Raw genomic sequence first — 72089 nt, 5'->3', positions numbered from 1 at the left:
TATTATTATTATTATTATTATTATTATTATTATTGTTATTATTATTATTATTATTATTATTATTATTATTTATTACACTGTTTAAATCTTATTTCTTTCTCTTTTTCCCTATTTTATTATTACTATTATGATTATTAATTAATTAATTAGCAACACGTTCTTTCTTTTATTAATCATTCTTTCAATAGACCCCACAAGCAAAGATTTCACCTCCCCATTCTGCGAAAAAAAATACATGTCAAAGAACAAGAAAATTCTGCCAATACCGTTTGACAACACATCAATTACATAAAAGTAATAAATTAAAAAATACAAAAATATCCTATAAGCAATCACAAAGTCCCATCTCACTAACAACAAAATTTTGTCCACGTCAGCAACTAGGTCGGCTGCATAGTGCATCATCTTTTACCATTCCACAGAATTCAAAATTAAAGAAAAATCACAGTCGTTTACAAAAAAATACCTAGACATTTACAATTAAAATACAGTCGTTTCTAAAATAAAATAAAACGACTCACTTATAAAGTCTCAGACAACTCGATGGAACTAAAATTGTCCATGTAAGAAAAAAAAATTCCTAAGAAATAAAATCGTACAATTAGTGAAAAAAGAAGGAAAAAAATCACATTTCAGAACCTATCCATTGTTTTTAATCAAAAGTACATATTGTTTTTCCTTAAAAGTTACGCTTAGTTCACAGTTTAAAAATGACACAAAATATTCATAATACATATTTGTGATTGACGTGTTTATCTTTGTGGTAAAGCTGAAAGACTCATTCTTTGTTTTTCCCTTCAAACTTTTACATTAAGTGATATTTTTCTTCGTTCATAACGAGCTAATTCCTAATACGATAAACATTTTTTTAAACTATTTTCTATATATAAAGTTTAACATCTGTGTGTCTGTATGTCTTCCTTTTCTTTCTTCGTGAAAAGGTTGTACGTGTGTATTGCTTTTCTTTTTTTTTCCTTTTTTTTTCTTAATAATTTTTCTAATTCGCCTAGTGTTTTAATTGACCCTACATTGTGTGTGTGTTGATTTGTATTTTTTTTACTGTTCTTTCTTTTTCTTTTTTTTCCATACATTTTATTGTTTTCTTGTCCTTTTTTTTCTTTTTTTTTTAGTCTATTTCTTTTTTCTTGACACTAAATCTCCATGCTTCCACATTGTATTTTCTTAAACACAGGTTCGATTATCGCATCGGTGATGCGACTGGTCGACGAGCACCAAATTGAATAATTTATATATATTCGTTATCATCGAGGTTATCCTTGAGGGGGACCAAATTGAGCTTTCGTTACATTTGAATATGTTATATAGAGTTCTTCATTTAGGGGCACATTTTACATTTTCTATATAACATAAGAAAGATTCCGTGTGATTGTCTCTAATATAAATGGTTGTGTGTTTGATTATCATAAAGGGAATCGTGTGTGTGACATGTAATTTCTGAACCTATCTCTGTTTCTTCTCGCTGTTGAACCATCTGGAAATTTCTCATCCTGGAGGGAGACTTGATACCTGTTTGACGAAGATTTATCACTCCAAGACGATGAAATGGTTTTATAGTTTTTTTATTTCACTTTACCCAGAGGTTCTGCAGAAGTGGAAGTGAAATCGCTTGTGTGGGCTCTTCTTCACACACGTCAGCGTTAGTCTCCCCCCTCCCCAGTTAAGAGGGGGAGACCACGGAAAAACGTCCGTCTTCTTCAAAGCTCAAATCAAATCTCACCGATCTAGCCAACCACGTCACACATACGTAATTTGGTCAGCTGACCTTTGGTTCTGATAAACGTGTCTACCTTCACGTTTACTCACATCTCTTTGGCTTTGTCTGATGCTGACGAGATTACCTCAGGTCCATTGATAATAGTTGGGATGGAACACACGCTTCTGTTCAGGATTCTGTTTGCTATTTGCCAAAACTGCTGGGAACCAAGCCGGTGCTCAGCTACTTTGGACTTAATAGATTGAGCATACAACTCTCTTGCGTTCTTTATTACTTTCTTACAATGGTTGCTGGCAGTCCTGAAAGCGGCTTTAGTTTCCATACATCTATTACGTTGGAAACAGTGGAAAAACTGATTTCTGTGCGCAATAGCAGCAGCACATTCTGGAGAGAACCATGGCTGGCTGTTAGGTTTTTGCTGAAACTTTTTCGAGGTGTGAAACGGTCAATACCTACAATTAACCATTCCGTCAGGTCTAATACTATAGAGGACACATCCTTTTTAAACATGGAATGCAGAGGTAGATCAGATATAAATGTACGGAAGCTATCCAAGTCAGCCTTAGTGTATCGATATACTGTACGATGGAGAGGTACGTCTGGGGACTTATTACATTTCATTTTTATCTTAATTGATACAACAGAGTGATCGGAAGATCCAAGAGGCGACAGAACAGAAACTGAACATAGTTCAGGGCAAGTTGTGAGAAAAAGGACTAGTAGGCTCGCATACTGGCCGTAATTGTCGGACACACGGGTGGGTGCCTGAACAATATGAGTGAGGTCATAGGTAATGGATAAATCATGACAGAACCTCCCCTCATCATCGGTCTTGTTTGAGTGGGTCAACCATTCGACGTTGTGAACATTGAAGTCTCCACATACGTGAATGTTAACTGAAGGATAAACAGATAGAACTTGGTCAATTTTCTCAGATATGCCTTTAAAGATAGTAACTCCGCTGTTGTGGGGGCGGTAGAGAGTAAATATAAATGCGGTAGTGTGAGCTAAAGCAACCCAGAAGCACATAAGGGGTAAGTTAGGATCTTCCCTGTAGATGTCCCTACCACATGGAAAGCTATCTTTAATATAGGCACATATTCCATGCCCATGGCGATCTTGGGGTCAGATTTAGAAGTTAAGTTAGAGTATCCTTTAATTGCGAACTCTTCTAGGGAAATAGCCTGTCCAATGCCAGTTTCACTTAAAAATAAAAGGTCTGGTTTAGTCTCCTGTAATTGGGTTTCAACCTCTGGAAGGTTAGAACGTAGACCCCTGATGTTGGAGAAGGAGACCTGGTAGTAGAGATCTACGTTGGAAGTTGGAGAACCGGGTTTAATCGTGTATTTTTTCTGGAAACTTGTCATGGTTAAATTTTGAAATTTGTGGACTAGGTCGTCAGATTTACTTAGATCAGGACAGAGAGGGGAAACTAAGAGAGAAAAAGAAACGAAGATTTTTTTTTATTTGTAGCTAATGATAAGGTAAAGCCGTAACAATTACCCACTAGTATGGTATCGAGAGGCCTCACCAGAAGCTACTGCATTGTCCAGAATCCATTCACCAAATGGCAATACAGCAGCCCCAGTACTTTGCACCTGCTGATAGGACAGCCTCCTTGGTGGTTGATCCAAGCTTCGGGTCCCTGACTATCAGGCGGATAACGTCATCTCAGACAAAATGTTTACCTCCAGCACCTTTACTAGTGATATGGCTACAAGGATAGACATAGAAACAGAAAATTTCCGCCACCTCTGCCAACTGTTCGCGCAAAATACTGCCAACCTAGAAAACAGCTTTTTCTTCTCCCTTTGTCAGAAAAATCACTCATTAAAAAATGAGGACTGAGGGACAAATAAGAAGAAGCGAGAGTAACAGGAGCTGCCGATAACGCATCCACAATACGTTTTGGGTCCTGGAATTACATTCACTAGCAAAAGATCTAGCTAATTTGCATATTTTTTTTAAACATTCATTAATTTCCTATTATTATCATTATTTTTTTTTGTTTTGTCACATCTCCTTTCTGTTTGCTGTCAGCACCATTTTCCATTGAGCCATACTTGTCTCCAAAAGCCTTACCACATTCTCAGCGAACTTCATCATCAATAGTGTTTCACGTATCCATGAATGAGGAACCATGCCATAAGCATGTAATCGATCCATGCTACGCTCAGATTCCTCCTCCTCTTCTTCTTTTCGCATCCTGTACCAATTAGTAGTTGCTCTTTGGCACCTTTCGAGCCATTCGGCACCCCTTCTGTTCGTAAGGAAAAACACCAATAATCTCAAGATGTTCATAAATTTTCTCCGTAAATATTCCAGCCAATGGTTTGCACATCAGTGGCAGACATGTAATTGGTCTATAATTATTGGCATCTGTTCCCTATGCAGGATCTTTCTTAATCAGTGTTTTTCTTCCCTTTACAAACCAATAATAATAATAATAATAATAATAATAATAATAATAATAATAATAATCTTTAGTTAACAATCACATGTTATTTATTAATGCAGCCATTCTACATGATTTATATTTGCGTAATATTTGTGTGTTGCATGGACGGAAATCATATTAGAGAGAGAGAGAGACAGAAGGATGGGGACATTCATATTGATGAGGGGGAGAACAGAGACATTTATACAGTTCTACAGTTCTGTTTCACAAAGGGGGAGAGTAGTTCTTTTAACACATATTTAAAGAGGAGGGTTATCAGTTCTTATGTCACATGAGGGAACAGTCATTACTCAGATGGAGAGGGGGACACATTACTTAGATGAGTTATACACAATGTTCATTATAACGATTAGGGACACAAAGTTCATATTGACGATTATTTCACATTACCTTCAATTTGGTAGAATGACGACACAAGCCGGCAGTTACAAAATGTATGTCCTTTTATTACATTCGGCCGGTTGCAATGATGATGGTTCCATGAATTCAAAGTCGACTACATCATTAAAACTTTTTAACCCTTCGCTTCCAAAGGGGGACCTCTTCTTACCAATGTCCGCTCTGTCTCTCATCTTCGACTCTAGCTCCTATATTGAGAATTCATTTTTGCCATGAGGTCATACGTATGTCCAAACACGTGCTCGACCCACGTGACCTGAACTCACGTGGCTTAAACATACATTTACAAAACACACTACTGCCAATAAAGAATTCTCCTAACCTATTTTTCGACCTAACTTATTTTTCAGTATGTTATTAGTTTTCTGTTGTTCGTTCTTATAACTGACCTTATTTTAATTCCGTTTTCATAAAAGAATTGAACAATCAACATATCTAAACTATTTTATGTGAAAACTGAACAATCGAAATTCTAATTCCATTTCTGATCCTATTTCTGAACCTTGCTTACAAGGTTCGAATCTCGGTCTATCTAATCTCATTTTTACTCATCTAATGTTTTCCTTACTTAAAAGAAACGGTGACCCTTCTTGTAACATAAACACAAAACTCTTTCCATATATATTTATGCATACGTATATATTTTGTTTAAAAAATTTAGCCTACCAAACTCCCCCGTCTTCGTTTGCAGATATGAAACTTCATATATTAGGTATCTGAACCCATGCGAAACTTTAAATTTGGCTTTTAGCTGGGTAAAATCGGTACAAAAGTGTGAAGATTATACAACAAATGAAATTTGCCAGGTGAATGTAAAACGAGGGCATTACGAATATGCATGCATAACGTAGTAGCTATTGGTTCATGTTTTATTTTTTTAGCGTTGCAGCAAACATGTCTTCATTGCTGAGTCTTTAACGGCAGGGGAAAAATAAATCGTTAGTTAAACGTTTTGGTTTCGGTTGTCAGTGGTAGCGCGCGAGTAATTTTTTTTTTAAACTTTATAAATCATTACTATATATTTGGTCCATATAATATAATAATAAATACAAAATCTGCATTAATCAAAACATCATATTTTAGCGTATTTTACGACCGGACAATATCGGGCGCCCTGCTAGTGTCCAATAATTACGAAAATTCATCGCGTACAACTATTTTATTTTTAGTAACAAAAAAGTCTATCGCTATGGTCTAAAACATTACGTCAGCCATTAAAGTGGCGAAAGGCAGATACGTATGTTCACTGCATTCGCAATCTTCAAGGTATTCACATTTAGGAAAACCGTAAATAATCTTCTACTCGATGAATTTTCGTAATATTTTGGATATATTAATATTTTCGACATGGGAATTAAGTAAGTACTGTTTTTTTGTTTAAAACTACAGATTAAAAAATCGATATATCGACTTTATCTTCTCAAACTTCAGCGAAATACTAACGTCGGACAACATGATTAAATATTTCAAGATAAAAAAATTTTTGAAGCATAAAAATGTTTTCAAGATTACTAGATTCAGCATGAAATGACTCAAAAAGTGTTGATATGCCGTAAAGCAAACCGCCAAACATAACTCAACGAATACGTATTTAAATATGTGAGGAACTTTAAGCATAAAAACGTTTTCTAGGATTACTATGCTTGGCATTAAATACTTCGAAAAGAATTGGCAAGCCATAAAACTACACAACTAAATAACCAATCATATAACTTTTATGTTTCAACATGTAGTAGGACGGTAAACTATTCGCTTGAAGATGTTGGAACATATGACATTTGAGGATAGAAATTCTTTAGCTGCGTTTATTCGATCTATGCGTTTCGTGATAAACACGTGAGAGACGAAACATAATCTAATACACGAACCTTCAGTTCCAGCCCATAACTTAAGTTGTGTAATCAGATTCAATTCAACAGAGTTTTCTTTCTTCTTTATTTTTCTGTTGATTTTCTCGATCTGCTGAGCAGTTTTTATTCGTTTCAGATGGTAAGTTGAGTATTAGGTTGCCGATTTTTGGTCAGCCATTTTCTTCGAGCGCTTTCGGTCTTTGATCGTCCTCAGCAGCAGTGTTAGCATATATATATATACATATATATATATATATATACATATATATATATATACATATATATATATATATATATATATATATATATATATATATATATATGTATACTAGTAAGGTGACCCTACGTTGCTCGGAATTGAATAATGATCAACGAAATTTTCACACTCCCATATTTTTTTTTGCAATCAGAATTGGTTAAATCTACCATTTTTAAATCGATTGATTGCCTGCACTGGTTTGGGATCCATCGCGAACAAAGTGGAAGAAGTTAACATGCGTCTCCGTGGCGACTTCGGGTCTCCCTGCCAGTACCAATTAAAGGTTAAAAAAAAACTAAATCGGCCAACTATTATAAATCTTAGGTGCATGTATTCCGACCCAGAACACAGCAATTATTCCTTTTTGTCGTAAACATCGCTTATGGAATATAAGAACTAAACGACCAAATTGAGAAGGTTACGAAGGATAACCAATAACACATTCAATTCCGTATTCGCTATTTAACGCGGATATTCTCCTATTTATTTATACGCTGACCTTTTGATCCCAGCGTAAATCAAACGAAATCCGGGGTCGGACCCGACCTTTCAGTGCGAATCGTTATTATATAACCGTTTCACGGGAGTCAGTTTAGAAATTCGCTATTATCGTTTCCTCGTCAACCAACCGTATTGTCATAAATCCAATTTAAACCCAAAATTACCGTCATAAATTCTCACTTCTTCAGCCAAGCGAAATATTGTCTTATAACCTTTATTCAGATTGTGATTAACCTGTCTCGTGATTCGCAAATGATGCGATCATTTAGAGTGTGATAATTTACTTCACAAAATCAAATATTTAATACCGCTATATCATTTCGCCATATTACATAGCAGTCCAAATTAAAAATAGAAGACTCATCTCTGATTTGATGCTGGTAAAATAATTGGATCATTCTATCTTCACAAAACCCTCTACCTGCCTAATTCTACTAAGTAGATGAGGTGCTGCTCAGAGTGGGCCTCCTTAAATGATAGAGTACAAACCAAATTCGAAATCTAGTGGGAGATGATCTATTCAGTTTCTGTTTTTCTAAATACTATAAGGAAAGTTTGAATATATATATAGTCATCCACATACAGTACAGTTTCGCTGTTTCGCAGCTAATCAGTGCGGCTAGACAGGCAACTGCCTCAAGCCAGGATCGAAACCCGACAGCCCAAATGACAGTCACGGCTTCTCGCCATTGCGCTATACGGCAGCTGTGTGGGTAATGAATTTACGATGTTTTGACATCGTACAAATGCCTCCGCTCGATTTGTTTACACAAAGAGCGTCGCTTAATACGTCAATGGCAATTTGTATATCACTTTCCAATATGCTCAACCCAAGATAGGGAGAATTATAGTCAACCACATACAGTACTGTCTCGCTGTTTAACAGCGCATCAGTGCGGCTAAACAGGCAACTGCCTCAAGCCAGGTTTGAAACCCGATTGCCCAAGTAAGCTGGTTTATATATATATATATATATATATATATATATATGTGTGTGTGTGTGTGCGTGTGGGTGTGTGTGTGAGTCAATAAAAGCAGAGAATACTAATATATATATATATATATATATATATATATATATATATATATATATATATATATGGAGTGCTTCATTAATTTAATAAGGGTATACCTACATAAAGTTCGAGGATAAAAGGAACTATATACGAGGAAATATAAAAAACGAATTAAAAGAGCAAAAACAAATGTAAAAATAAAAAATTCAATAAACACGAAAAAGAAAAATGAAAAGATAGACCATAATAAAACTGAAAGAGAAGTTAAAAAGAAAAATAGAAGGAGGAGCCAGACCTGGTTCAACCCACCGTTCAGCCACCATATAAAAAATAACATTCCAAGGGAATTTTACCAAAGTATAGAAAAAAAACTTTCCCGCAAGATAGTAAACTAAGTAAGATAATTAATAAAAACACTGTTAAGCTATCCTTCTCAACGTCTGCTAACTTAACAAATACCATAATTGGCTCAAATAACACAAAATTAAACAATTTTTTGAAAAACAGAGATAGGATAGAAAATGAATCGAACAATGTAAAAGAATGTAACTGCCGGGACCCCAATGAATGTCCAATGAGGGGGGACTGTTTAACTGCAAACGTAGTATACAAATGTAAAGTTATAACAAATAATGAAACTAAAGTATATCTGGGGAGCACTGAAACTTGCTTTAAGGACAGATATCGTAATCACCTAGAATCGTTTAAAAATGAAACTGAGAAAGAAAAGAACACCAAAAATAACGAAAACAACAACAATGTGGATAAAAATGAAAACAACGGTAGAAAGGATCATAACAATAATGACAACTACAACTACTATAACGAAAATAGAAACAAAACTAATAGTAATACCGAAAACAACCGGAAAAAACAAAGAAAAACTCAACCACTTTAGCAGTATGGATAAAGGAATTAAAGGAAAATAAAACTGAATATAAATTAAGATGGTCAATAATTGATAATGGGGAAAATATAAACCTAGCAAATCGAAAAGATGCAACCTAAGTATATTAGAATCTTACCATATACTAATATCAAAATAAAAATTATTAAACAAAAGACTAGATGTAATCCACGGGTGTTTGCACAGAAACAAATATTTAATTTTACGCACTAGAGCAGATTAGGAAAAATGCAAGGGAGGTAATCCTAAATAAAAAATGATACCACGAGAATGACCTCTCCTGCATAAGGTAATATAGTACGAATTTTAACACTAAGCAAAAAAAAAACAATATTAAAATAAACACGCATAAATATAGGAATAACATTATATAAAATTATAGAATAATTTAAAAAAAAACAAATAAACAGGGAAAATTAAAACAAAAATAACTAATTAATAAAAAATAAATAAAAATAGGAAAGTACGGGTTAAAACGGAGAACTATCTTTACATAACACCAAAAGATGGAAGAAGTGAGGAGCATGGCTGTGGAAATCTTTTTACCTGAATACGATGTCCAGCATTTTAAAAATATACCATTTATTTTAAAAAATCTAATGGATAAACATCTGAAGAAGTTGGTGAGGACAGGATATTTTTACGGAAACACAAATCCCAAAATTGCCAACTCATTAATGAAACAGCTGTAATGGAAATATCCAGGAAATAAACGAAGGTTATAAAAAAGAAAACGTGAGTCTTGGAATTTTCAACAAAATTTTGCACTATATATATATATATATATATATATATATATATATATATATATATATATATATATATATACATAAGTATATAGTTTTTATAACAATACTACGCTGCTTTGATTGGTTTCAGCAATTTCTTGAGGTTTGTATTATCCCAATAATCTCCTCTGAAAGAATTGAATTCGCACCAACTCATATATATATATAAAAAATTGTTTATTCAAGTATTTTTAATAGTGATTCTGTATTTTCTTTCCGCTCCCTGAGCGCTTTGGAGAGAAGTTATCTGCCTTTGTTATATTCTAGTCGACCGAATTTCGGACGTATTATTTGTAATTCTATTTTTTTTATTAAACATTTGAAGGGTTGTTTTGTGCAAACATCTATTAAATATTTCTTACGTGAATAAAAGTTATACATGGGCATACATGTTTCTAAGTGTCACTTGTAATTAGTATGGCCAAACTTTTTGACGGCGATCGAACTAGTCACCGTTCGATAAGTAACGGGATCTTAAGAATTTTTATGCACGATTTTTCATTCATATATTTTTATTAGCGATGCTGTGATATTTTCCTTCCTCTCTTTCTTTAATAAATACTGGATGCAACTAGAATGCAAACAAAGGGCAGATAATTTCTCTCCAAACGCCCAGGATAAGATTTATGCACGTAAAAATTTGTAATAAATATTTGAATAACAAATTCTCAAATTCGAAGCTATTTCTTTACAACCCCCTCCTTTTCATAGCCTATCATACTTTCATCAATCACAGTCCATTTTCGGTAGGCTGTTTTTTAACCCAGTCAACGGTGGATACTACTGCTACCATATATATATATATATATATATATATATATATATATATATATATATATATATATATATATATATATATATTTATATATATATGTATGTATATATATATATATATATATATATATATATGAGTCAGTAAAATTAGAGAATACTAATATATATGGAGTGCTCTATTTATTTAATAATGGCATGCCTACATTTAGTTGGGGGGAAAAAGGAACTCTTTATATATCAGTAGCTTTTATAACAATTATACTCTGCTTTGATTGACTTCTACATAAGCTTTACAGCAATTTGTGGAGCTTTGTATTATCCCAATAAGTCTCCTCTTAAAGAATTGGATTTACACCAGCTGATATATAAAAGATTGTGTATTTATGTATTTTTATTAGCGATACTCTGGTATTTTCTTTCCGCTCCCTGGGCGCTTTGGAGAGAATTTATCTGCCCTTTGTTATATTCTAGTCGACCCAATTCCGGACGTATATTTGTAATTTTATTTCTATTTTCAATTTATTAAACATTTGAATGTTTTTTATGCAAATATCTATTAAATATTTTTTTACGTGGATTAAAGTTATACAAAGACACATATGATTCTATATATCACTTGTCATTAGCATAGCGAAACCTTTTGACAAGGATCGAACTCGTCACCGTTTAACAAGTAGTGGGATCAATTTTTATGCACGATTATTTATTCATTTATTTTTTATTAGCGATGCTGTGATACTTTCCTTCCGCTCTTTCTTTAATAAATAATGGATGCAACTGGAATCCAAACAAAGGGCAGATAACTTCTCTCAAAACGCTCAGGATAAGATTTATGCACGTAAAAATTTGTAATCAATATTTTAATAACAAACATTCAAATATTTAATAAATAAAAATCGAGTAATATAAATAATAAATTATTTATTATGAAAAAAGTATTTAATAAAAAAAATGAACAATATGAAAAAATAAATCATAAATGCAATTATTATGTACGAAATGTATATATGTATGTATATATATATATATATATATATATATATATATATATATATATATATATATATACTAGCAAAAGAACCCGTCGTTGACTGGGTTCAAAAGCCTACAGACAATGGACTCTGATGTATGAAAGTATGATAGGTTATGAAAGGAAGGGTTGTACAGAGATAGCTTCGAATTTGGGGTATCAAAATCAAAGCAAAATATGATGAAAGTAAAAATAAAAGAGATAAACCCCATAATTTATTATACCATACTGTTCCAGTTATCACAATATTCTGTGGATCTATATTTAAAAAAAAACCTTGTTAAACTTTTTGACATATTTATATTCTATGGAGGGCAGCCATTTTATTATAGCATGTTTCTTCAAACGTAAACATAATTATCTCAATCTTTTTTATAAATACTATTATGGATGTGTTCTTCAGAGTTACCTGATCTATTCCCTGCTTCCTTTGTTCCAGCTCATTTGACTTATTGGTCCAGTGGTCTCTATAAATTTGTTGTTTTAATACCTCATTACAATCCAGCTTCCTATTCCAGTGGCTTCTTTCCAAGGATTGCAAGGTTGTGGAACTCTTCCTGCTCCCTGTTTTCCTTCTATCTATAGTTTTAGTTTTTTTAAAACTAAGGTCAATAAGCATTTCCTGTCTTTGTGATAATTATCTTTCGTTTTTTGTTAGTTCCTTACATCAAGTGGCTTCATGTCTTGTCTCGAGTAATTTCCATAAAAACAAAGCATAAGCAAAAGACTGCAAGTGATCAAATTACACCATTTTTTTTTTTATTAAAGTGTGTGCCTATCCCCATTCTATGGAGGCCAGGAGCGAACGCATACCCCACAATTTTATTATACAATCATAAATTGTAGATTTTAGTTTGTATTTCTGACTGCTTAATGTTAGTTTTAATTATGATTTTAAATAGTTAGATTCACAGGGGTGAACATATGTTAATTTCCTCATTTTTTCATTAATTACCTTCGTCCGACTCGTGACCCATAATTATAACTACGGGGTTGGATGAGTTGGCGATCTCTGCTTTAACGGAACATTTTTTTTTATGGCAAGCATTGCACACAATAACATAATGAGTTAACAAGACACACGATGTTTATTGCAAAAATTGATATCTATTAGTCTCAGTCTTTAAAAATATTAAGCTTCCATGGAGATTTTTCGATAAATTCTCCTCTGTTTTTCTGATTCTGCTGTATTTATTTCACGGGAGGTAGCATGCTCTCGTTCCGTCAACCATGGTTGGATAGAGGTTCTAAGTAATTCGCAATTGTATATTTGCGGTCGCTCACACTAAGAATTGAATCTTCAATCTCCAGAAGAATATCAATGTTACAATTTATTTTAACCTTGGACTCAAACCACTGTTTCACGGGTCCTTTCGAATTACTTAGAACCTTTATCTTGTCATAGCTTATTGAGCAAGAGCATGGTACCACCGGGAAGTAAATAAAGGATTCCGTTTGAAATTCCGTCCAAATTCCTGAGTTCAACAGAAACATTCCCGATTTCGACAAGATACAGCTGAAGAAGGTCGGAGGTTACATCGACAGAAACGTTTTAAAAATAACACTCAAGATGAGAACAGTAGTCCGAAGAATCCAAATAATACGAATACCCAAATCCTCATCTAAAAATTCTTAAACGTAATATACAATATATCAATAATGATGTGAGATAAGGGTGGATAATTGGTTCATGACATCGATTGGTACCCTGGGTGTCCCATCCACAGATACAAGTAACCTTATGATGTTGGCAACCTTCAGATGGTCCCTTCTGTAATAACTTATATGTTTCTAGAAGAGATTCGATAAAGCAAATTATCGATATACACTTCAGAGTATCCTGCATTTCTACATAGGCACTATTCGCCCATATATGGGATACTGTTGTCACATCTGGGCTGCTCCATCTGCCACTTGTCTTTCGCTCCTAGATGAGTTCCAAAAAAGAGTCGCCAACGTAATAGGTCCCGAACTGTATTTCAAACTCCAACCTCTGTCCCATCGCCGAAATGTGACAGCTTTATTCCCGTTTAATAATCGCTTTAATGGAAAGTGTTCGGGCAAGCATAAAGTACTAATTTCTCTTCGACGTAAATATTCTCGACAAACCAAGACAGGCAGCTAAATCCAACCCTACACTGTCGATATCCCTAGATGTGTAAATCCTTTTACTCAAATAGCTTTTTCCATTCAACTACTAAACGGAGGGATTTCCTTTCAGGTCCCTGGTTTCCTTACTGTACTGACAATGCAGAAGTTTTGTGTAATGTGAACAGGTTTCCCACATGGTAGTCCTGCAAATAGTAAGCCCTTGCAACTTAGCGGCGCTATCCGTTTTCAAGAGATGAAAAAATTAATAAAATGCCAACAAATGAATCATTTATTATAGGATTGCAAGAATTTAGAATGAATAACACTAATAACCAAGAAGACCAGATGTCGTAATAATAATAATAATAATAATAATAATAATAATAATAATAATAATAATAATAATAAAGTTTATGCAGCAATCTGGCCCAAAAGGAATACAAAAACAGGCATGACTAAGTGGGAAGGGCGGTACACTGGGAATTGTGCAAACGACTGCATTTTGAGCGTACAGACAAATGGTACAAGCATAAACCCGCAACAGCACTCGAAAATGAGAACCACAAAATCCTATGGGACATGGGCATACAGACGGGCAAACCCATCCAAGCAAGAAGACCAGATATCGTAATAATTTACAAGAAAGAAAAATCCTGTAAAATCGCAGACTTTGCTGTCCCAGCTGACCACAGGGTGGGTATGAAAGAAAAGCAGAAACGAAGCAAATACACAGAGCTAGCCAGAGAGTTCAAAAGGATTTGGATGATGAAGAAAATCAAAATAGTACCGATAATAGTAGGAGCACTAGGAACAATTCCGAAAAAACTTCGAAAAAAGAATGTCAGAAATTGAAATCAGAGGAATAACTGCAAAAGTTCAACGACTAACGATAATGAAAACGACGAAAATATTAAGGAACACCCTTGAATGCAGAGAATAATACAAGAAGACAATATAACGAATAAGCGTTCCAGGGAATGAAGAAAACCGAAGCTGCATATCTACAAGTGTTACACCCCCATCATGCATCCCCCCCATTGTTTCATCACTGCTGCCCCCAATAAAAAAAGTGATACCAAAGAGCCGAGAAGGGTCAAGAATGACTTACAGACCGAGGAGAGAGCGCTAGCCAGACCTTGGCTGGACAAGCGCAAAGAGAACTGGGACCTTGGGGAAGCTGAATGCCACTCGAATTCCAGTAATAAACCAATGGCCACTGTCAGTGAGAAATCAATGGTAAGAGGCTGTTGCGATGATGCAAATTCATTTGCAAATGCTATCGAAGGAGGTGGAGAGAGCTGGACATCTGGGGAGACTTGTTGTTACTCAGCTTCCAGAGAATACCACAGGTTTTCAATCAGATCGTTTGTTTACTTGCGGGAAAGCTTCATGTGAGACAATAATAATAATAATAATAATAATAATAATAATAATAATAATAATAATAATAATAATAAAATAGTTTCCTCATATTTTTTGTTTTCATTGTCATAAAATAGAAGCTTCCAGATACAGTTTTCTTTCTTTTGAAGTTTCTTGGGCAGGGAACATTGAAATGTTATGATTTGTTTACTTTTTTGTTGATTTTTCCCGAGGAACTTAGCAGACACAGAAGACAATTGCCGAGGGCAGCATGAAAGGTTCTTACACGGGGTTATATAATCCGACGACAAATGTCTAAGCCATTTTCCTGAAAAAAGCAAAAGAAATAAAGTTGCAGGATTAAAGGAATGATGGGTGCTGGGGGGGGGGGCTTATGTAAAGTGGGGAAAAAGAGAAGCTTTGGAATTACCCGTCGGCGAACAATATTAGAAATTGGCGCCGAGAAATTGTTAAATAAATAAATAAAAACAAAGTGAAGATAACTTCAATTTAGATGGATTGTAAACACTAATGTGTGTTCGAGAGTGTAGGGAGAATTGTAGTGAGTTCGAAAATAACAATCTACAAAAACGCTTGTTAAGTCAAGTTATTTAAGAAGTACAAAAAACAAAATGGCGATGCACAGCTGATTTTATTTTCAACACTCATGTGATTGTAACCTGAATTCTCGCCATTCGTATGTATCATACTATAAAGTGGACCTTCGGTTGACCTGAGTCACTAAGTGCTGAGAAGGTTGGGTTGGCAATAGAGAAAGTAATACGAAATCTCTTATAATAAATAGAGATGAAAAGTAGCAAACAATGAATATGTATGTATCTTTAGATCGAGCCTTTTGGATTTGACAATGACAATAGAAACCTACAGAACAGATAACACAGGAAAGGGCAGCTTCCGGTAGCCGGGATGGGGGAACTTCAGATACCTACAGAGAGAAGACAGTTGACGAGAAGATGCTGTTTGCGGCGGATGGGAGCTGATAGTGACAACGGTTGGACAGTTTTTAGAGTTTACTGCAGAACAGAAATAGAGATTAATTGCGACTGACAGACGAATGTAAAATCGATAGAACGGGGAGAAGACACACACACACACACACACACACACACACACACAAGTCCAACCGTCAAATATATGTGAAACATTCTGTTGTTTTCCTGTTTGATTTACTCTATTCTTTTACTTTGTTGACCAACGTGTGTTGCCATCGACAGTCGCCAATGTGGAAATGGCGACCCGGCCAAAAGAAGAATAGTTGAACGAAAAATCCACGTCACACTACCGTGAGAGTCGGCGATCTGTCGGGGAGGGGGGCACATTCGTGGTGGCAGATATGCAAATTATATTATCCTGGGCTTCATAAATGTAAACTGTTTAAAAAACGGGTGTTTTCGTTTGGAGAACGCGAGCCGTCCATACGTACAATGTTGAGAGGGTATGGATTATTTGCTTGAGTAAACATGGTAAGGCAATGGAAACAAAGAAGTAAAACTGCATTTATTCATTACCGAAGAAAATGTAAAGCGCAGACCAGAAAAATACATGTATTATAATACTTTTTATTGTTACGAATGTAAAGCGCAGACACTAAAAAAAAAACGATTAATTTTATCCCTAAGGATAGGGTTTAACAAAGCATATAACAAAGTGAAAAGTAACATTCTTACATGATTCATAACTATTAAAAAGAATTAGTTTAGGAAGATGCTGTTCTAGACCAAGTGATTAAGGAATAAGTATGTCTAAATAAATATTATTTATATTTTTTCTAGTAGGGGTGTAGAAATACTTGATTTTAGAACCCAAGCGCGAGTGCCCCTCTCAGTGTGATTGAATCACAAACCTTATCAAGTCATCTAACTGGGGAAGGAAAATTATAATGTAAAACCTATTTTACTTACACAGTAATCGCACCAAACCGCTCGAGGGCTAAAGGACTGCTTAGTCCTGAACATTAACGTTCCCAGGGTTAGTGACTTGAATAAATTCTCCGGTTTACAAAACTAAATTGCTTTAGGAATAAGAAGACCCTGTGCCTATAACTGGGCTTTTGCACTCTTTCTTTGCCTATTAGCAGGAGGCAGAGGTACAATGAGGAACTTATCAGATACACGCAGTAATTAGCTAAGTTTACTGGCTTGGAAAACTAACGCTGTGCTGCGCCTTTTCTTTCCTTATTATTTCGTTCTTTCTTCTATCCTTCTTAAACTGAGAAATTCGGTGAAATCAAATCAGAACCCACATTTCACTACTCAACTCCCTACAGTTCCTTATTAGACAGAATCCAAAATAATAACTCTTTGCGTTTTAAGACAGCTTGATGTGGTACTAAAACCTTTTAATATGGAAATTTATTTTCGGCGATAGGTTATATACGAGGCTGTCTTTTCATTTAAGCTCATGCTTTGGTGGGTGTTATAACCAAACAAATGATTTATTTAGACCGAAGGATTGGGGATGAATAAATAATAACACGGAATGAAAAACAAGACTCGCACAATATTTGAACCCCTTTCTAAGTTTAAATGTGTGACAAATTTTCGTATACATTGTTACTTGTAATATAATCATATTGTTATGTTGGATCAAGCAAGCGAAATAAAATGAAGTATAAATATATATATATATATATATATATATATATATATATATATATATATATATATACTAGCAGAGGTACCCGTCGTTGACTGGGTTAAAAAACAACCTACAGAAAATGGATTGTGATTAGTGAAAGTATGATAGGTTATGAAAAGGAGGGAGTTGTAAAGAGATAGGTTTTTATACTCAAAAATTTTACCCTAAGCAAAATATGATGAAAGTAAAGATAATTTTCGCGAAAATATATTTTTTATATCGACTTGGTTTCCATTCGCAGCCAAGAGTAACCAACAAAATGATGTTTCCTTACAAAGAGAAAATGTTATATTTTTTTTTACATAGGCATCACCACATTATCAAGGCCCAGAGGCCACTCAAGGATAAGGGTTAAAGAGTGTACAGTAGACATTGGACAATATAGTAATCATTAGTAATGTAAATTTGGTAAATTTGATAACTTATATGGAACGGCTCATCAAGAACTTATTTACTTTAGACTTGAACACAACCATATCGTAGTCAGCCGGAAAGCAGGAAAACGGAAGACAATTCCACAGGCGTGCAGTTCTAAGAAAGAAGCTTTGTTCATGGAATCTACGTTTAGAATCATGGAATCTACGTTTTGGAATTATTGATAGTGTTTAAAGCTAGACGAGTGTTTCTTGTGAAAGTTTGGCGAGGGGGGACCATAGATTGAAGCTCAGTTGAACACTTTCCATGAAAATAACGATACATCAGAGACAAACTCGCAACATCTCTTCTATGAGATAGAGGTTGCAAGGAGGAGAAAAGGACATCTCCTACGAGGCTACGAAGTCTATTTTGAACTCTATCAAGGCAGGACAAGTCCTTTCTAGCAGCTCCTGCCCAGATGTGGCAACAGTATTCCATCCTTGGACGTACCTGGCTCTTATATAGATAGAGAATAGCATCAGCAGTGAGATATCTACTGGATCGATAGAAAGATCCCACCATTTTTCCAGCGGCCTTGGCAACAGATTTGATATACGTGTTCCATTTAAGATCAGGAGTAATGGTCAAGCCCAGAAGCTTGTCAAAACTTGAGGCCTCCTGAAGACGAGAGCCATTCATTTCAATTGATGACAAATGTGGATTAGAATGTTGATGATGTAAAGAGAGAAGCTTGGTTTTAGATGCATTAAAAGTAACCAGCCACTCCTTACCCCATTGTACTACATGCTCAAGATCAGAGGAGAGAGAATTGGAGAGAACTTGGTCGTTTACTGTCTTAGATGTGCTACCATAAATGGTAGTGTCGTCAGCATAAATGTCTACAAATGATGTAAGGATGTGAGTTGGAAGATCATTAATGTAGATCAGGAAAAGAATTGGGCCCAGGATGGATCCCTGAGGGACACCGGCATTAATACAATGAGCTTCTGATTTTTGCCCCTCAACTACTACTCTTATGAACCAATCAGAAAGAAATGATTTAATAATTGAGAAGACTTTTTCAGCTATACCATAGCTAGCGATCTTATGAAGTAAACCTTTATGCCATACTCTATCAAAGGCTTTAGATATGTCAAGAGCAATTGCCCTAGAAAGATTGCCACCGTCGAGAGATTTGCTAATCCTATGCGATGTAAGGACATCTGCTGTAGATCTAGCAGAACGGAAACCATATTGAGTGTCACTGAGAAGGTTATTTTTGTTGAGATGGTTGATTACTTCTGTATTTAACACAGATTCTAGCGACTTACTCATGACGCACAGGAGACTTATTGGCCTGTACTGAGAGGGGGGTGAGCGATCACCTGAATTCTTAAATACAGGGCATACTGATGAGATTTTCCAGGGAGATGGGAAACTATTCTCCTTAAGACAACGTTTAAACAGTTTTGTAAGTATGGGCACTAGTTCAGGTTGAAGTTTTTTGAGTACTATAATTGGAATACCGTCAGGGCCAGTTGCTTTACTGGAATCAAGGTTTTTGATTAGCTTCGCAACATCACGTACATATATACGTATATCACATAGCATGTTTTCTGATACAGGCGGAAATATTGGGGGTTGGCGGTCTTGGTCGCAAAGGGTAGAATTAGCTGCAAAGTTCTTGAAAAGAGTTTGGCTTTGTCTGATGCTGACGAGATTACCTCAGGTCCATTGATAATAGTTGGGATAGAGCACACGCTTCTGTTCGGGATTCTGTTTGCTATTTGCCAAAACTGGTGGGAACCAAGCCGCTGCTCAGCTACTTTGGACTTAACAGATTGAGCATACAACTCTCTTGCGTTCCTTATTACTTTCTTACAATTGTTGCTGGCAGTCCTGAAAACGGCTTTAGTTTCCATACATCTATTACGTTTGAAGCAGTGGAAAAAGGGAGTTCTGTGCGCAATGGCAGGAGCACATTCTGGAGAGAACCATGGCTGGCTGTTAGGTTTTTGCTGAAACTTTTTAGAGGGTATGAAATGGTCAATACCTACAATTAACCATTCAGCCAGGTCTCTCTCTCTCTCTCTCTCTCTCTCTATATATATATATATATATATATACATATACAAGAAATAAATATTACTATAGTCAATAAAAGTTACTTATCTGGTAGAAAGGTTCATTGGTTTGTATTTTTAATTAGTTTGTAAAAAAAGTATTTTTTTATTCACGAAGCGGTTAAAAAAATCAAAATGGAAGCGACTTTGAAATGGAGATCCCTGTTTTCAATTTCATTCTGTGTAAACAATTTAAGAGAATTCCGTCAACGTAAGGAATATTTATAAACATATTTTAATGTTTTCTGTTATTTTATGCTTGAGGAATATTCGATTATGTGTAGTTTATATAAAAATTCATTTAAGTAGTTATCGCCTCAAATTTTTTTCAATTTCGCTTCGCTGAAATTATTTATCGACTATGGTAACATTTATTTCCTGTATATTTATTTTTTCGAGTAGTCGTTTGTTGGCTTTTAGGCTAAACACTTTTACTAAATAATATCGACGAAATATCGAAAAATAAAGAAATAAAAACAGTTTTAGAAAATAATGAAGATCTACTTACTTAAGTTAAATAATCCGAAACAGTAAAATGAGATATTAAAAAAGCAAACATGTAATTACTTTAGTTTTTAAAAGCAAAGAATCGCTATACATATGAATAAGAAGAAAATGGCGAACTTTTCAAGCAGAACAGCTTCGTTTCAGTTTTACAATATTGAACGGCGTAGTATTGCGCCGTCGGATTCAGGGTTGTACTATTGTAATGTAAAGAACACGCAGAGAGGGGTGTAATCAACTGAATTCCTTCTAGTACACTGATAAAAAAGCTTAAACAGATATATAAATAAAAAAGGTTATGTAAATGTTTTAAAAAGACACGCAATCACGTGAGCAGGATGTATGCAAAATTTGTGTAGAGAATTGTCTAAAGATACGGCTGTTTTTTTTAGTTTTGGTTTTCACTTTAATAAGAACCTGGATTGATGAGGTGAATTTATTCGGCACAATATGATTCAACTCAAAAAATAAATAAAAGCTAACGTGAATTAAGATTAAAGTTTAGGTGTTACAGTGACTATCACCCCTTCTAAAACCTTGTTAAACTCTGTGACATATTTACATTCTATGGGGGTAAGGCGCGCACAATTACATCTGTATCAAAATCCCTTATATACGTTTTTTTTCCATAATTTGGGGGAAAGGCGCGAACGTTGACCCCACAATTTTTCATGCCAGATCAAACATACCCATTCCTGATCCCCGATACATCTTATATCATTATATGTAATCAGTTTTTTTTAATAGTCAACCATATAGGAAACCATTCGTGACCAAACACACACACACACACACACACACACACACACACACGTTCAGCTTTATATATATATATGCATATATATATATATATATTAGATAAATATGTGTGTGTAAAAGGCAATTTACCTGTGTGTGTCTGCGTGTATATAAGTTCGTTTCCTATAGATACGTAAACAACAGCGGTGACTGTTTACTTTTTTAACTCCACTCAAATGAACTTCATGTGTCTGGGAGCGTTCTTAGATAGGGTTTTTTTATCGGAACGACCTCGATTAGTATCAAAAAACGATCAGCTGAAAATTCGATGAAAGAAGAAACAGTTCAGATTTGAGAAAAGTATACAAATAGATAGAGCCTAACATCACAATTGGGTTTGAGAAGTTTTGTTTTTTTTACCGCAGAAGCAGGAAGAGCCGGTGTATAAAATTAACAGTAGTGTATAAAGTGAATGTTTCTGTTTAGAGCACAAGTGAACCATGCTATTTGACTTTTGCATATAAACTTTTATTCAAGTCATCATATAAAATGATTTGACCAAATCAACACTAGGATCTCTGCAGTGCAATGTAGACTACTAAAAATTGTGAAGTAAACAACTGCTGGAGGTATCTGAGCTTTTTCCCGTTAAAATCGCTGTGGATTACTCACTGAAGCAGGCAATCAATCGATTTGATTGTAAAATGGGCGATTTCGCGGATTCATTCTCAGAGAACTTTCCCTCAATCCTGGCTCCAAACAAAGATACAGGGTTTTCCTAGCGATATTGAATAGAGGTCCGAAGGCCACCTGAAACATCGGGAATCCTTATATTTTTAATGTCCTTTTAGACGAGTTGATGCTACACCTAACATACCAACTATAACCGGGATTATTTATGTTTTAACCCTGTGTATTCGCCTTATCAACAAGGCTTCTCGTCCTCCTTCCCTTTCATATTTCTGCCTTAGTGCACCGAGAAGTCTATAATTTGCCACTTCTTTGAGATCTTGTCAGTGACGAGTAAATCTGGATGATTATGTTTTAATTGCTTGGTCGTCATGAAACTTTGGACACTATATCTCTACCTTGTAATTCTCACTTGTTCTCAATTCGTCAAGCACCTTCTCAATCCTTCTTCCGGCACACTTCATCCAAAACTTCTTATAAATTCCCCATTATATTCTAAGCCCCATGCGATCGTGGTTTTTGCAGTACTCTTTCTGAGCTAATTCGCTACGCCCTGCTGTAATGTAAACAATTTAATCTGAAATCTTTTCACAAATCCCACATTCTGCAGCAACATCCTATGCAAAACCACTTTTTGGAAGAGTCGCGTTCCTAGTGCCTGCTATTGTGATGCACAAACGAACGCTTCAGTACTCATAGCCAGATGCCCAGCTCTAAGCCATTGTCATGATCCTTCATCAACAAAATCAATCTGCTACATCCTGGAAGAATTTTCAGTGCAGTTTCTTTTCTAGCCATTTCCTTTTCGCTTTCTCTCTCCATACGTTTCACATACTAAGCCTTGGTCTCATAATTCCACAACCTTGAGACTCCACTCTTCACTTCTAACACGTGCTCTTTCAACGACGTCTCCTCAGTTTAAACACAATCATTCACACTTATTAATCCTCTTATATCGTATTTCTTCTTTTGATACAACCTAGCTGCGCTATTTTTAATGTGGAATATACCAAACATTGCTGAAACTTTTATTCTTTTGATATCCATTGCATGCAACTCCTTATCAAACGATTTTAAAATCCCAGCACTGTACTTCAAAACACTAACGGCCCATGGGTTCACCGCTTTCATCAAATTTCTTTCATATAGTTTTGACTTCGCTATTAGCTTAACTCTTCTAAGATGCTCCTTCCTGACTTTCTCTTTCATCTCTGTTCATGATGCCTACAGCCCCCAGAACTCCTACATACTTATACCCTGCTTCTTCTATTTCTTTCATAACTTCTACATTTGGACACCACTATTCCATTCGAATGCACTTTTACTCCCTTTTCATCACAAAAACTGCACATTTATTAATCCCAAATTCCAACCCGATGTCCTCAGGGTGTGTCCCGACGAGCTCTACAAGTTTCTCCATTTCCTTCTTATTTCTGTAAAATATCTTAAAATCATTCATAAACAGTAATGGTCGAGACGTCTACAACCAGACCTAAAGCTACACCCCAGCTTCTCTCTCTTGAAGAGGATGCTCAGTGGCATCATTCTCATTACAAAACGAAGCTGAGATAATGTATCTCCTTGGAATATTACACGTCAAATGCCAGTCTCCCCAAGTACCTTTCTGTTCGAAGTCAGAACCGTTTTCCCTGTAGCCATACTTTACTCCATAACCCCTATAACATTTCCAGCAATCTTCATCATCGATAGTGTTTCACGAATCAGTGAGCGAGCAACCACGTCGTATGCCTTTTTGCAATCAATCCACGTTACACTCAAATAAATTTTCTTCCTCTTTCCATTCTGCATTACTGCCTTATCAATCATTAGTTGAACCTTTATACCCCTTGAGCCGCGCCTACCCTCTTTCTGTTCATCAGGGGGAACATCATTACTCAAAAGATTTCCATGTACTTGTCAGCGATAATTCCGGTTAACAGCTTCCATATTAGTGGTAGACATGCGATCGGTCTGTAATTGCTGTCAGCTGTTCCTCATGCAGACTCCTTCCAAATCAATGTCGTGCTTCCCATAAGAACCTCCTCCGACTCAACGACCCTTTGCGTGGCAGCGGCTATTGGTAAATGAATAAATTGGAACTGCTTGAACCAGGTGCCTTCTAGTTCGACATCCTTCGAACGCCAGCCTTCACGACTTCAAGGGTTATCACAACGTTCTTCATCTGTTGTATTCCTGTGAACCTTGCCCTGACCTCTCCTAACCAGCAAGCCTTCTCAGTGTGTTGCCCGTCGACGGACCAAATCCCACTCCAGAACTTCCTAGCATCATCTGCATTTGGAATTTTGTTATTTCCCGCCTGTTTACTTCCATTTAATTCTTTATACAGCTGAGATTGCTCGTTCCGGAAGAAGTTGTTCTGCCGAAAAGCAACAGTTTTTCCAACAAAGTTCCTAGTTTTGACACCATAGTGCGGGCCTTCTTTCAACATTTCTGGAACTGTAATCACCCTTTTCTCATGCAAACTATACCTCCTTTTAAGCTCCTTGGCTTTCTGACCAATTTTAACTCTATTTCTTATGTCTAGCAATGTCTTTTTTTTTCCGCCATCGTTTGATAGTTTCCTCAAGCTGCCTCTGCTAGTATGACCTTCTGTCTTTCATTCCCCCTCTTTCCCTTCTGTATAAAGCCTAGACGATAATAATGATAACAACAACAGCAACAATAATAATAATAATAATAATAATAATAATAATAATAATAATAATAAAATAATAACAATAATAATAATAATAAAAAAATAACAATAATAATAATAACAATAACAGTAATAATAATAATAATAATAATAATAATAATAATAATAATAAACTTTTGTAGCCTACAGAATTGCGATGCATGAATGCATCCCCATTTCCCTGAAAACCATTTGGTATACCAAATTTAATGTGATTAATAATATTGAATTATGTTGATTGAATAACCACCAGCGGAAATTATTTGTGAAGCTTTATTTTGTCTACTTACTTGCAATTTAAAATTCCATGGCACCGCAAGCCAACCCCCCATTCCCCCGACAAACACCGACTGAAGATCAGTGAAAGTCGTTTATTTCAGTATATTGATAAGCGTGCCGTTAAATCAATTTTCCCCTTCATATCGAACGTTTTATTTGATAATACCTCCTTCGCCTCGTCTTTCTTAACGACCGAATTACTCTTAATGAACTATAAATACGCGACTAATTAAGACAAGAAATGATTGAGTTTATATGAAAGAATTAATATCGGCGCGAGATTCACGCGAAGAATTGACAACAGATTAAAATTGCAAACAAAAAAAAACTACAACAAAAGAATTTAAAACAATGAAAAGGCTATTAATTTTTAGCTCAACAAAAGGAAATGAATAATCGCAATCCTTATCGTGGTAGATCTAATTTAATTACATGATAAAAGTGTGGCATTTTATTCACTTTTTTGAATTAATATTCCAATTAAAAGAACAAAGATAGAGAGAGACGTTATAATAGATCCGGAATTATAATATATATATTTATATATATATATATATATATATATATATATATATATATATATATATATATATATATATATATATATATATATATAAATCTCGCCTGTCTGTTTAAATGTATGTACGTATGTGTGTTTGTATGTCTGCCTAAAACTTAAGACAGAGAGGACTGTTTTCAGGAGATTGATACCTTTTTGAAGCTCGACCCTTCGGACTACGAATGCCGAAGAATTGACAAAAACATTTTATTCCTTCACCCCCAACTGTCCAATTTCCAACATGACGGGTCGGTTTTTTCGCTGACATTTTTTGCAAGTCATTCAAACCTCGCATAAACAACGTTGGATAAAACGCCTGATTTTGACAGTCCCTGACGTCACACCGCGGTAGGCGCCCCAGTAAAAGCGTTGGCTTTTTTTCAGCTCTTTTTCCTCTGGCGGTGTACGGGTTCGAGCCTGATTACTACTTCATTTTTTTTTTTTTGCGCTCGCAATTTTCCCTTTTTTGTCCTCAACCAATATTCTTACACACACGTCCACTTTCTTTCTCGCCTTAACGTCACGGGTTCGAGCCTGCTTGCCTACTACAACGTTTTTTTATTGCTCAACGCACACCTCCAAATACCCGGGAAACGTCACGTACCCAGACTAGTATAAAATAAAAAAAATTATATTGAAAATCAATTAAAAAATTTTTAAAACTTATAAACCTATAAAGGAAGGTATACAAAACTTTGAATTATTCTACAAGAAATACAAATAAAACAAAAAAAAAACATTATTCCATGGAGTTTCGAAGAATGCAAGTCTTCTCATAAGAGAGACGAGGTTTGCAAAATATACAATAAATTTTGCAGAGTAATGCACCACAGGAAACAAATAATATTAAGTTTATCATATTTGAATAAAAATGCCTGGTTGACATGCAGTTCTGTTTGAAACACGTCTGCTATACTAATCATTTTCGTCAATGATAACATGGATAGCCTCATAACAATTTCAAAAATAAAAGAACGGATAAAAACATGTAAATTTAATCGCCCTCAAAAAAGAAGTACCTGATACTCTCTCCACCAGATATTTTGGCAGAAGAGATCACTGTCCTAAGAAAACTCACGATTTTGGAAGCCCTAAAAAATAACGTTTATAAACATTAATGCTTGCGTTGTTATAAAACCTATTTGTTTTTGTAGAAAACACATTGTTAGACCCTACGGATGAAAGAAAACCAGAAAAATAATCATTTTTATTATTTTTTTCATTATCTATATTTATTATTCGAGGCCGCAATATTGATTTAAAAATTTGGTCTTTCTAAGGTTTGGCAGATTGGCCTTTTTAAGATCTTTCATGAACTATGTTTTTAACGACATATTTTTTGTAATAAAATGGCGTAAAGAGGCCAAATTTGGTTTTTTAAAAGGCCAATTTGTCAAACCTAAAAGAAGGCCCAATTTTAAACGTGTAAAGCGTGCACAATTAGTTTAATAAAAAATGATAAAAAAGCATAAAAATATTTGGGGGGGGATATTTCAGTCTTTGGGTCTAATAATATTTTATATAAAAATAAATAGTTTTTATTATTCTTTTGTTTGTCAAATTATTTACGCCGCTAAACTACACATTTACCTCTATTTTTTGCACAGGCTCTTTTTTTACTGGCTTTTTTGTAAATACAGGACATTTTCGATTTGCTCTTTTTAGGGGAGGACTTTTCGATTTATGTTTCTAATGTAACCCCCCCCCCCGCAAAAAAAAATTGAATTTGTCATATTTTGGGGTTTGTTTTGTTTATTAAATTGTTAGGTGAAAGTAGAGAATGGTCTCAGAACAAATAATTAAATTTATTGTTATTTTATGTTTCCAATGTAATTCCCCCCACCCCCCACCCCCCACCAGAAAAATGATCGATTTCTGTATAGACGTTTAAGGAATAATATAAAACAAACAAATGAAATATTTTCAGTTTTTTTCGTGTTTGTTTTTAACATTAAAAAAAAACTCAATAAAAGCCAAATATTTTTCTATCTACACGGAATTATTCGTCCAGCTAGAAACTTAATGAAATTATCAAATGATTTTATTTGGCGAACGTTTGTTTTTAATGCATAGAATGTAGGGGTAAATAACTAGAAAGTAAGAAAAGTTTTTAAAAAGGTCGCTGTTGTAAATAATAATTCCAAGTGTTTTTAAAGTTCATTAAATATCCATTTTAAATAGAATACTTGAAACAATTCTCTCGTTCAAAAGATTAACTAAAATACCGCTATTTAGTAAAATCGATTTTTCTTATGCAAATCTTAATTGTATATTTTTGCAAGTATCATACTACGTATAGAAATAACTGAAAGATTCAAGTAAGACAAGTTTTGTATATATTAATCAAATTTTGAACAAACAAACAAACAGACAGTTCAGTAAACAAAAGGTATAATGAATTTTCTAGTGTACAAAATCGTAAAAAAAGTGAGCGGCGATTTTATGAGTGGTTCCCATAGCAACCATCCCCTTTAGCGACTATTGTTGCTACTAATTCACTAATAAAAGCATACACGGGAGATAATTGGGTTAGGTTTATTAAAAGCAGACATGTGCCGTAGATTTAAACTGAAAAAAGGACAAGATATTCTACTAAAAAATGTATTAAATTTATATTTTAAAATATTGCAGTATTAAAGTTTTTTTTTAAATAAAATTTATAACCATATATAATCAATTCTTAATGCTACAATGCTTTATGTTATAAATATATTATATTTTTTACTTTAATTTATTTTCCTTTTTTATTAACAGTAGTTTGCCGATGGAAATTTGAAACTCTTAAATAAATGTATATTTGTGCCGAAAATTTGAATTTTTAAATAAATGAATATTTGTGCCGAAAAATACATTTTTTAAATAAATGAATATTTGTGCCGAAAATTTGGATTTTTAAATAAATAAACATTTGTGCCGAAAATTTAACATTTTAAATAAATAAAACGCTGAAAATTGGAAACTTTAAATGAAGATCTGTGCCGGAATTTTAGAATTTTTAATAAATGAATATTTGTGCCGAAATATTGAAACTTTACATAAATGAATATTTATACTTCTGATACTACACATTAGTGCGAGAACGGGCGATACACACTGGACTGGACAATATGCAATCACAATCTTCCACAAATAAACTGTACTAAATAACATTATAACAAATAACAGAAAAAAACCGAAAAAAAACAATCCTGATGAGGGCTTTTTTATTAGCCGAAAATTACATAATTTATATAGTGACCTGGTCTGTATGAGAAGCAATCTCTACCAAAGTCCTCTGTCATGTTTTGGTCTATAAACTTGAAACTTGATATATAAACTGTTTGGACCCGTGGAACAAATTCGATTTGGTCTTTAGTCGATACAAAAACCACTAAGGGGTAAACATTTAAAAAGAAATTTGTTCTTGGCAGGCGTAAGTCAACATAAAGTGTTCTTCTACGCATGTGCAAATATACATTTAGAGGTTATATTAAATACTTTATACATGCATAACGACGTGGTTCAGGACGTACCGAATAAAACTTGAGAGCTATAAGTGTTACGTGGTTATTATACTTTAACCGTGTCGCTATATATAAAATCTCTCATACCAACGCGTTGTATGGCACCGTCGCAAAAGTATAAACAAAATAAGTTAAAAAAAATAAAAATTCGACTCGGCAATTTTATAAAATTGCAAATGAAATGTGGTTCTTCTAAAATAGCATATTTCATTATGTTTCAAAAGTTTTATTCGAAAACACATGTTTTCCTACGCTTGTTACAGAGAGAGAGAGAGAGAGAGAGAGAGGGGTGAGTGAACGTGGAGTGTAGACACGTTTACCAGAAGCGAAGGTCAGCTGACTAGATTACGTATGAGTGACGTGGTCGGGTTGGCTGGATCAGTGAGATTTGATTTGGGCTTTGAAGAAGACGGACGGCTTAATAGCTGCTCCCTCCCCTTCACTGGGGGACGCTGACGTGTGTAGAAGAAGAACCCACACATGCCGATTTCACTTCCACCTTCTGCAGGACCGCTGGGGAAAGTGAAATAAAAACTATAAAACACTCCACGTTCACTCACCTCTCTCTCTCTCTCTCTCTCCCTCTCTCTCTCGCTCTGTAACACGCTCTACCGTGTATATGTGCTTTTAAAAAATGTTCTCTCTCCGTCATTTCCTGCCGACCTCGTATTTACACACCCATCTTCCCTAGCTCGTAATTTTTTCTGCTCTGCTCGACCACCAGCCGTCCTTATTATTATTTTTTTAAAATCTTTCCTTCCTTCTTCTTTCTCTGACATCATCGTGAGAACACTGGTTAAATTTGCATATGTGCTTAGACAGCTTCTGCTTATATTTTCTTTAGTCAGCTATTCTACGGCTGCTTTTGATTTTCTTATACGCGCGCCGTACACGCTACGTTACATACGTTTTGGTTTCGATTCTAACGGATAATACTCAAGTAATTTCCTTAAATTTCTAAATCTAATATATAAAAGGCTATACGTCTGTTTGTCTGTCTGTCTGTCTCCATATTTTCAAACTCTATCTCGCCCGGAACTAAAAGTTTCAAAGCGGCTCCAGGGGCCTCAAATGATTGGATTTTTTTACGGATCGTTGTTTTTTGGATCTTTAGCCGGTTAAAATAATTTTTAAGAGGTAAAAAAATTAGTCAGAGTTTAAAAAAAAAATGTTGTAAATTTTGTACATTAATCTTAGTTTGTTTTTCATTTTTCATTTTTAATCAGTCCATGTGTGACGTCACCAGCTTTGAATACTACAATTTCGGTTTCGAATCGCGCTGATGACACCCAAATACATTTTGTTTTTAATTTTTGAAAGCACTTAACTATAATAATATATACGAAATCTGGGCAAATTAAAATATCATATTTAGACTTTTTTTTTTTTAAGTCTGTGTAAAACCACCCCCCTACTACTAGTCTAATATATAAAAAGCTATATGTTTGTCCGTCTGTCCGTCATATTTCCAAACTCTATCTCTCCCGAAACTAAAAGTCACAGTGCAGCGATAGAGGTCTGAAATGATTGGATTTTTTTACGGACCTTTTTTTATGTGGCATTATTAGCCGGTTAAAATAGTTTTTAAGGAGTCAAAAATAGGTCGAAACTGAAAAAATCGTTATACATTTTGTACATTCATCTTAGTTTATTTTTTTAATTTTTAATATTTAATATGTTCATATGTTTGTCACGTTCGTTCAGTCGTAACGTCGATAGCTTTGAATACTACAGCTTTGGTTTCAGTTTCGATTCTAGCTGATGGCACGCAAATACTCTTTATTTACTTTTGAAATCGAAACTCTATAAAGATATATACTAAATCTGGACAAATTAAAATATCGTATTTAAGCGTATTTTACGGTCGAGCAAAGCCGCCCTCGCCGCTAATCTAATTTAAAAAAAAAAAAAGATTAGTTGTATTTTCACCCTAAACAAGGCACAGTACAACTTTGATGTAGGAGCTACTATCTAGGTCATAATAAAGTTCTATGTGGGGAGCTTTTTTAAAATCACGACTCTATAATAATACTAGCTTGACACCCGGTGTTGCCCGGTCGTAGAATACGCCTAAGTATGATATTTTTATTGATGCAGATTGCGTATGTATTGGTATAGAATCAACTCTCTGTTGAATATTATATATTACGAGGAATAATTTGTCCGATGGACTAATTCGCAAAAAAAAGTAAAATGAACAATAATGATAATGTACTTCATCAAATCCGTCTGTGTTTCTTTACAATATCACGTCAGCTGATAGTTGAGCTTGGCGATAAATGCCCTGGAAACCCACTTCCGATAAATGGTTAGTTTTAAAATATGCAAACAAAGAAATGATTTGCAGCGATTTTAAATTGTTTTTTTTTATCGTACATTCAATTCATTAATTTAAAAATAAATAAATAAATAAAATGGTGAGCTACATCCAGGTATGAAGACGGGATCATTTAATCTGCAATCGATTTCTGCATGACTGAGTTTTGTTTCTAGGTGTCAACAAATCTGTGTTTTTTTGTTTGTTTTTCTAAAAAGAAATTATTTGTTGTAGATTTTATTATCTCCCTTGCCGGTGCAACCTAAAATATTTCCTTGTAAAAATTGTTTTTTTTTTATATATAAGTAAGATTTTTTCGATTTTCGGCATTTATCGACGAATTTCTGTACAACACATATCTAAGAACACTGCAAGGCATATAAATTTAGCTCTGTGTGAATTTTGCAAAAGATAGGCTCAGCCGTTTCGGAACCTATAAGGAAAGAACTCTCTCACAAACACGCACACACAAAGTGACTTTTATATAATAGTAGAGATAGAGATAGATATGTACAACATCTGGACAAATTAAAATATCATATTTAAGCGTATTTTACGACCGGGCAAATCCGGGGGCCCGTATATATATATATATATATATATATATATATATATATATATATATATATATATAGAGAGAGAGAGAGAGAGAGAGAGAGAGAGAGAGAAAGAGAGAGATACATACATACATACATATGTGTGTGTGTGTGTGTGTGTGTGTGTGTGTGTGTGTGTGTGTGTGTGTGTGTGTGTGTGCGCACGCTCCTTGGAATCAACATATTTTATAGTAATGTGTTGTCCGAGCAAACTTGAGCCATTGACGCATGGGAGAAAAAATAAGAACAAAACGATTCATTTATCGAAAAGCTGTAAAGTAATTAGTCGATTATTGATTAAATTTCCCTCTTTTTATTGGGAATTAAATACAAAGTGTGAAGATAATTGGACACTTTTATTAAGTTTGTCTCATTTATTTGCGTACAAAGGCGATATACGAAATTATTGTTTCGTATTATTCAGAAGTTTCGAAGTCCTGTTTTTAGGTACGAAATGAAACGTATCCGCATTACAATAGATTATCTACGATGCGTATGATAATAGATCGTTCTATAGACGACACACTTTGATGAACTCTATTGTTGTACCATTGAATGAATCTTACGAATGCATCTTCAAACTGCTTCCTTCGGTTTAACTATAATTCTTGTTCGCTGTCTTCTTTTTATAGCTTTTAATGTATACATAACAAAGCGTCCCTTTTATCTCATGCTTAGAAATTACCTTGTATATTTTTTTAATTGTCTGTTATTACGCAATAATGTTTCGCATACATTTTTAAGGCAATCTATATGTATATATATATATATATATATATATATATATTAGTAATAGAATTAATGCACATATTATATACGTGATTATGCAATATATATATATATATATATATTTTTTTTTTATGTGTGTGTATGTGTGTGTGTGTGCGTGCGTGTATCTGTTTACAGATATAGATATAGATATAGATATAAATATATTTAGCTTCGTGGCCGGATTCGAATCTTCTGACCGACGGTAATCATGACTCCCTGCATTGATAGTTTCTGAATGGATGAAACACTAGTGTCTGTATGCCTTAAAGATAACAATACTATTACTTATATCTGTCCCATTAAGTATTTGGTTCTTATTAATGAGCATTTACCTTGAAATGAAATATGTTGATACTTTAGCGAACGTGCGCACATGGTGATGTTAAAATCACATGATCGATCATTCTTGGCCTTCTTGAACGATTTATATGAACGTTTATTTCAACAATGTTCTCACCGCGGTTAACGTTGCCCCAGCGGTTTTTTCTATTGCTAATGAAGTCAGACATGGCTTCGTGGCCGGGTTAGAATCTCCTGACCGGCGGTAATCATGATTTCTTGGACTGATGATTCTCGAAAAGATAGATCTCGAGTGTCTGTGGGTATTAAAATTAATTATAATAATGATTATATATAACACTATTTTAACTGCTTTTACATAAACATTTAGGTATCCGTACACAATTATGAGCATGTTTCAGTTAACTAGTTATAGATAACTAGAGACCTCATCAAACGATGTTGCTTTTTTCCATAGTTCAGTCTTTAAAGAATTGTGATGAAATTCACAGAAGTTTTGGTCAGGAGAGCAGTCACATATCAATATCAAAATATTGTAATCAAAATACCATATGACTGCTTTGCTGATCAGAAATTATGTGAGCTTTTTTCTAAAACTCTCGAGTAATGTATGACTTGTTAATTTTAACATTCTCATGATTGTGTAGCAATACCTTAATGTGAATGTAAAACCAAATTAAAAGTATATGTTGATCTACTTTCTATTGAGCACTTCTGTATAATCCTGGTTGTAATTCATCTTCTGGATATTTTTAACTAGGAATAATTATGTATATGTGTGTTATTGTCTTATATATATATATATGTATATATATATATATATATATATATATATATTATACATATAATATATATATACATATATATATATATATATATATATATAGAGAGAGAGAGAGAGAGAGAGAGAGAGAGAGAGAGAAAGTGTGTCCCAAAAGAAGCTTATGGTTAACAAAATTCATAACTTTCCTATTTTTTATATTTTTCTTTTTTTTTTCAGATCACCTAGAGTAACGCTTCCAAGGTCGTCATGAGTCGTTACACGACCGAAGAGCGGATGTTTATCGTAGAGTCGTATTTACGGTTAATGAGTTAATATAAAAAAAAAAAAAAACTCAAAGAGAATTTGGACGAAACCTCCATACAAGAAATTCCCCTACTCACAATGCAATAAAACTAGCCACAATAAATGCCCTTTGGAAGAATATAGAGGAGGAAATAGGTCAATAAGCCCTGAACAATGCCCTGCAGAGAGCACAAGAGTGTGAAAATGAAAACGGTGGACATTTGGGTAACATCATTTTTCATAACTAAATTAGACCTTGTGAAAAACATACCATAGATTAAGTTGTTTAAATAAAGTTAGAATAAATAAACTTTGATATTTTACCATATCTTAAAGAATCATGGAGAGATTCATCTATCTACATATAAAAATTGGTAAGCATAACATAAATATTGAAGAAGTTAATTGAATTTTAAATCCGACACCTTATTTTGGGACACCCCGTATGTATATATATATATATATATATATATATATATATATATATATATATATATATATATATATATATATATATATATATATATATATATATATATATATATATATATAGTGGAAATGGTAATTAATAAAAACTGAAGAAAGTGCTCAATACTGTTGTAGAGCAAATATGCCTTTTATTTTTATTACCGTATCTTTCTGTTAAGTTACATTATTTTTCAGCTACTCGGGCGTTTTTTTTTTTTTGGCCGTCTGTATCTTCCCCAGACTTTCTGATAAGTGGTGATTCCTATGTAAAATAAACAAAAAAATCTAAATGTAGATTACATGAACAAAGCTTCTTTCTTAGAACTGCACGCCTGTGGAATTCTCTTCCGTTTGCCTCCTTTCCAGCTGACTACAATCTGATTGTTTTCAAGTCCAATGTAAACAAGTTCTTGATTAACCGACCTCCTAAGTAATCTAACTTACAAAATTTCCACTACTTATACTTACTACGCTATAATCACATTGACTAATGTATACCCATTAACCTTATCCTAGAGTGGCCACCGGACCTTGATAAGTGGTGATTCCTGTGTAAAAAAAATTAACAATAGTTTATAATATCGCAGGTGGTTTAGTTTCCCGTGCTGTTTTCGAGAAAAGTTAAAACTTGAAGCCTAGCGATTAACTCAGAATAATAACAGATAACCACTGTCATATATTTCTTTATTTCCCTCCTCGCCTCTCTGTCTCTCTATCTGTCTATCTTTTATTTTTGTATGCATATTGGATATTGTAACTTCCGGGCGGCGATGGATTATCAAGATAAAGCTACGAAACAAAAGATGGCACTGCGATATGTTTCAATGTTATTGAAGTAAATATTTTCGATAGAAGATGTTTGTATTGTTTTAGTTCATCGGACTACTGTTCGTTCTCATCTTGAGTGTCATTTTAACAGCGTTTCGGTCGATGTAACCTCCGACATTCTTCAGATGTATCTTGTCGAACTCCGGAATGTTTCTATCGAACTCGAGAATTTCGACAGGATTTCGAGCTGAAACCTTTATTTATTTACAGGGGGTAGCATGTTCTTGTTCTGTCAGCCATGACTGGATAGAAGTCCTAAGTAATTCGCAATTATATTTTTCGGTCGCCCACACTGATGAATGAACCTTCAACCTTCACGAGAATATAATTTTTACAACTGATTTTTCCAAGTACTCTGACCACTGTGCTACAGATCCTTGCGCATTATTTATGATTCGACAGATAAGATATACACGATTTGAAAGAAATATTGTGGGTATTAAAGAGGCGGTTATATAGCGAAAATATTTAGGACCTCTACCCAGTCATGGCTGACGCAACAAGAGCATGCTACTCTCATGAAGTAAATAGAGGCTTCCGCTCGAAATTCCGTCCAAATTCCCGAGTGTGACAAGATACACCCAAAGAAGGTCGGAGGTTACATTGACGGAAACGTTGTGAAATCACACTTAAGATGAGAACAATAGTCCGATGAATCCAAAAAAATCGATTAACCAATCCTTATTCTAAAACGTCAGAAGATGTTTGTTCGAAGATAAATATTAAACAATACTTTTTTTTTCACAGCATATTTGTAATAATAAAAGATAAGAGATTTATTAAAGCCAGTTTAATATTTATATAATAAAAGATTTGGAACTTTAGGTCTTTAGTTACAAAAGCAGTAATTTACCAAAAGAATAAGATCGGTCTTGTTTCGTGACAGAATATAAAACACAACGAAACGAGTATCATATATTCACGTAACACCGACGAGATGCTTTTTGCAATCAATCGACTAGAGAAGATGTAGAAAGTAAGATAAACGTCATAAAACTCCGAGGGGAGCGGGAATAAATTCATCTTTGAATTATAACTTAGTGTTATGGCGTTTCTCTCGGATGAAGCTGTTTTCATTTATAGCGTGATAATAACAAGAGAAGCAAGCAAATAGAATAAGGTACGCCTTTTTTTGTCTGGTGTGCCACTCAGACGAGGAATATTAAATACATTTGTAAAAGAATGGTTAACGTTCATCTTATTTACTTGCTTCCCCACGAAGGTAGAGTTAGTTGTAAAAGAACTATGTTCGTTTGCGTACAATGAGTGTTTCAGTGAACTGTTGTCTCAATTATGCGTACATGTCATTGACAGTACTGAAATGTGCAACGTGCACACATGCACGTGCATAAGAGGCAAACAGAGAAACATATTATACTTACATTAAAAACGGACACTAGCGGATATGACCCGGTAACATAAAGGAATATATACGTATACGCTGTAGACGAAACAATCAGGTATGTGGGCACATGTTTATTATACGGATATGTACATAGGGATATGCACAGTTATGCCACATGCATCCTTGTTTTTTTTTTCTTTTTAATAATTTTTTTACTTTTACGCTTTCTTCGTCGCCACGATCGAAAAGCAAAAAACTCAGCTTTGGATTTCTTGATCTAAAGGAGGCGGTCGCGCATGAAACCAGAAAAACCTAGGTATTTATTTTTGACAAAAATGCAGTTTGGACGCATAGACACTTTAAAAGAACGGTATGCAATAAAATTCTGTGTTTAACTTTGAAAAAAAATGCCATAGAAACGTATTGCGTGCTTCAGCTTGCTTTTGGACTTTTTCTGTTGGAACTGACCATCAGTTTTTGAATGGCATAAGAGATTCAAGAAAGGCAGGGAATCTTTGAGGGATGATGAGAAGTGTGGGAGAAGTAAGACAGTCAGAACATCAGAGCTGATTGGCAAAAAAAAATCATGAATAAGGACTGCCATGTGTCTATAGAAATAACAAAAGTGCACAGTTTGATGTCAGTGTGGGAACTGTAGATACAATTATTAGCGATGAAGTGAAAATGGGAAATATTTGCGCGAAGTCTGTCGCAAGGCTGTTCCATCTTAGTAATATACTAATTGATCAAGACAGCTTCTTACCCTCCCTATAACCTGTTCGCTACTTTTTTCCAAAGCCATCAATTTTCACTAGTGGATATTTCCCTAACCAAGTTAATAAATTCTTGTGAGAGAATTAAGGACGCCATTTAAAGACCGATAGTGTCATCTATTCGGTAGCATCAGGCCATGCGCTTGGTGCATTTAGACAATATTGGATCAAAGAAAAAATAACAATGGATCAATCACTGTTCCAGCCAGGGAATATGACTATCGTACACTCAGAAAACGCGGGAGCTGTGTCCAGGAGAACAGAGTTCTTTCCAGAGACATCTAAACAGTGCAGACAGACGAGGATACCCTCCAGGGTTCAGGGGTGCTCATACTATATTCTCATTTTTGTTTCTCGCAATTTATGTAATTTTTCACGTTATTTATTCGAAAAGGACACATTTTTGGTAGTTAAACAATCACGGTTAATTATTTCTGGTTTTCGAAAGTGTGAATAAAACCGTGAACCATACAAAATGTGTTGCTATCCTTGATAATCTTTTGCTTTAGGTGGACAATTGAAGATGTCCTGTCGCGAGGACAATATTTGCTAGACGAATCAGACGAGATTTATAGCATGCAGCCAAGTTAGAGCTGGCTATACAATATTACAGTATTATCCGGATGTTTTTTTTTCTAATTGTTGGGTCCGTACCGATTGTTATATTATTGAATTAGTTTTTTAAAAAAAATTTTGAGATGAGTAAATTGTATGATTTTTTTTTTAATTATTTGGACTATTATTACTCATCTCCAAAATAATTCCAAACCAATTCAATAATATAACAATCGATACGAACACAACAATCGGAAGCAAATTAGTTTTATAAAACAAAAAAAATCCAACCTGGATTGCCCCGCATTGGGGCCGTGGTGCAGTGGATAGAGATTCGGAATATCTACGATTCCAGGTGAGAATTGTCTAGAGCTTCCGGTTTCGATCCTACCCAAAGCCGGTAAAAAGGATTAGATGACGAAACCGTGGTGAGATGAAAACAGCTGTTGAAGGTAGCAATTGATGTGGATGTAGTTGAAGGATTCGACATCCCTATCCCGTAACGGTTAAGTTGACGAAGGCCAGACGAATAATTGAAAAAAAACAACAACTGGGGATAATAGTTCAAACAATTAAATAAAAAAAATATACAATTTACTCACCTCCAAACTAATTCAATAATTATCCTAATTATTTAATGTTTTTCGTAAATACTTCAATCTAATTAAACTACAGAGCTAAAATATTGTTGTCAAATTTTCAATAAAATAAAAACAATGCTCTTTAGAGCAGGAAATTTATTGCCTGGCGATGAAAGTAAACAGAGTCTTGACAATTATTTATATAGGTTTTTCCTGTTTTCTGAAGTATGTTGATGGTCGAGTATGGTTCTAGGAAATCTACCTTCCTGGCTTTACCTTCTCCCCTAATGAAGACGATTGTTTATTGCTAATAACCAGACACAATTTGAACGCCAGAATTCTCATGCTCTAGGGCGTGGCTATTCAAATTTCACTTTCTGACTCTTAACTCACATCTTTTGTCGGTGGGACGAAGATAGACAAGTTTTCTGTATCCGTAAAACAACAAAAATGAAAGTAAAAAATGTCTCGTTGTCCGGTTTGTTAGTCGTTTGTTATAGCGCGTAAAATGATCCCAGGCTGTCTGCTATCAACGTCACCTCGAACTTTTATCCATTTTCTCGAATTCTGACCGGCAGAACATTGATTAAACTGTGTTCTCATCTGTCAAAATACTCGCTACTTTGTGTCATCCCATTATTTGTAAGATAAAACGGGCATTCAAGACAAAACATACCGTATTGACGAGCAGTGTTTGGAATGTTCATTATAGATCCCGCACTATCAGCCAAACACCAGCCCCTGTACCATCACCGCAATTTTGCATCCATAATTTTTTTTACAAACATTTTAAGGGATTGCACGTTGATGAACTAACAGAACTGGTGTTCCCTCGACATACGTACGCCTAACTTACCCAACATGCAACAAAACATTGCACCTATATTGTTTAAGTCCCGATATGATCGATAGCTTTCTACCTTAATAGTTTCCTCCCTCAGCTAATTGGAGTTTGGAATATACTCGCAGTTTTTCGTTTCCATGACCGTACTTACACGCAGAAGTTTAAATGTAATGTAAATAAACATCTTGTTGCTGAACTTCCTTTAGACAAGATCCCAAATAGAAACTCCTTTACGTTCGAATAGAAATAAACCTTGCTTGGAGTGAAAATGAGCAAAAACTAGTCTTGGGAAATAGTTGCTTTTTAAAAATCAAGTTGTAAAGTAAGGCAAGTTGATACATAAGCTACTATCAATAAGTTTCGTAATTTTTTTGTACAGGCATTAAAAATTACCGTCGTCTTAAAAATTCAGCGTTTTGTTGCTATACATCTTACGAGATTATTGGCCAATTTTTATGATTTTTTTGATGTTCGAAGGAACAGCTACAGTTGGAATTCGAATACATCATACTAAAGACTGTCACAGCTGGTGAACTCCAAACATGCTATGTGGACGTGAAAACAATTTAGAATAACGATATGTAATAAAATTATGTTTTAAACTTTGAAAAATGTCACAGAAACGTATGGAAAGCTTCAGATTGTTTTTGGTCTATCTTGCATGAACTGAGCATCAGTTTTGGAAGTAGCATAAGAGATTCAAGAAATTCTGGGATCCGTGAAGGGCAAGGAGAGCTGTGGTAGGAATAAGGAAGTCAGAACACCAGAATTGATTGTCGAATAAAGAATTACATGAATGAAGACTGTTGTGTGTCTATAGAGACAATAAGTGCACAGTTTGATTCCAGTGTGGGATATGTATACACAATTATTCATGAGGAACTGAAGATGCAGAAGAGTTGCGCGAAGTTTGTCCCAAGGGTTATCCATCTTGATCACAGCCTATTTGACCAAGATGGGCATAAAGACAGTTCCTCACCCTCACTATAGGCGATACCTTGCTCCCTATGACTTTTGGTTATTTTCTAAGCTGATGGAAAACCTGAAAGGCTGTCGTTATGAGACAATTACTGAGACGAAACAGGTTTTCTCGTTCACACACAGGAACTTTCATGGCGTCTTCTAGAAGGTGTTGGAACGGAAAAACAAGTGCATTATCATCAATGATTGGACTAGTAAGATGTACAGGATTCGAAAGAAATCTTATGGTGCATCAAGGAGATGGTTATCTAGATAAAATCAGTGTACAGCTATCTTATAATTATAATTATGACAACAGCATATTCTTTTCATTCTTTTCACTCTCGAGTATATATCAGAGACAATTAGACCCAGTTAATCAACCGAGAACCACATCACTCTATACAAAAACATATAAGTTATGAATGGATATAAACTCGAGAGTTAAAACAATGAAAAGAATATGCTGTTTTCCTAGCCCTACTTATAATACACAGTCAGCATGATAATTATTATCATTACACCAACATAATAATGGTCATCATCACTATCATAATTATGATCATCATCACTATCATAATTATGATCATCATCACTATCATAATTATGATCATCATCACCATCGTAATTATGATCATGACTACAATTATTATTATGATCATCATCACCATCATAATTATTATCATCACCCCCATCAGAACTCTGATCATCATCAACATCATAATCATGATCATCATCGCCATCATAATTATGATCATTATCACCATTATAATAATGATCATCACCATCATAAATCGGATCATCATCATCATAATTTTTATCATCATCACCATCATAATTATGATCATCATCACCATAATAATTACGACCATCCTCACTATCATAATTATGATCATAATCACAATCATAAATATGATCATAATCAATATCATAATTATGATCATCATCATAATTTTTATCATCATCATCATCATAATTATGATCATCATCACCTTCATAATTATGATCAGCATCACCATCATAATTATGATCATCATCACCATCATAATTATGATCATCATCACCATCATAATTGTGATCATCATCACCATCATAATTTTTATCATCATCACGATCGTAATTATGATAATCATCACCATCATAATTGTGATTATAATATCCACCATTATTATCATCATATCTTTAATCATCATTTTTATCATCATCACCATCGTAATTATAATCATCATCACCATCATAATTGTGATTATAATAACCATCATAATTATGATCATCATCACTATCATAATTATGATCATCATCACCATCATAATTATGATCATCATCACTATCATAATTATGATGATCATCACCATCATAATTATGATCATCATCACCATCATAATTATGATGATCATCACCTTCATAATTATGATCATCATCACCATCAGATTTATGATCATCATCACCATCATAATAAGGATCATCATCACCATCATAATTTTTATCATCATCACCATCGTAATTATAATCATCACCATTATAATTGTGATTATAATCACCATCATAATTATCATCATATCTACAATCATAATTATGATCATCATCACCATCATAATTATTTTTTCATCATCACCATCATAATTGTTATCATCATCACCATTATAATTATGATCATCATCACTATCATAATTATGATCATCATCACTATCATAATTATCATCATATCTACAATCATAATTATGATCATCATCACCATCATAATTATGATGATCATCACCATCATAATTGTTATCATCATCACCATCATAATTACGATCATCACCATCATAATTGTGATTATAATCACCATCATAATTATGATCATAACTACAATCAAAATTATGATCATCATCACCATCATAATTATGATCATTATCACCATCATAATTGTGATCATTATTACCATCGTTATTATGATCGTTATCACAATCATAAATATTGTTTTATAGTAGATTATATGGTTTTTATTCACTGGTCTGCAAAACATGAATGAGTTTTGCAATGGGAGAAGAAAGGGGTTTCAGTATTAATGTTTGGTACATTTTTAGTTAGGAAACCAGTCAGGAAGTGGGGGAGATAGAAAGAGAAAGGAGAAATGGGAAGAAAGAAAAGGGGAAAAAAGTGGGTAGTTGTTTTTGGTTTTGGTTTTGCAGAACAGCATTATGTTTTGCAAAAGGAAGTAGAAAAACAAAAAACATCAATGTTTGGTTTATTTTGTCTCAGGAAGTGAATATCTTCTGACAGCCTGATCTGGTAGCACCAGTTTATAATGCCATGTGTTGTATATTTTATTTAAATAGGAATACAGTACAAAATAATATTTTTTAAACATTTTCTTGAATACCGCAATATAATTAAAAATGTTTAAATAAAACAATGCTATAAACATTTCCATTCTTAAAAGAAAAAATAAACTAATAACAAAAGCTTCAAAACAGATTTTTCCCCTTCATCACCAAATTCATGAAAGTCTAGATCATGATTGAACTTTCATTTTCCCTATGAACTGAGAATCGATTCTCCTACGCTTTTTATTCTCTATTAAATATGTTAGTTCATTGCTAATCGCCTTAAGTGTCCCTATTGGGGAATACTGGCGGAGCTGCTTAGCTATCTTTTGCAGTGCTTACAATGAGGCTCTGGCTCTTAAATTCGCACTCTCCGACCTTTGCGTCACACCTTCTCGCCGTGGGATGGAGATAGACAACTGTTCTTTATTCGTAAAGCAAAAACCAAACAAGATCATATCGTCCGATTCGTTAGCCGTTTGTCACTTAGAGAGCGTGAAGTGATTTCTGGCTATCTGCTGTCAACGTCGATTCGAAATTGTATCCATCTTTTCCGATGCTGACAGGAAGGACATTGATTACAATGTGTCCTGATCTGTCAAAATAATCCCATCTGTTGTAGAATGAAACGGATATTTCACGCGAAACATACTGTAATGACGAGAACTGTGTTAAAAGTAGAACATATATGATTGGCATTATAGTCTTGGGAAATGGTAACCTTTTAAAGATCATCTAAAAAAGAAAAGATGTGATGGTATAAACTACACATCACAGCAATACCAAACTTGATATATATACATGTCATCCACATACAGAACTGTGTCGCTGATCACAGCTCATCAGTGCGGCCAGACAAGCAACTACCTCAAGCCGGGATAAAACCCAACCGTCCGTATGACAGTCGAAGCTTCTCACCGTTCCGCTATTCGGCTGCTACGACGCGGACTCTGAATAAACAATGTTTTGACATTGTTCAAATACCTAAGCTCAATTTGTTTACACAAAGAGCATCGCTTCATATATATATATATATATATATATATATATATATATATATATATATATATATATATATATATATATATATAGGGTGACCCAAAAACAAACAAAAGCTAAATGGAGGCCATCTAGAACATGTGCTGTAGAACGGAGAAAAAAATGCCAATGACCCTAGTGTTTTGATGTGATGTTTTGAATATAATATACTAGTTATGACCAAAGTTTCATTTTATTCGGACAACACACTAAGAAACGGGACCTAAGTAGAGTTGGGGCCCGTTTTTCTGGGGTCACCTCGTATATATATATATATATATATAGGGCGACCCCAGAAAAACGGGTCCCAACTCTACTTAGGTCCCGTTTCTTAGTGTGTTGTCCGAATAAAATGAAACTTTGGTCATTAAATTTAATTACATTTCTTTATTTCTTTATTTAATTTAAATGATAGTTTCTAATCCGGACTAATCAACTAAGTTATATTGTTGCGATTTTAATATTAGTTTCGTATCTGGAATTTGCTTTCTTTCTTTACAAAAATATCGGCTGACTTATTTCTGCGATTTAAGAAAAGTTTTAGTTTAAAACTTATTCAATAAGGAAAGAAAGTTTAACATTACTTTATACTTGGTTTATTCTCATTCTTCATTTAATATTAAGGATCTCAATTTATTTTTTATTTTGGTTTTTTATTTTCTTTCGTTTCTTCCTATTAAGATTTACGATTATCGGATATTTTAGATGTAGAAAGGGAGGTGACCCTGTACGTTCGAAATTTTAAAGGTTTAGTTTAATTATAAGTTACCAAAATCCTAATATATATCCATAACGATGGAAGGGATGTAACTGAAGCCTTTCGATGTTTCTAGGTTTTGCATTTATGATTTATTTATTAATTAAACATATCCAATTAAAACTAGGCTAACCTATTCAAAATATAAGTTTGTAATGCATATCTTAACCATGATACTCATTTTATTACAAAAGATTTAACCTACGTTTGCTATCCAACCATAATTTTCTGATGTTATGCGTGGCTTTAATACCAAATAACAACTCAGGAAAATAAGTTCTTAAGTATTTATCTAAAAATAATACATATCCGATTATTAAGTATTCTAAGAATAAATATATTCTTTAGCTCTGTATACGTTTTACTACAATGTCTGTTTCTCTTACTCCTAGTACCCACCTCATGATTACCTTTTTTCTGCTATTAAGATTTACGATTATCGGATATTTTAGATGTAGAAAGGGAGGTGACCCTACACGTTCGAAATTTTAAGGGTTTAGTTGAATTATAAGTTACGAAAATCCTAATATATATCCATAACGATGGAAGGGATGTAACTCAAGCCTTTCGATGTTTCTAGGTTTTGCATTTATGATTTATTTATTAATTAAACATATCCTAACATCATGATTACTTTTTCTCTGCTATTATTACTCTCCTAGTTTTTATTCCTTTGGTCCTTATTAATGTATCCTTTTTAATCTTCGGTTTCTTTCTTGTTCTCATTGTTATGTTGTACAATATTTTGCAGTTAGGTTTGCTACTCTTATTGTTTGCACTCCTCGTGTATTTTATTTTACCATGGAACAGTTTCATTGTAATATTCTTTGTTTTATTAAAAGGACTCATTCTTTAAAAAATCAGATATTCTTTTAGAAATGTTAGGAATAAGTGCCTTCTTTATATACTTAGGACGATTCGAATTATAATCAATATAGAATACTTTTGGGGCTAGGTTTGTGATACGATTCATATGCGTTATCATTTAGAGTAATGTCTAGAAAGTTTACTTTTTGTAATTACTGTCTATTGTTATTTCTAATTCAATTTAATTAAAAAAAACACTTCTGATATTTTTCCTCGGTTTTTTCAGTAAAACGATCGCTGGAATTAACTATAAAAAGAGCGTCATGCCTATAAAGCCCCCCCCCCATTTAAACAAGGTATGTCCCTGTTTTCCAAGCCTAACATGTCAGTAACAATGCAGCATACGGGTAACCATTGTGATGTCAAAATGGCTCTCACTATCTTTTCTTGTCCACAGCTCCCCGTTACATCTGATTATCATAAGTTACTATATATATATATATATATATATATATATATATATATATATATATATATGCGTACTAGCATTTCAGCCCGGCGTTGCCCGAGTGTTTGGAGGTGTGTGTTGAGCGAAACAAAAAGTGGTACTAGGAAGGCAGGCTCGAATTCATACCCCGAAGGAGGAAGAGAACGGGGAAAACATGATCTCTTTGCTGTTACGACCACCGCCAAACCGGAAGTAATGTTGGTTTAAATTAAGGCTAGACAATTGAAAAGAGAGGAAGATTTTTGAAAACATCGGCGAAAAACGCGACGCCTTCGGTTGAAAAGGGACCAGTTGAGGATGAAGAAATTAATGTTTTTACCTAATTTTTCAGTATTTGTCGTCTGAACGGTGGAGCTTAAAAACGATACTGATTTTGTGAAAATCCGCTGCCTCTGTCGAAATTTTTAGACAGACATGCAAACATACATACATACATTTATATATTGGTAGCTCAAATTTTCGACCCAAACCAAACCCTTACGCTATCTCTGAATACCCTTTATGTAAAATTTCAAATATTTAGACCAGAAATTGTCTGAATAATTTGGTAGAGACCGCAGAGGTCAATTTTTTTAAAACTTTCACCCCTATTATGACCCCTTCACATTTATTGTTTTAGGCTCAAATCAAGTTATTAATTTAGATCCATGTCCAAGGAACCTATATCTAAAATTTCAAGTCCTAATACCAAAAATTGTTGGAGGAGTTTGGTAGTTCTCAAAGGTCAAATCGTTGAACTTTGGCCCCTTAACAGTCAAATCTTTGGCCGAAAACGGATTACAAAGATTTTTCTAAATGCCAGTACACTTCATATCAAATTTCGAGTCTGTAGACTGAAAATTGACAGAGTTATTGTGTAGGGAAATGTACACAGACACAAAGACAGCCAGACACGTTCACTTTTATAAATATAATAGGATTTCAGCCCGGAATTGCCCGGTTGTTTGGATGTGTGTGTTGAGCAAAACAAAAAGAAAGTGGTAGTAGGAAGTCAGGCTCGAACCCGTAGCGCAAAGGAGGAAAAGAACGGGGGAAAACCCCCTGCCGTCTTTGCCGTTACGACCACCACCAAACCAGACGTGACGGGGTTTTAATTAAGACTAGACAATCGAAAGGAAAGGCTGACTTTCAAAAATATTGGCGAAAAAAAGCGACCCCCCCCCGTGTAGATAAGTGGCCAGTTGAATGTGAAGATATCAATGCTTTTAGCTAATTTTTTGTTATTTGTCGTCTGAAAGGTCGAACTTCAAAACGATACTTATTTTGTAAAAATCCGTCTATTCTGTGAAAAGTTTAAATCTATTTAAATCAGCTAAAGACCCATAAAAGAACGGTCCATAAAAACCCAATTATTTGAGTCCCCTAGTTTAGTTTCGGAAAAGATAGAGCTTGAAAATATGGAGGCAACACACAGACAAGAAGACAAACATACAGACATCTGACCATTTATATATTAGATTAGACACGAAAAGGAGCTGGTACAAGCTAGTTTTAGCTCCCGATATCAAATGACTTTAGGTTTTCTTTGGGGGGATTTCTATAAAAAAAATATTCTAAAATTTCAGTATTCCATTAAAATACTAAAAAAAAATGAAAAATTCTGGAAGATTTATTAATTACATTATCTTATTACTTGACTTATGTCAACAGTATATTATTTTGCTTGTTTTGATTCTCAGGTATATATCCATTGATATCTTATATGTTTTTTTTTAATGCAAAGTGATGTGCTTCTCTATTGATTAATTGTGTCTAACGGTGTCAGATATATACTCGAACGTAAAAACAATGAAAAGAACATGCTGTCGTCATGGCCCTTCTTATTACTATGAATAAAATTTATTAAAGGTTTAAGGGTGATAGCTTGTCATAGACTTATACCAACTTAATTTGCCGCCTTTAGATATCTGACTAAATTAGAACTAGAGTAGATCCCAGTGTACTAACAAATGCGTCCATCAACTGCGTTTCAAGATTCAACATAAATAATGCCCGATTAGCCTTGTTGACAATCTCACATGAGTTCCAATCTCTGTGGCCCCTTCGCCAATCTTTTACGAAAAACACCCGTCTAGCTGAAGCCACTGTCAAAAATTTTCCCCACTCTCTATCTGTGCCTAAATCAAAACGTAGATTCCATGAACACAGATTCTTTCTCAGAACAGCACGCCAGTGGAACTCTGTTCCGTCTGCCTGTTTCCCACCGGACTACAACTTGGATGTCTTCAAATCCAACGTAAACAAATTCCTGATGAACCGCCCTCTTAAGTAGACACTTTATGAAATCCCAACACTAACGTACAACGTACTGTACATGCAATAACACTTATTCCTGAGTGGCTTCCGGGCCTTGATAAGTGGTAACCTCCTTGTAAAAAAAAAGGCACCTTGGCCGATTAGTAATACTGACCCCTTCTCGGGGAGTAGTAAAAACCGTGACTGTTGAACTACTGTGACGTGGAGGACGATACTACAGTCCAACAGCAACGAAGACACTGTGAGAGTGATTTTTATTTTATTATTTATTTCTTTGTCAAGAGGTTTGACACAGGGTCAAGTGTTATTTTAAGAAACAAGTGGATTGCCATAAGCGCCCTCTCGCCTAAGTAAAGTTCATGAGAATAATAGTCAGAATTTCCTGGTGGAGCCTCCACTATGAGATTAGACACAACGTGGGGTGCTGTATAAAGATCCCGATATAAAAGGACTTCAGTTTTTTTGTTTTTTTTTCGGAGGAATTTCCATTAAAAAAATTCAAAATTCTAAGCGTCTTTTAAAATACTAATAAAACTATTACTGGAATATTTATATTAATTAAATAGTAGTTTGCTTGAAGCATTGCTGATAAAAGAATATATGGAAGTTTTAAAAGCCAATAGCAATGCGGAAAGGACCGGAATCACAAGAGTAAAGATTTTAAGAACAAACAAACAAATAGACATGTTTATTTGTTTGTTTGTTTGTTTTTCTTTTAATTTCCCTTGTGATTCTGGTCCCTTCCGCATTGCTTTTGGCTTTTAAATCTTCTATGTATATTCTATATTTATTAATATTGTATTACTATAATTAAAAGTTGATCCAAATTGACGGTAGATCAATTGTCACGAATCGCTTCCAACTCCGTTTGCCTTTTAAGTATACGACTAAATTATAATTAAAGTTTAACCCCGCTTACTATCAAGTGCACCCAGCAGCTGCGTTTTAAGATTCAACTAGAAATAATGCCTGGATTGCCTTTTCGATATCCTCCGGGAAAAGCGCTTTGGGCGATTTGCAATTCAGACCCTTTCTCGGAGAGAAGTAAAGACTGTGACTGTTGATCTACTCGAACTACAAAGAATGACACTACGGCCAGACAGCAACAAAGCCACTGGTAGATCGGATTTTTATATTATTATTTATTTATTTTTTTTTTTTTATTTTGCTAGAAGATTAGACACAAATTCATATTTTACTTTAAAAAGGTGGATTACGATAAGCGCCTTTTGGCTTAAGTAAAATTCCTGAAAATTTCAGTCAGCATTTTTTGGTATGAGTGCCTCAAATGAACTAACTCATACTCACAAGTATTTCAATAGGAGCATACCTTATTCTGACAGAGCAAGACCGGAAGATGTCACAACGACACACCCTCTGTCGGTTTGGTCATCGAGGACGTATCCCTGACTTGTAAGTAAAAGTTGATTTAACTTTACACAATGAACTTACTAGTTTTGTTGTATTTCGGTGGTTTAAGTTAAACGCCGGGAGATGCGGAAATGCTAAGCAATAGAACGTGGGATCAGAAAACAATTGGCGATTGCGATATAAAATATTGCAGTAAGATTCAAGAAAAATCAAATTCAGTAGATTTCGGGAAAGTATGAATTTAGTAGAGTTTGCACAGATGGTGCATCCTCTGGAAGCAGATATATACATTTTTTGCTTGAAATAAAAACTTATGAGTGTAACAAGCATTTCCCTTACCGTAAATCCTAAAATATCTAACGCCCATACTTACAAAACTATTTAAACGTTGTCTTAAGGAGAATAGTTTCCCATCTCCCTGGAAAATTTCATCAGTATGCCTTGTATTTAAGAATTCAGGTGATCGCTCATCCCCCTCTCAGTACAGGCCAATAAGTCTCCTGTGCGTCATGAGTAAGTTGCTGGAATATGTGTTAAATACAGAAGTAATCAACCATCTCAACAAAAATAACCTTCTTAGTGACATTCAATATGGTTTTCGTTCTGCTCGATCTACAGCAGATGTGCTTAGTTATATCTCATAGGATTAGCAAATCTCTCGACGGAGGCAACCTTTCTAGGGCAATTGCTCTTGACATATCTAAAGCCTTTGATAGGGTATGGCATAAAGGTTTACTTCATAAGATCTCTAGCTATGGTATAGCTGGAAATGTCTTCTCAATTATTAAATCATTTCTTTCTGATAGGTTCATAAGAGTAGTAGTTGATGGGCAAAAATCAGAAGCTCACAGTATTAATGCCGGTGTCCCTCAGAGATTCATCCTGGGCCCAACTCTTTTCCTGATCTACATTAATGATCTTCCAACTCACATCCTTACATCATTTGTAGACATTTATGCTGACGACACTACCATGTATGGTAGCACATCTAAGACAGTAAACGACCAAATTCTCTCCAATTCTCTCTCCTCTGATCTTGAGCACGTAGTACAATCGGGTAAGGAGTGGCTGGTTACTTTCAATGCATCTAAAACCAAGCGTCTCTCTTTACATCATCAACATTCTGATCCACATCTGGCATCAATTGAAATGAATGGCTCTCGTCTTCAGGAGGCCTCAAGTTTTGACAAGCTTCTGGGCTTGACCATTACTCCTGATCTTAAATGGAACACGTACATCAAATCTGTTGCCAAGGCCGCTGGAAAAATGGTGGAATCTTTCTATCGATCCGGTAGATATCTTACTGCTGATGCAATTCTCTATCTATATAAGAGCCAGGTACGTCCAAGGATGGAATACTGTTGCAACATCTGGGCAGCAGCTGCTAGAAAGGACTTGTCCTGCCTTGATAGAGTTCAAAATAGACTTCGTAGCCTCGTAGGAGATGTCCTTTTCTCTTCCCTGCAACCTCTATCTCACAGAAGAGATGTTGCGAGTTTGTGTCTGATGTATCCTTATTTTAATGGAAAGTGTTCGACTGAGCTTCAGTCTATGGTCCCCCTCGCAAAACTTTCACAAGAAACGCTCGTCTAGCTGTAAACACTATCAATAATTTCCCCCACTCTTTATCTGTGCCTAAACCTAAACGTAGATTCCATGAACAAAGCTTCTTTCTTAGAACTGCACGCCTGTGGAATTGTCTTTCGTTTTCCTGCTTTCCGGCTGACTACAATGTGGTTGTGTTCAAGTCTAACGTAAATAAGTTCTTGATGAGCCGTTCCATACAAGTTATCAAATTTACCAAATTTTCATTACTAATGATTACTATATTGTCCAATTTCTACTGTACACTCTTTAACCCTTATCCTTGAGTGGCCTCTTGGCCTTGATAATATGGTGATGCCTATGTAAAAAAAAGAAAAATATCATATAAAAAATATTTGCTTTATTATATAAAAAATATAAGTCTTTATATTGATCTGAACATCAAAATCATTAAATTATATCTTACCTGCTTTCTTTTGTTTGAACATGAAGATCATTAAATTCATAAAACAAAGAAACTCGTATAATTTTAATTTCTGATTCATCAGTTATTTATTTATGAAACTTATTTCATGGATTTATTTTCTGTCTTTGAATTTTAATTTTCTATAATGTTTACCAAAAGTTCCAAATAATTATTCATTCATTTATTTATTAGTGACAAGAAAAAAATTTTTTTTTTTCAATTTTACAATTAATTTCTCATTGAATGATTTTCGTGATCACAGAAAATTTTTTTTGTCATATATAATATAAATCTCAACTGTCTGTTTAAATGAATGTATGTATGTATGTATGTATGTATGTATGTATGTATGTATGTTTGCCTAAAACTTTCGACAAAGGCGACAGATTTTCACAAGATCGGTATCATTATAAGGCGGGGGTCACTATTTTCGCCGATATTTTCGAAAATCATCACCTATTTTTGATAATGTAGCCTTAATTTAAACTTTGGCCCATTCCGGTTTGGCTGTGGACGCAACGACAAAGACGTCATGTTTTATTTTTCACGGTCTTTGCCTCCTTCGCGGTAAAGATTCGAGCCTCCGCCTACTACTACTTCTTTTTTGCTCAACACATACCTCCAAACACCCGGCAACGCCAAAGACCCACTCTAGTCTATTATATAAATCTCACCTGTCTGTTTAAATTTATTATGCATATAAGTATGTATGTAGGTACGTATGTATGTTTTAATCCTTCCAAAGGGCGAATGAACTCTTTTTCTGGGTCAACGGCCAACTAGCACCGTGTATATTTGTGTGTGTGTATGTGTGTATTGGGGTGGAGAGGGCTCCCGTAAGCCGTGGTGAAGGCAGCCTTTCTAGGAGAAGCAAATCTCTGATTTAAAAAAAAACGATAAAACGGAAGACCAGTACCCGCATTAAGCTGGTCTTCAGTTTAATTTGTTGCTGGCTATCTTGCTCTTGCTTGTTGCTGGATCTCAACATTTTGAACCGAGAGAGAGACTTAGCTGTCGTACAAAGCTAAGACTCTGTAACATCATCTTTGTATAGATACTCTCTCAGGCATTTGGGCTCATGAATTTTAAATGTCTGAGGGAGTGGCACCCGTCTGACAAGACGTTGCAATCATCATCATGTATGTTTTATCTGCCTAAAACTTTGGACCATTTCTAAGAGAAAGACACTAGTTGTAGATGTCTACTTTCAAACGTGGAAACGATACTCTATGCATGTTAATATATAGGATACTCTCTGGCGTAGTTAATTTTCTAGCATGCAAGAGGGAGCCTATCTTTCTAGCAGCATTGACAATGCCCTCAATGTTTTAATGATTGTCTCCTTAACTCTTATCCTTCAACAGATCTTGTCCTCAATGTGTGATGACCTCAATAGTAATAATACAGGCTTAGTCACTAAGAGGCCACGGTACGTGGAAATTTAGGCGTATTTACTTGGAGATACGTCCTTTGTATGTTTTGGTAGAAAGATAGACGAATTAAAACGGGTCATCCGAGATCAAATATTCAGCCATTTTTGCTCTCTATACGCTTTGTTCAAACGGTATCTTAAATCCCAATCAATTTATTTCTCTCCGCCCTACTTCCAATTCACTGTCTCCACATTAATATCCAACAAGAATTGTCAGCTGAAGTCAGAGTTAGCCTCGCTTCAGCATCTCTACGCCATTCGCCTCGATTGTCCTGGGATGCTGAAGAAAAAATAAAAAATGGATGACCAATTGTCGGAGTCGTCCAAACAAATAGCAGACCAGAAACAAATCAATAAACAGCGTTGAAAGACGAACGCTTCTCGGTGGTTTTGGTTTCCGAGCAACCTCAACACGAAAATATTTTCTGGCATTTTCTTTTCTTTTTTTTTTTTTTTTTGTCTTTTTGTTTTACTTTCCTCGCTTCCCCGCGCGGCATCGGATGACAGTAAATATTTTTCATCAAGTCCATCCGTTAGAGCTTTTCTTTTTTTTTTTTTTTCTTTATTTATTTCGTCCTCATTTTCACCATCCTGTTCTTTTCCCCACTTTTCCATTCTTTTCTTTATTTCTGGTGTTTTTATTTATTTATTTTTTCCTATCAGTGGCTTTCAGGAGGCGAAGATCAGGGAAAAATGCGATAAGATCAAAATCGATAGAGATAAACATGAACCGATAAAAGAACAAAAACAAAATGGCCGACCGCTTTTCTGAAATAGCGAGAACTTTTTCCCGCGAAAGTCAATGTTGTACTTTAACGATCAATATGCCTATTTTCTCAATTGCAAAATTCCTCGATAAACGCCGTTTAAATTAGTTAGCGCATTGACTTACACAAATAATCATTGTTTTATTAATTACTGTAGTGTTACATTAATGTAACTGCTATAACAATAAAACTGTTTAAAGGGAGAAATTACCAGGGTTTTATTATAATTTGGTGTGAAACTTTGTAAAAACCGAGGATGATAGTTGGGATAAGCCCCCTCTCTATATAAACTGCCATAGTGTCCGTCTCAAATAACATTTGACAACCAAGTCCAGCTCGTGGACATATCATATGATTAAACTACTAAGCATGGAGAGACTGTTTATACTATCTGGGAAAAGAGGGTAAAGGCGGCTCACTAGCGCCTTAAAACCAGTCACTTCGGGCAGGTTAGGCTTGTAAATTTTGGATGGTAGTTCACCTAGGAAAACGCAACTCTGATTCTAAACGTCCGCTGCCTTGCGGAATTACCCCGCCAGGAAAAAGTCAAAGGTAGTAAACCCCAACAGGACATGCGGAGACAGATTCCCTAATGCGGCCCGGCTCTATAGTGTTATTATCGACAACGCATGCAGCGCAGTTAGAGCCAAGCTGTATCAACTCTGTCTTTTACCTGGACCCTCTGACTTCGTGGAGAGAAAGGGACTGCTGCAAGGGAAACAGCTATCCTCCAATATCATCATGTCTATGTAGCTCCACTGCTACATCATTGTTTCCCGAGACGGAGGGTTGGCAAAAAAAAAAAAAAATACTATTAATAAATTTAGATTTTAATAAAATTGAAACTACAAGAATTTAAATCAATTAGGGCCCAACCCCTGAGGAAATTGAGTCGGCATCGCCCATCGAGACACAAAAAGTTGTGAATGGTCAGGGAGGATGCAAAGACTGAGAAGTGAAAGCACTAACCAGACCGCCACTGGATGATTGTGAAGAGTATTGTGACAACGTTAACACAATGTAGCTTTTTCGCTTTCGATTTTTCCTTTTATTTTTTAAGGGGGGGGTATAATTCTCGCTACTCATAACGGCATCAGATAACAGTAAATATTTTTCATCAAATCCATCCGTTAGTGCTTTCCTTTTTTGGTTCTCCGATAAAAGGAAGGTAAACCTGTAAATTCGCCCCTGTCCGTTCGCAAATCTCAATATCTATGTTTTGCACAAACATTAAACATAATATGAGTAAAAAAAAGTAACAGAACGGATTTTCCGGGAAAAAATCCGGTTGCCTCCCTAGGGATGCCTTTCGGGTAAAAATCTGTTTATTTAAAAAGAAAATTGATGGCTTGGATTTTTATAAAACTTTCTGAAAAGTTGTAACTAACTGATTTCTATATAATTTTGTTTGTCACGATAACTCTTGGGTGTGCTCCTTTTAGGGCTAGTAAAACAAGGTCAACAGCCATAAGTCGCGTGCTCTCGTGTAATGAATGAATGCATGCATGTAGAATTGACATGAAATTCTTGAACTAAAATGACCGAAAATGGGCTGAAATGACTTAAATAAAAAGTAAATGATTAGGATGGCTTTAATGAACTTAAGGATGAGTTGAATGACCTTAAGAATGACTTGAATGCTTAAAAAATAACTGGAATCCTTCAAAAACAACTTGAATGATCTGGAGAATGACTTGAATGGTTTGGAGACTGATTGGTTGTAAAGTGGGTGATCATTTTACCTTATCCCCCACTTTATATCACAATAAGTACAGCATGTAGTAAGAACAGATACTACACTTTGATCTTGGCCAAAAAGCCAATAAAAGGGTATTTATTTGCTCCCACACCGAGCAAATTAGGCACAAGGCCAATTTATAATGTGAGGAGTCAAGGGGAAATGGGGACAAGCTCCACGGGGAGTAAGTTGATTGGTTGGTTATCTTTTTTTACGGCATATTAACCTTTTTCAGGTTATTTAATGCCGAATCTAGTTATTTTGAGGAACGATATTTAATGGAGTATTTTTTTTTTTACGTAAGATACTATTTAACCCATAGTTGGGTCCCTAACAGGTACTACAACTCCGGGTAAGAGTGGACCTTAATGGCAATTAAAGGGTGGCTCCACACTCCCCAAAGCCCGTAATGTGTGGGCCTCACCATCGGATATAGTTTTACGTCATATACAGGACCCCGGGGAGTAGGGAAGCTGGATAGTGACAATTGGTATGAATGGTTGCCCCTACATTGACCAAGGTTTTATATGTGAGGTTGGTATTTATTTGCTCCCCCACCGAGCAAATTAGGCACAAGGCCGATTTTTAATGTGAGGAGTGAAGGGGAAAAGGGGACCAACTCCCCGGGGAGTAGAGGAGCTTGATAGTGACAATTGGTATGAAGGGTTGCCCCTACATTGACCAAGGTCTTATATGTGAGGTCCCCCCCCCACATATGGTCTTTGCTTTCAGTATCTGCCGGAACATATACTACACTTTGATCTAGGCCAGAGCTAAGAACAACATCTATTAACAACAAACCTCTGATCTTAACCAAAAAGGTCAAGCATAAAAGTGTTACGGACAAACAGACCGACAGACCGACCGAGTGACTTATAGAGTCGCTTGCACGCGACTAAAATCTCTTCTTTGGGAATATTTTACCATATTTGTCCAAAATATTCTGTGTTTGTCTATTTAACAATTTTGGCATGGTGCTGCACTAAACTTTAAATATGTTAAGGCCTGTGGGACTTTGGGGGCTGAATGTGTGTGTGTGTGGGGGGGGGGGGGGTTGTAAATGATGGACTTAGTCATTTCTTTTTTTTTTTGCATGGTGCAGAACTCAACTTTATATATGTTAAGGCCTAAAACTACACTGTTTGTTCATTTTCAACAGGATTTGACATCCCCTCGTAACTTTGGAGCCTTAACAGGGGGGGGGGTGCTAAACTTAGTCATTTTTATGCCTCGTTCACTGTGTACTCATGGGAGATCCTGCTTGCTTCACTTGCTCTTTATTTATTTTATCGTCCGTTTCTTTTTCCGTCCTATTGTTTTTTTTTTCTTCCTATCACTGAGGCGAAGATGAGTAAGAAATTCGATAAGATCAAAATCGATAGAGATAAAACATGAACCAATAAGATAAAAAATATGGCCGACCGATGGTCTAAAATAGCTAAAGATTGCTCCCCAAAGTCAATGTTGTACTTTGTCGATCAATGTGTCTTTTTCTATCAACTGCAAGAATTATTCGATTACAAATAATTTTATCTATATATTAATACGATAGCGTGTGTGTTCTTTTGTGTTTCACGCTTACACCCGGGTCGTTTGATTGTTGTTCTTCTGTTTCTTGTCATAAATAATTTTACGAAAGATTCTTCATAAGTTTTGGTTTCGGTTTCGACGATAGCTGATGGCATTTAAATCATCTATTTTTTTATAAATAATTTTATCAAGAATTCTTCATAAGTTTTGGTTTCGGATTCGATTATGGCTGAAGCAACTTAAGGTATATATATATATATATATATATATATATATATATATATATATATATATATATATGTATATATATATATATACCTTAAGTTGCTTCAGCCATAATCGAATCCGAAACCAAATCTTATGAAGAATACTTACGAAGAATATATATATATATATATATATATATATATATATATATATATATATATATATATATATATATATATATATATATATATTCATAAGTTTTTATTTCGGTTCCGATTCAAGCTAATGCACCCAAGTCATATGGATATATTTTTTTTTTATTTTTGAAATCGCAACTTTATAACATATAATAGTCGATATAATAATATATACGAAATCTGCAAGAATTAAAATATCATATTAAAGCGTACTTTACGACCGGGCTCTACCGCGTGTTCGTGCTAGCTTAGATAAATACTTTTGCAGTTTTAACAAAAAAGCTACAATAATATCAGGGCGTCTCCATTTACACTTAACATCTACAGAATGCCAACATCAATATATTACATATGAATGAGTCACCTGTGGAATTTCCACGAGTCCCGTTAATTATTATTATCATTATTATTATTATTATTATTATTATTATTATTATTATTATTATTATTATTATTATTAAATATAGTACTGTTACATGGATATTACTGCCATAACAATAAAACATTTAATTTTTCAAGGGACGAATTTTTATGTTTTTTTTTTAAATTTTTGTATAAGCGTTTACATATGGAAATAAGTTAATTAATTCAGATTATAATAAAAAAAAAAGTATAATATCCACAAATTGTTTTGTGGCTGTCTAAACAGGTAAACCTATGCAAGCAAGCAAACAAGATGTCATCACATTTAACAAGAAGGAAAAAAAATGTCAGATCGTAAATGTTGATGTAACAGAGCCGCTAGTGCTGTTAATAGCAACAGCAGCAGCCGTAACGTATGGCAGCTAATATATGTAAATGATCAAAAAGAAAAGAAAAGTCAATAAAAGGTTATGTGTTTAATGAAAGAGAAGTGTTTTAGATGTGTTCGGAGGAAGTCTTTGATACGTGCTCGGAGGAAAAGATGTGTTCGAGACGTGTTCGAAGGAAGAGAGGTGTTCGAGATGTGTTCAGATGGAGGGGATGTATTCGAGTGTGTTCGACGTAAGAAAAGTGTTCTTCGAGACGTGTTCGGAGAAAGAGAAGTATTCTGGACATATTCGGAGAAGCAAATGTATTCTGGACATGTCCGGAGAAGCAGAGGTATTTGAGATAGGTTCGGAAAAGTGAAACGAATTCGAGACAGGTTCGAAGGAAGAGAGGTGTTCGAGATGGGTTCTGAGAAGCGGAGGTGTTTGAAAGTGATCCGGAAAAGCACGTACTCGAGCGAGACAAGTGGATGACATCACATGTGGCCGGCGAAGAAATAATGGTATTTTCTTTAAAACTGTAACAGCGAGTTGAATTTCTTTTCTGTTCATTTCTTCCGTTTCCTTGCGACAGGATTCACATTTTAACGTTTAACATTACACTAGTAGTTCATAGGTTAAATATAAAAGAGACAGAAGAACGAAAAAAAAAACATACACGGAGCTTGCAAGAAAAGTGAAAGAAATATTGAACGTTAATAAAGCATTATGTTGAACCAGAAATATCTCAGCGTTCGCTCGGCATTAGCCGGGATAGGAAGCAGCGGTATTCAACAGTCTAATAAAGGTCTTGTGTTAACATTGAACCGTACATCCAAGGTCACAGTGCAGTATCTGTTCTGATGGTACACTTTGCCTTTTCTGCCCTCAATCAGTGGAGGAGAAATCTTTCGTGCCTGAGTCAATTTTTATTTTTGTTCCTATCCAAAGTGCCCCTTGGATTTTGCCCACATTAAGAACCCAATCTTTGGTTTAACTCTGCCCTCGTTGAAGAGCAAGCAAATAGCAACAGTAAAACTTGGTTAATAACAATATATGGAACCGATAAGAATTAATAAAAAGAGACTCGTTATATAAAGCTAGAAAGAACATGGTAGAGTAATAGAATCAAATTAAAACAAGTCGCGCATATGCCCCCCTTCCACTTGCTGCTGCATGTTAGATGACGTCACCATAAATAGTGAAGAAATGATGAATGTGAGAAGTATGAAGGGCCAACGTTTACATTTTCGCCAAGTTTTAAAAAAAAATCTAATTGATGGGGCAAAATAATAGGACGAAAACTGTAATTTTTGCAACTTGGGGGGACCATTTGTGACCTCTTTTGAGCTTCTGGCAATCCTAAATCCCAGTGAAAATGGACAAACGGTGCAGTTTCACGCCTTAAGACATGAACATTTGAATTCAGTACCATGGAAAACCACTATATAAGCATACATATCAAGTTGTGAGTATATGAAAGAAGAACTAAATAAAAAATGGTTTTCTGCCCTAAAAGTCCAAGAGGGATGCGAACCAGAATTTAGCCAGGGTCATCCATACTGATTTTATATTAAGAACAATGGCCTTTTGTGTTGCAAACTTTTAGTAAAAAACTAAGGGACGGTTATCTGACAATCGGCCGGACTAACGGACGCACGGACGCACGGAAGCACGGACGCCACTGAAAACATAAGTTTCTCTCTGTTAGATCGGAGGACCAAAAATGAAATGCATATATTAAAATAAAAATAAATTTGAAATAAGTAGATATAGAGTTGTACATAATCTATTTATTTACACCATTCATCCAACTGTGTGTATATCATCCATCCTCTCTGTTACTGGCGTTTAAAATCGGAATGTATTTAATTACTGTACGGCATAATCACGTTGACACACCGGTCCCCGTTGCATAACCGAAATTAAGCAACGTTTAATCTGGTCAGTACTAAACGAGTGACCATTTGGGACTTCCGGGTGATGTACTTGCTCTCCGATATTATCTCGGCATTGTTTACAGTCGTCCTAGACTTCTCCTTGTCATTGGGCTTAAACAGTGCCGATTCAGGAGAAGTGTGGTGTGAGATTGCTCAACTCTTGCCTCACAATCACATGCGCAGTTGCTCATACAGGGGGTATCCTTTGTCTTTCAAAACTGAACGGAGTCATCGGATCGTTTTTGTGTTAGTTTTGGATTATTAACGTTAAATAGTTTAATTGCACATTTTAACAAAATTATATACTTCTGTAACGTTGGAAGGTTTAACAAAGTTTATATACAGTAGAAGCACAAAATAAGGCATTAAAAATTATTAACAAAATGCAGCACAGTATATAATACGCATGTATATAACCAAATGACATTATAAATAACACTATAAGGCGGTGCAAATACTGTAACCAGGAGCCGGAAAAAAACATCGTATTCCGCATCGTAACCTGGGGAGCATATCCTCTTGAAACCGTATCCCGGGGGTATATTGTACATGTATATATTTATCTTCACATTGGCAGAAACTATCGGATCGTTAATTCGATTCTGGTAGTGGAACTATATGTAACTAAGCAGACCAAAAATCTGTAATAAAAACATGTTTTGCTCTACAGAAGTACTGAGCACTTTTTTTTCAGGGTTTTTACCCAGTATATATATATATAGTATGGGTCACAGTTGATTAGATAAAGGCATAATACCCCGCAATATAAAACCAAAGGGGAAAGAAACCAAAAAGGGTTGCTACTTCAGGAGTGATAAAAGCAACGACAACGAAAATAATGATGATGATGATGATGATGATGATGATGATGATGACGACGACGACGACGATGATGACGAGGACGACGACGACGACGACGACGACGACGAATTGATGCCCATTAACCCTCTATGGAATATCTACGGTTGCATCCATCATATACCTGTACACTTCCGTTTATGTGTATGTGGATTTTAGAACAATTCGTTTTCATTTCTTTAATGTGTATGATTTTAACGACTATGCTCATCCAGAATACAGAATCTTTTTTGTCTGATATAAAATTTAATATTTCCCAAATGCATTTTTATAAAATTTAATATTTCCCCAAAATTTAATATTTTCCAAATGCATTTTTACGAATTTGAGAACCTGTATGGAATTTCGGAGAGTCTACATTTAATTCACAGTATAGGGATATATTTTGATGCGTATGAGAAGTTAGGAGGCGGTACACGTGCAAACGCATACACATACATTCATACATACACGCACACACACACACACACACACACACACACACACACACACACACACATATATATATATATATATGAATTAATAATTAAAGTTTTACAGCTATAAAAAGAGTAAATATCGTATAAAGTATGAAATAAACAAGGATGTCTTCTAGTTAAAGAAAAAAAGACGTCGTTTTCCAAATCTCTAAATACTAGTAGTAGTAGGAGGAGGAGGAGGAGGAGCAGGAGGAGGAGAACAAGAAGAAAAAGAAGGGGAAGAAAAAGAAGATATTAAAAGTAAATCATTAAATCCTTAAGATTAACGAGACTAGATTCTTCAGATTATTAACCCTGTGGATCTAAACATAGCCTGCATTAGCTATTTAATTATTATAGTAAACAATTGTCAGCCTCTTTAAGAACCCCGTTTCTTATCGTTGAGCAGTTTCAATTCAAGTAAGTCGATCAATTTCGCTCTTATGCACAGATCATCGTATAACGATTAAATCACTCTGGCTGACGTAAAAACTATTTTAAAAATAGTCCAAGGATGGAATACTGTTGCCACATCTGGGCAGGAGCTGCTAGAAAGGACTTGTCCTGCCTTGATAGAGTTCAAAATAGACTTCGTAGCCTCGTAGGAGATGTCCTTTTCTCCTCCTTACAACCTCTATCTCACAGAAGAGATGTTGCGAGTTTGTCTCTGATGTATCGTTATTTTCATGGAAAGTGTTCAACTGAGCTTCAATCTATGGTCCCCCCTCGCCAAACTTTCACAAGAAACACTCGTCTAGCTGTAAACACTATCAATAATTTCCCCCACTCTTTATCTGTGCCTAAACCTAAACGTAGATTCCATGAACAAAGCTTCTTTCTTAGAACTGCACGCCTGTGGAATTGTCTTTCGTTTTCCTGCTTTCCGGCTGACTACAATATGGTTGTGTTCAAGTCTAAGGTAAATAAGTTCTTGATGAGCCGTTCCATATAAGTTATTAAATTTACCAAATTTTCATTACTAATGATTACTATATTGACCAACTTCTACTGTACACTCTTTAACCCTTATCCTTGAGTGGCCTCTGGGCCTTGATAATGTGGTGATGCCTTTGTAAAAAAAAAAATAAAAATAAAAAAAATAAAAAAAATAAAATTTTAAGTTCAACGTTATTTCACGCACTTAACGGTAGTCGATTGATTACGGCCCTTGCTAATTAAGACATAGACGGCTTGTGTCTCCGGGTTCGAATCTATCGACTGGTGTAAATTCTAACACCCTGAACTAAAGATTCTCGAAAGGATGAAACATCAGTGTCTGCAGGTAATTACATTAAACATCAGTGTCTGCAGGTAATTACATTAAACATTAGTGTCTGCAGGTAAATAATTATATATATATATATATATATATATATATATATATATATATATATATATATATATATATATATATCCATTTTAAATGTGGAAATTGATGAATCGCACAGGTAAGAAATTCATTTTTATAGGATGAAAAGGTTAGTAATTGCAAGTAAGAATAGTAAATTGGATCAAATGTTTGTAACATGTCTTCTTCCTAAGATTAAGGGTGGTGGTTTTTGATCAACGCTGCTGGGAGCCATGATGTAATATACTGTTTTGTTTTTAAATCCCCGAAACAGCGTTTCATGGTAAACAACTGATGATCCCTTGAAAAATAAATTATTGGTATTATAGTAAATTCGAGAGCGAGTTGATGCATTGATTTCAGGTGATTAAATGACTTACTGACTAGATGGTTTTCTAACGAATGATAAAAATATTTTTTTGGTATAGTTGTATATATATATGTATATATATATATATATATATATATATATATATATATATATATATATATATAGAGAGAGAGAGAGAGAGAGGGAGATAGAGAGAGAAAGTTTTCAAAATATACATGAAAATTAAGCTACACAGAAATTTCCGCGTTTCATCCTCGTGAGTATTCGTAAGACTATTTAATGGAGTCGATGTTACTACGTGTTTTTTTATATTCCCATGGTACTGGGTTTGTTAGTCAGCCAATCAGATTCTTTTTTATCACACACCAATCAATCGTACATAATGGGCGTTTATCAAGCAAAAGTAATGTGAGCTCTAATTCACCGGTTTTGTTTTATTTTGTTTTTTTTTTTTTTTATGAGGATTTCACTTTTCTTTGTTAAGCTGGATGTTTCTAACTTGTTTTACAATTCAAAACAAGAAACTTTGATTTAGGGAAATATTATCGGGGGTATAAGTTGCAGGAATACTTTATAAGGGTATGAGCCGGAAGATGTCTGTTCACATTACCTTAAAGTACAGTTGGGAAAGCAGAATCCGGGAATGGAGTTCTATAGTCTAGCAGTTCTGGGGAAGAAACTATTGGGGTAGAAGGCTTTCTTACATCTAGGGATCTTTTTCTTTTGCAGGTGTGGAATTTTGTTGCTTGTAGGGTTCGTCAAAGGTATTTACGTCGAGGGGGTTGTATTTGTTTTATATTTATTTATTTATTAAATAATGAAAATCAATTGGCCACCTCATGGCATTAATCGCGACCACAAAAGAGATCAGTGGGTTGGAACCTCTGATATATCGTGTTTTTTTTTATGAGAGGTTATCGAAAGAAAGGCATTGATCTGTTAGTCTTAAAAGAAGACGTCACATCTCTCTCGCTATTCTCTCTCGTGTATGTATGCTTATATATATATATATATATATATATATATATATATATATATATATATATATATATATATATATATATATAATATATATATAGAGAGAGAGATAGATAGATAGACAGAGAGAGAGAGAGAGAGAGAGAGAGAGAGAGAATAAATGAAAAACTTCAATATGGCGTAGTGGAAACATATTAAAGGTATCTGCATCTTCTCTTTCAATTTTCGGATTTTAATTCGTTTTGTCGGATTGATTGTTGTTATTTCTTCAGATGAATTAAGGGCATAATAGATTCACTGATTGATATAATAATTACGTGATTGATTTCGCGCTACAAAACAGATAAGTTCAAGAATTGTTCACGTCAACTGAATTAAAGGAATAAATTATCAGATGGTCAACATCATGAATTTTGGAATATAATTTTTAGTCATTTATTCCCTATATTGCTCTGTAATTACATTGAGCTTCTTGAATAAGGATTGGTATATAATAAGAAAATATACTTCTACAGAAATATATTTATACATATATATATATATATATATATATATATATATATATATATATATATATATAAAGAGAGATGGCGAGGGGGAGAGAAAAATGTGTGTGCTTAATATAAATAAATTATGAAAAAAAAATTACATTATTTATTATTTCATCAAATGCTTAAAATAAGAATCATAACCAAATATATTTTTCCCTATTTGATGAATTTAAAACTAAACATTTAAAGACTAGCGGGGGTTGCGGTATTGCCTTTACCCGGTCGTAAAATACGTTTAAATATGATATTTTAATTTGTCCAGATTTCAATATTTTATGAAGACGTCGTGATTTCAACATGTAAAAAATGTAATTGGGTGCATCAATGAGAATTGAAACCAAAGCAAAACTAGAGAAATCAAAGCTGGCGACATTATGACGGTACCATCGTGAAAAGTATATAAACCGATTAAAAATTAAAAATAAACTAAGATGAATATACAAAGAATTTAAGTTTTTTTTTCTATTTTAACCCATTTTGGACCTCTTTAAAAACTATTTTACCGGCTAAAACCCCATAAAAGAACAGTCGGTTAAAAGTCCAATTATTTGAGGCCCCTAGCGCCACTCTGCGACTACTAGTTTCGAAGGAGATAGAGTTTGAAAATCTGGAGAGAGACAGACAGACCGACATATAGGCTTTTATATATTAGACATATTGTTAGAGAACAGGTCGCCTCTTCTTGTAAGTAAAAATGAGATAGGATAGTCCGAGAATTCGAACCTGGGAAGCTAGGTTTGGAATTAAGATTCAGAAGAATTACGATCGAGAGTTTAAAATAAATAAGCAGATTTTTGTTAAAAAAAAGGAATTTGTTGTTTAGTAATGTTATTGAAAAAAGAATTTGATGATTCAATTCTGTTTATTGAAAAAGGAATTTGAAACGAAATAGGAAAATGTTAAACATGTTTGAAAGTAGGTTAGACCTAAATAGGTTAGAGAACTCTTGTACACATGTGAGGAACAGTGCATGTTTTAGACAACGTGAGGCATGTCAGGCCAAGGGATCGATATGCACGTTGTTTGGTCATGCAATGATGTCATAGAAAAGATGAGTTGTCAATATAGTTAGAGCTTTAGTGAGACGAACAGTCAGAGTAGCCAGAGAAAAGTCAGTGCCGAGTCAGAGGTCGGACAGGGTCGGACAGACAGAGTTGACATCCACCTTTGGAAGCGAAGGTGTAGAAGAAGGAAAACATGTAAGACTTTGAACTCCTTGATTCGAAACGATTGACCGGTCAAGAAATAAAGGACGTCATCATATTTTGTAACAGCTGTCTTGTGTTGTGTCATTCAACAAACAAAGGTATTGTGAATCATTTATATCAACTTGTGTCCCACTCATCTATATAAAGAACTTTGTGTATGCACGCATATATGTAGTGTGTCTTCATCATCTTTAGAATGTGTCTCCCTCTCAGTATCAAGAAATAATGAATGCCCCCTCCTATGATAAAAGGACTTATAATCATCATCTCAAAAATATATGTGTTAAGGAAATATAATGTTTATAGAAACACTCCCAGAACTGCCAGAACTGTATAAATGTCAATATCTCTTCTATCTATATATCTCCCCCCCTCTTATTGTGCATTAAATGTTCACGGCTCTCCTGTATTAAAATGCACCCTGTCTCTATCTCACTAGAATGAACACTCTAAGACGAACACGCAACAACAAATATATAATTCGTCATCTTGAAAAGACATAACATAACAATATACAGAGAGGGAGAGAGAAAGATTTGTCGGTTGTTGGTTGTTTTTTGTTTTACGGCATATCAACCTTTTTCGAGTTATTTAATGCCGAATCAAAAGATTTTGAAGAAAAAAAAAAATTATAATAGAATATATTTGTTTTTTTCAAGTCGGTTTCTATTTAACCCATAGTTGGAACCCTAACAGGTACTACCACTCTGGATCAGAGTGGACCTGGGAGCAATGGCAATTAAAGGGTGGCTCCACGCTCCCTAAATCCACAAGCTGGGGCCTTACCATTGGATATAGTTTAAGGTCATATCCAGGAGCGCCATTGAGGGACTTTTACCCTCTGCAGGGGGGCAGTCGGTGTATTCTAATGCCCCACCGACAGGGCCGGAGAGAGAAAGAGAGACAGAATCGAGAACAAAAACCAATATGTTGGATAGATTAACATTAAATCGTATTTCTGCTTTTTTTTGTTTCTTGTTGATTAATTTCTTAATAAATAAATTTCCGATATTTTAATACGTTGTTTTTATTTAGATAGTAGTTACTCATAATAAATAAATACAAATTAACTTATTTTCCGATTCCCCAACAATTCTGTTAGGTATTTATTTCTTAAACTTAATTTTCTTTCTCTATATATTTTATTAATGATAAAATAATAAATAATAAATACCCCTATAAAACGTAATACTGAATTTCGATTAATGGCCCGGAAATAATATATCCGGTAAAAAAAATATATTTGTAAAATTCAAAATGGCGTAATGTAAACGTATTATAAGATCTTTACAGCTTCTCTTCCAATTTTCGGATTTTAATCATGTCAAAACACACTTTATTTCCTTTGGATGGATTGATTCACTAACTGATATACTAATTAAGTGGTTGATTTTGTGCTACGAAACAGATACTGCCAAAAATTGTAAATGTCCACTGTATTAAAGGAATAAATTGTAAGATGGTCAACATCATGAACTTTGCAATATAACGTAAGAGAACACGTGATGTAGTTAGTTTTGGAGAGATTGAGATAGTTGAGGATTGACCACCAGCGACCATCCGTCGCTCAAATCAATTAACAAGAACACAATAACAATAATAATAATGTTTTGACCCTTGACCCCGCATGCCACAGTTAACAGATACTACGCTATGATCACAGCCTAAAGGGTCATAACATTACATATAGACTTTTGTCATTCATTCTCTCTCTCTCTCTCTCTCTCTCTCTATATATATATATATATATATATATATATGCATACATATACATATGCACGTACGCACACACGCATATATGTGTGTGTGTGTGTGTGTGTGTTTTATTTGTTTTTGTTAGCGATACTTTTATGAATGCAGTCAATTATTCATACTCAAGTGCATTTTTACCCAAATGCGAGTTGAGAATAATTTTCCCTTTGACCAATTTGGTACTCCCTAAATGGGGAGTGGCATATATATGTTTTTTTTTTTAATATAATTATCCAATGACACGTGTTTCGTCGTCTACGACTCATCCGAGTTTCTAATCTCGCTAGATTCAGCAACTCTGATGAGTCGTAGACAACGAAACACGTGTCAGTGTATAATTTTATTTTATGAATAAAATATATATATACACATCAGAAAACATTGTTAAAGGTTAATAATTAAAATAAATTCTTTTAGTTACATTCGGTTTTAGTTTGATGTGAAAAGAAATTAAATATTGAAAGTCTTTGGAATTAAATCTTAATAAACTGATAATAATATTCGAATTCCAGACTTGGCTTGATGCGAAAAACACGGCCAATGACAAGAAACACCGCACCATTCGATACAGCAAAATGTTCCTATTTTTATGATTCACGATTCCAAATCCGATTTATCGTCCCAACACAAATACTGAGCGTACCTCACAATGCTTGAGACACCTGCAGGAAAATTGCGCTATAGGGCTTTTTTTATGAATAAATAAGTAATATTTCCATTCTATATGTGCTCATAAAGAATTGAATTTCTGCACCCCCAGGCCCCATATATCTGCTTATATTAATAAATAAAAAAATAGAGAAGGAAAACAAATAATTCAAAGTAATTTATTTTCCGCTGATCTCATATGTCGACTGCAAGAAAAATATCTTTATCACTATGACGTTGTATAAGATATCCTATTAGAATTGAATATTTCCCCATACGCGTTACGAATAATCCCTAGCCTTTTCCTTAATTTTTCTTAAAATATTTGACCAAATCTGTTGTTTCTGCTCTCTTTATGAAGAATTGCCAATTCAAACTGTCTTACTAAAATAACATATATTTGCCAAACCTGCAATTAAAGAAATTGCCGTAATCAATTTTAAGCTCCCTATCTCTAAAAACTCTCTCCGCAGAACTAGCTCCCATACTTGCAAGCTGTTTTAGCGTTGTCTTAAAGAGAATTGCTTCCCAACACCCTGGGGAACCTCATCAGTATGTCCCATATAAAAAATTCACCTGATCGATCATCTCTCTCTCTCTCTCTCTCTCTCTCTCTCTCTCTCTCTCTCTCTCTCTCTCTCTCTCTCTCTAAATGTTAGCGAAATGGCCTTTTGGTCAAGATCAAAGTGTAGTATCTGTTCCGGCAGATACTACACTTAAGATGATTTGTACCAGTCAATGGAGGGGAAACCCTCTATACTGGGACAATTATTATTTTTGGTAACCAGAGTGCCCCCTTTTTGCCTACTTTTAGGGGAGCTGGTTTTAACCTCACATTAAAAACGGCCTTGTGCCTAATTTGCTCAGTGGGGGAGCAAATAAATACCATCTGTTCCGGCAGATGCTGCACTTAAGATAATTTGTACCAGTCAATGGAGGGGAAACCCTCTATACTGGGACAATTATTATTTTTGGTAACCAGAGTGCCCCCTTTTGCCTACTTTTAGGGGAGCTGGTTTTTACCTCACATTAAAAACGGCCTTGTGCCTAATTTGCTCAGTGGGGGAGCAAATAAACACCATCTGTTCTTCAGATGCTGCACTTAAGATAATTTGTACCAGTCAATGGAGGGGAAACCCTCTATACTGGGACAATTATTATTTTTGGTAACCAGAGTGCCCCCCCTTTTTGCCTACTTTTAGGGGAGCTGGTTTTTACCTCACATTAAAAACGGCCTTGTGCCTAATTTGCTCAGTGGGGGAGCAAATAAATACCATCTGTTCTTCAGATGCTGCACTTCCATTTCTTGTTCTCTTTCGGTGAAGGAGCAGTCCTTCACGACTGAGACATTTTTTTTTTATTTTTATACTTTTTCTCCACGTTAAAAAACGACCCTGGTGTCTAACTCTGCCCCGTGGGGAGGCATTGTAAATAGATGCAGACAAATCGGTTTACTGTACGTCAAGAATAAGTTTCTGGAATCTGTGTGGAATAGAGAAGTAGTCAACAACCTCAGCAACAAATAACCTCCTCAGTTATATGCAATATGGTTTCCGTTCTTCTAGATATATAGCAAATGTTCTAGCAGTTATAGGATTAGCGAATCTCTCGACGGAGAATTTCATTTCTAGGGCAATTGCTATTGGCATATCAAAAGCTTTTGATAGTGTACGGTATAAAAGTTTACTAAAAAAATCTTCAACTACGGTATAGCTGGAAATGTATTTTCAATTAGTAAATCATTTCTCTCTGATAGGTTCACCCGAATAGCGGCTGGTGGGCAGAAATCAGAAGCCTCAGTAACAAAGCTGGAATCCCTGAGTGGTCCATCCTGGGTCCAATTCTCTTTGTGATCTATATAAATGATCTACCAAACCATATCCAAAGATCATTCATGGACATTTATGCTGATGACACAAGCATCTATGTCAACACTTCAAAGGTCGTAAACGATCAACTCATATTTGATTCTCTCTCCTCTAATCTTGAACACGTAGTGCACTGAGAAAAATAGATGGCTGGTTTATTTTAATGCATCTAAAACCAAGCTTCTATCTTTACATCATCATCGCTCTGATCCCCATTTGGCATCAATTGAAATGAATGGTCCTCGTCTGTGGTAGGCTTCACATTTTCGCAAGCTTCTGGGTCTGACCTTTACTCCTGATCTAAGAAGGAACATGTACATCGAATCCGTAGCAAAGGGAAAATGATGCCATCGTTCTAACGCTATAGAAAAATGATGGGATCGTGTTATCTCTCCAGTAGATATCTAACTGCTGATGAAATTCTCTGCCTGCATAAGAGCCAAGTACGTCCAAGGATGGAGTACTGTTTCCACACCTAGCCAGCCGCTGCTAGAAGCAGCTCATCTTGCCTTAATAGAGTTCAAAATAGACTTCGTAATCTAGTGAAGGATTCTCTTTTTTTTTCTTTCCTACACAAGAGGCGTTGCGGGTTTGTCTCTGCCTTATCGTTATTTTCATAGCAAGTGCTCGTCTGAACTCCAATCTCTGGTCCCCCTGGCCTGATTTCTCGATAATCACCCGTCTATCTGAAACCACTCTCAATAATTTCGCCGCCTTTAACGGTGCATAAACCAAAACGTAGATTGTATGAACAAAATTTGTTTCTTAGAACTGCACGTCTGTTGAACTCTGTTCCGTTTTCCTACTTTCCAACTGTCGCCTTCACTACGAGAAAAAATGTATTGAGCTGTTCCCTTTAATGATCCAACTACTAACAATTTCTACGATAGTTTCCCATTGACTAGAGTACACTTATTCGCCTTTATCATCGAGTGGCATCCGGGCCTTGATAAGTGTTTATTTTTTTCTGATGATTTTCTCGATCTGCCGAGCATTTTTTCTTGTGTTAATATTGGGACTTACATATTAAATATACTTAACAATTAATATACATATATATATATATATATATATATATATATATATATATATATATATATATATATAAGTATATATATATATTGACTTAAACAAAGAAAAAAAAATAGAATAATATACTTCACTATACACATCTTCACCCTCTCTTCCTAATAGACGTCTTAAATCAAAATTAAAATAAATAATATATAACCAAAATAAAATTTATTACATATAGAAAGGCAACAGGAAAAATGCCTTTTTAACCACAACAAAATTGGAACTGACGACGATCAATATTTAAAAGTGCGAGAGGATAATGGCTGACAAAAAAAATTAGTCGGAAATCTAATACACACCGTACAGAGTAAAACGTGAAAAATGCTCGGCAGATCGAGAAAATCAATAGAAAAAGAAAGAAGGACGAAAACTCTGTCGTATTTAATCAAATGTACCTTGAGATATATATATATATATATATATATATATATATATATATATATATATATATATATATATATATATATATAACAAGACACATGTGTTTGTTTGCGGATTATGCGACAAAACTATTTATAAAAACATGAATCCGACAAAATTCTTGGAGTATTGAAACATCAGACAAAATGTTTTGTTGAGTATCGAGATCGCTATACTTTTGTTTCTTAACATTTAGTTTTTTAAATGTAAATGAGATACTACTTTTTATAATCTAACTAGCAGGGCGCTCGGCGTTGCCAGATCGCAAGAAGGATATTTTGATTTACATATACGTCGTATTTATTATCGCAGAGCC

The sequence above is a fragment of the Euprymna scolopes genome, chromosome 26, assembly GCF_053919585.1.
Source record: "Euprymna scolopes isolate OS-2025 chromosome 26, ASM5391958v1, whole genome shotgun sequence".
Taxonomy (NCBI): domain Eukaryota; kingdom Metazoa; phylum Mollusca; class Cephalopoda; order Sepiida; family Sepiolidae; genus Euprymna; species Euprymna scolopes.
Note: the sequence above shows the minus strand (reverse complement) of the source record.